The sequence below is a fragment of the Talpa occidentalis genome, unplaced genomic scaffold, assembly GCF_014898055.3.
Source record: "Talpa occidentalis isolate TD23 unplaced genomic scaffold, MPIMG_talOcc4v2.1 talOcc4.6, whole genome shotgun sequence".
Taxonomy (NCBI): domain Eukaryota; kingdom Metazoa; phylum Chordata; class Mammalia; order Eulipotyphla; family Talpidae; genus Talpa; species Talpa occidentalis.
Window position 1 is genome coordinate 67,078,898 of NW_023604972.1, and position 72,089 is coordinate 67,150,986.

At 38.3% G+C, this 72,089-nt stretch overlaps 1 pseudogene; it reads left to right on the plus strand.

Moving 5' to 3' along the window:
* Window positions 1-3,623: 3,623 nt before the first annotated feature.
* On the plus strand, window positions 3,624-50,047 carry LOC119260375 (voltage-dependent anion-selective channel protein 3-like; annotated as a pseudogene).
* The last annotated feature ends 22,042 nt before the right edge of the window (window positions 50,048-72,089 follow it).

Here is a 72,089-nt window from a genome sequence, read left to right on the forward strand (position 1 = left end):
AAAAAAGACCTGAAACCATAAAATATATAGAAGGAAATACAGGTGAAACACTACATGACATACACTTCAGTAACATCTCTAAAGACACATCACCCAAAACAGTGATAGTGAAGGCAAAGATAAATAGCTGGGACTACATCAAATTAAAGAGCTTCTGTACAGCAAAAGAGACAATAACAAAAACAAAGAGACACCCCACCGATTGGGAGAAAATTTTTGCACACAACACTAATGATAAAAGACTGATCACAAAAATCCACAAAGAGCTGATGAGACTCAACAAAAACAAAGTAAATAATCCAGCCCCAAAATGGGCAGAAGAGCTAAAAAGAAACTTCTCTGAAGAGGAAATGCAAATGGCCAACAGGCATATGAAAAAATGTTCAACATCACTTGTAATCAGGGAAATGCAAATCAAAACTACCATGAGATACCATCTTACACCAGTGAGAATAGCACATATTAAGAAAACTAGCAACAAAAATGTTGGCGAGGATGTGAAGAAAAAGGAACTCTCCTGCACTGCTGGTGGGAGTGCAAACTGGTCCAACCACTATGGAAGGCTATGTGGAGATTCCTCATCCTTCTAGGTATTTACCCAAAGGACACAGAAATATAATTCAAAAGGGCACCTGCACCCCTATATTTATAGCAGCACTCTTTACAATAGCTAAACTATGGAAAGAACCCAAATGCCCAAAAATAGATGACTGGATCAAGATGTGGTACATATACACAATGGAATGTTACTCGGCAATCAAAAAAAAATAAACTCATGCCATTTGCAGTGACATGGATGGAGCTAGAAGGGATCATGCTCAGTGAAATAAGCCAGAAAGAAAAAGAAAAATAATGTATGGGCCTCCCCGGTGGCGCAGCGGTTGAGCGCTGGGTTGCGAAGCTGCCCGCAGCCTCTGCAGCACCAGTTCATCACCAGCCGCTGGGAGAGGGTCCCACATGGAGTGCAGACCTCTCCTGCCACCCACTGCTCCCCTCAGGAGTGTACTTCGGTCCTTCTGCCTGTTCTGCTTCCCGCTCTGGCTCTGGTGAATCTTCTCACCCTCCCATGCTTCTGACTGTACCCAGTGCTTGTATAAATAAATAAATAAATCTTAAAAAAAAAAAAAAAAGAAATCATAAAAAAAATGAAAAATACTGGATGGTCTCACTCATAGCAGGAATTTAGAAAACCTAAATAAATGACAGGAAAAAGACTAATTATTATAAAGCAAAAATCAAAATCAACGAGCAACTATAAACCAGAAACACACTACCAGGGAGGGGGTAGGAAGGAGCAGGATCAAAAAAGGGGGGGTGGGGATTGTATGGGGACTAAAACCAAGATGAAAATGCATACATTGTGCAAAAATGAAAAATAGTGTAAACATATATATAAAATTAAAAAATATATATATAATTTGCATTGCTTCAAACATTGAGACAATTACTCAAGGTCACATGGTTAGTAAGCAGCAGAGTCAGGATTTCAGCCTTAATCTTCTAACTGAAAATCTCACTCTCTTTCAATTTCTCTGTAGTCTCACTGATTGAACCACACAGTCCAGATATCACAACTTAATTAGTTTCTAAAGTCTTGTTCTTAGATCATTTTTGAATGACTTATAAGTTATTATAAAGAGTTCTTTATTATAATAAAGGCATTAACTTTCTATGGGGCATTCTTGAGTCACATGTATAAGCATTTTTACTTATATTCATATTCAGAAATAAATGAAGTTCCTATTTTCATCCTGTATCACAGCTAGGATTTGAGAGATGACATATTTTTTTGGAAAAATAGATAAAATAACATATTATCTAGGAAATTTTTAAATGATGCTTAGAGGTAGTGAGGAAATAATGAGTTAAGGCAGATGGGAAGCTGGAATATGGAAAATCTGTAAATGGGAAATTATCAGCAAACAGAAAAAAGAGACACAGTAGATCTCAATTCTGTAGGAGTCTGTGGAGTAGTAGTAGTTGTGGTTATAATTTCAGTTGAGGAATCATTGCCTGTGGGTCTGCTAGGCTTAAAGGGCTGCTTAAGCTGCCTTTCTGGCTATGCAGTTTGGCCTTTTCAGTACAAAGTTTATTTGGCCCAGTCAATTAATTACCTAAGCTTAAATAATGCAAACTACTGACCCTGCAAAAATTCCTCTCAAGTTAAACGAGAGCAGGATGCTTAATTCCCTGGGACAATGACTAAACATCATGAGGCATGACCAGGAATGCCTGGGGAGCCATAGACTGATGTGTAACTTTGCATCCCAGAGAATGATCAGCGGAATGCCTTGTTAATAAGATGGGAACTATGAGTGGGGGTTGGAAGCTTGATTGTGATCTTCAAACACAGGCCATAAAACTAATCTGGATCTGCAGGATCATCTCCCCCCAAAGCATAGATAACCTAAGCATGCATTCACTTCTTTCTAATTTTTTTCTCTTTTTCTCCTGCCCCAAGTAATTGACTCTGTAAAATCATTCAATAAATAAAAAGGCCAGGTTTGCCTTCTCAGCAGCATCCTGCCATAACAGCTTGCTCTACAACTCCCATTTCTGTGACAATGTGGTGCTGCCTGATGCAACAATAGCCTACTGTGAAAGACTGCATGTATATTCCGGGACCAAGTCTCTTCAAGGAGCTGTAAAAGAGCCTGGGGAATAGAGACAATATACAAGAACCTGGTATTGCATTGCAAGACTCAGATACCCTGATACCAAAATAATTTAGCTCAAGCCCTCCTTGCATGCATATTTTAAAAGTAGAAGTGTTATAATTATCTCTCTAGAATAGTCTTCAGGGTGTTGGTGGGAAGGAGTGTTGGTGACATAGCCAACTTTTGTCACCTACCACTACAACAGGGTCTGCTTTCTGGGGATTACAAGGCAATTAATAAAATAACCACATTCAGTAAAACAGACAAGAAACTTGCTTGAAAAGCAATGTGCAATTGGTGTTCCAAAACACCTTCCTGCCTGGATTTGGGAGAGAGGTTACTTTTTTTTTTTTTTTTTGTAAATTCTGTTCTTTTTTTTATTATTATTTTTATTTTTATTATTTTATTTATGTATACAAGCACTGGGTACAGTCAGAAGCGCGGGAGGGTGAGAGAATTCACCAGACCCAGAGCGGGGAGCAGAGCAGACAGAAGGACCAAAGCACACTGCTGAGGGGAGAAGCGGGCGGCAGGAGAGGTCTGCGCGCCATGTGGGACCCTCCTCCGGTGGCCGGGGAGCAGCCGGGGATCGAACCGGCGCCGCAGAGGCTGCGGGCAGCTTCGCAACCCAGCGCTCAACCGCTGCGCCACCGGGGAGGCCCGAGAGAGGTTACTTTTGAAGGAAACAAGAGAGCTGACTTTTCTTTGGATTTGAACCATGCATGTACCTTTCATTACATGTTTGTATCTCTCACCTAAGCTATAAGATTCAAGCTGGTTTTGACTGGTTATGTTGTTTGACCTTTAAACAACAGAAATCCCTGCAAAAATTTCCACCTAGAAAAGAAAAGTAACTGTAAGAAGATGCATCCAGTGAAATGAAATGTTAAGTGTTTCAGTTTTGCACTGGATAACAACTTTATCGCATGAAATTCAATTATTAACATATGTGGAGAGCTGTGAGGAATGGAAGATCAGGTGGCTACAGAAAGAAACAGATGGGGGGAAACAAAAGGAGACAACTGCCAGAACATTCTTCCTGTAGTAGAAGGGATTCTTTCAGAAGGTAACGCCAGGTAAGTAAAACTGAACACTTGAGAACATCTGAGAAATCGTTTGCTTTCAGGGGGTTACCTGGAACTCACGTTTGGTACATAAGCATGAGAAAAGACAGTGTGCAAATGATTCAGATGAAACAGGGGGGAGTGAAGGAGGACAAGCAAGAAGACAACTATGGATTGGTAAGGAAACCAGATGTTTTTAAAGCTGGTTACTGGCGGAAAAGGTGATATATATATATATGTGATTGAAGGATTGTGCAGTCATGTTAGGAAGCACACAAAATCTTGGATTTGGAAAATCAATTTTCCCTGTTTTTATTACACAAATAATATATGTTTTTAAAATTTATCTATTTATATCTATTTTACATCATTGTTCATTTTTGTACAATGTTTGCTTTCCCTCAGATGTAGTCCCTGTAAAATCCCAACCACCAATGTACCCACAAACCATTACCACAGTTTCTTGTGCTCTTCCCTTCCCTGTTTTAATGCCTCTCCCTCCTCCTCCCCTGATTTATAGTTGCCTGTTCATTTTCTTTTATTTATTATTATATATTTTTTTCCTGATCCAAGCAGGCACTAATGTTTTTTGATTTGTGAATTCAGTCCATTAAAACTTAGGGTGATTATGATAAATGAAGATTTTTCACTAATATTTTGTCTTTAGCTTTCCAGTACTATTTCCTTGTTCAGTGTGTGTGTCTTCTTGCATTTTATTTAGAGATGAGAACACCTTTCAACATTTCTTGTAGGGTAGGTATAGAATTTGCAAACTCACTCATTTTCTTTTTTAAAAGTTTTTTCCTTTTAGATTTATTTATTTATTTATTTATTTATTTATGCATACAAGAACTTGGGTACAGGCCAGAGGTGTTGGGGGGGTGAGAGGATTCACCAGAGACAGAGTGGGGAACAGAGCAGGCAGAATGACCAAAGTACACTGCTGAAGGGAGCAGTGGGTGAGTCAGGAGAGGTCTGCGGCCATGTGTGTTGCTCCCTGGCCGGAGATTGAACTTAAGCTGCAGTGGCTGCAGATAGCCTCACACGTTGTGTCTTAACCCCTTGCACAACCAAGGAGGCCCTCAGTCATTTTCTTGGTAAGCCTTTATTTTTAACTTATACTTGAAGGACAGTCTTACAGGATGTAACATTTTCTTGGCTGTTAATTTTTATCTTTCAGTATTTTGAATATTTCATTCCATTCTCTCCTTGCCTTTTGGGGTTTCCTCAGAGAAGTGTAATGCAAGGCTAATGAGAGTATCTTTATTGGCTATATGCTTTTTCCCTGTAGCCACCTTCAATATTGTTTCGTTTTCTTGGATTTTCTTCAGTTTCACAACTGTGTCTTGATGTAAGTTTAATTACATTTAAATAAACAGGCATTCTTTTGGCTTCATGGCCTTGCATATTTAGTTCTTTCCTCATGTTAGTGGAGTTTTTCCTCTATTATTTCTCTGAATAAGTTTTCTGTCCACCCCTAATCCCCACCTTCTGGAATACACATTTTCTTAGCTTGACTGTCTTAATGGAATTGGGTAGTTTCCAAAGTTCTTCTTCAATTTTTTTTCCCTTCTTATTTTTATCTCTTCTACCTGGGTCTTTTGTGAATTGTTAGTCTTTGAGATGATTGATAATAGGCTTCCAGAACTTTCTCTAGTCATTTTTATCTCTTCTATTGATCTCTTTATATTATGTAACTGTTATTTTCTTATTTAAAACTTCAGTTTCTCTGGTCATTATTTTTCTGAGTTCTGTTTCATCTCTTTGATTAGCGTTTCAGATTTCTTATATATCACTTTGACTTCCTTTTCTGTGTTTTCTTCCATTTCTTTGAATTGCTTTACATAGGCCATTTTAAACTCTATCTGATAGGTAGTAAAATTTATGTCTTTGTGTTTGGACTCCATACCATTATTTTATACTTGTGATTTCAAATTCCATGCATAGCAATTTTTTGTCTGTCCATTTTGCTGCTTTAGACTTCTCTATTTTTTTTTAAGTTTCTGTATCAATAACTTATAGATTTGTTTGATTGGTACTTTTTCAAACAGGTGATGCTTAGGTTTTATTTGATTAGATTCATAGAGCTTACCTTGTAGCTCCTGAGTCATCAGGTGGGGAGAGGTCTGAACATGTACAGTCAATGGTTGAAATGTGGTGGTGGGTGTAGAGGCAGGAAGGCACGGAGCAGGTTTCTATGATTGCCACAGATGGGGTAAAGAAGGAGTCCTGGAGCCCTCAGTGGCTTTCATAGGCTTTTATTGAGCTTTACATGTATTGCAGCAACCAGGTACATGGCAGGTAGCGGTGCCGGGGGGACCAGGAGGTCAGCAGGCTTCCTAGCTCCTGGCAAGTCTTCACTCTGTGCTTCTCTGGCCTCTTTCTCTCCTTTTCTCTCCTGATTCTGCTTCTCTCAGTGACTATCCCAATACTCCTCCCATGACCCACAGAAGTAAACAAGACAGCTTACAACAATGTAACAACTGCAGGTGCCCCATCAGGCAGGGCAATCCCCATGGTGGGAGGACAGAAAAGCCTGAAAATCATTTACCCTACAGTGGGCTTTGGCTCATGTTTGTGGTACTGCCAAACTGGATCTCTCTAGGGTTTCAGATCCAAATCTTGGTTGGCTATGTGCTGTTAGTGAACTTCATGAGGTCAGTACCAGTACCGAGAGATGGGGGAGGGGGAACATCACAGCCCACTGTCCCTGCTCTTTTCACTGCTGACCTGGCCCCTGGGACTACCCTAAATCCTCTGCAGGGATTTCCTGTCAGTCATGTGTAGGAGCAGGGTGGGCACTGAGCAGATTTCCTAATCCAGCAGACAGGTAAAGGAGAGTCCTAGAGCCCTTGGTGGGTTTCTCAGGCTTTTATTGAGCTTTACATGTAATGTGGCAAACAGGTACACGGCAGGCAGGGGTGTCAGGGGGCCAGGAGGCCTGCAGGCCTCCAGGCCCCCAGCAAGTCTTCACTCTGGACTTCTCAAGCTTCTCTCTCTCCTTCTGGCTTTCTTTCTCCCCTTCTCTCTCCTGCCTTTCTCCTGCTTCTGCTTCTGCTTCTCTGGGTGACTATCTCTCAATAATCCTCCCATGGCCCACAGAAGTAAATAAGACTGCTTGCAACAATGTAACAACTTCAGGTGCCCCCATCAGGCAGGGCAATCCTAATGGTGGGAGGACAGAAAAACCTGAAACCATTTACCAAACCATTTAGCCTAGCATGTCTGAATCCACACTCAGGGCTCACCCATCCTCAGGGCTATAGGTTGGTGAAGCAGCAGTGCTGCAATTCATAGTTTAGCCCCTCTGTTCCAAAGAATAGGCTCCCAGAGTTTCTCTCTACACATTTCTTGCTAAATGACACATAAATCTCATCTGTGTCACTTCTGGTATAATTGATATTGATCCCCAATGTCCAAGATGTGCTTTAGTTTTTTCCCCAAGTCACAAGATGCTCTGGGTGCAGCACCAGCACTGTGGACTCCCCTACACTTATCCAACAACCATATGTAGACTGTTTACAATTGACCAGTCACTGTACCCATGGCCACCTTGATATGGCAGTTTGTTCCCCTGTTTTAAAAGCGTCTGTTATCTTTATTCCTTCCCCATTATTGACTTGAGAATGGGCCTGAGGAGAGCACCAAACAAGAATTTGCAAAACTTAATTTTTGTTCCAATTCTGCCAGTAATTGACTTATATCCTTGAACAAATAAAAACCAGTAGCAGGGCCTCCCCGGTGGCGCAGTGGTTGAGCGCTGGGTTGTGAAGCTGCCCGCGCCCTCTGTGGCGCTGGTTCGATCCCTGGCTGCTCCCTGGCCACCGGAGGAGGGTCCCGCATGGCATGCAGACCTCTCCTGCCGCCCACTGCTCCCCTCAGCAGTGTACTTGGGTCCTTCTGCCTGCTCTGCTCTCCCCTCTGGCTCTGGTGAATTCTCTCACCCTCCCGCGCTTCTGACTGTATCTAGTGCTTGTATAAATAATAAATAAATAAATCTTTAAAAAAAAATAATGAAGTGTTAAAAAAAAACAACAATAGCAACCCTATATTGAATACCCACTACACTCTAACCATGGCTTAAATTCCTTCACTTACACCTTCGTCTTTATCGTAATACATCTATGTGGGAGATACCCTTATGACTATACTAATATGGAGAGGGAAAAATTGAGGTCAGAGAAATTAGGGAAATTTCTCAAGGCACGTACTTGAAGTAAGAGAGAAGATTTAACTCTGGTATCTGATTTCAGAACATAATATCGTCTTAATCATTACTGAATAATTCTTAAGAGACTCGGAGCACTTCAGTTCTCTAGGCCTTAGTTTTTTCACTGAAAAAATGTAGAAGTTTACTTAAAAGACATTATCTCCAATGTCTATTACATATAGGCAAGTACAATAGGATTTTATCATTTATCTAATTAAGTTACACAACTTCAAAATTTCCCTATATGAAAAGTGGAAACAAGAGAGAAAGATTTATGTAGGCTGGTCAAAACTTATGGAAATAATGTATGAGTGATTTTATTTCAAATTCATTTATCATTAACAACAGAGAGAAACATATTTTTCAGGTGGACCAGATACATTAGTGGTGATAGAGTTATCTACATTCTTACAGAAGAAATTGAATAATTCACTGACTTCAGGTGAGAAATTTACAAGTGATAAATTAGGAAAATTTATAAAATCATCTTGCAGAGCTGTAAAAGAATGTATGTACACACTGTTTATAGTAATTTTTCATTTTTTAAAAATTGTGGTAACATTGGTATGTAACACTGTATATGATTCAGGGGTATAAAATTACACCTTTTTAGATATATGTTACCAAACCACATCTGCCACCAAGATGTTTTAAGGGTAGTTTTTTTTTTTCATTTACTGACTTAAAATCAAATTATCAATTAAGAGGTGATTCAATTTAATATATATCCACGCAAGTGAAAATTAATTAAATTAAAATTTTAACTGATCCCAAGAGAAGATTAATTGCATTAGAATACAAGATAGAAATTTTAAACTGTTTTTCTTTACTTTTCTGCTTCTATTGGGACTGGCTTTTTATTTGTTCTCTTTTCACACTAGCTTTTTTTGCTATGTCAGGAACATTGCTGCCTGACATAATCTTTCAGATCAAGCTCCTAATAGACAATGATCAGTGTTTCAGAGGCTTAATTCCAAATATTCAGGAGGCTATTCAGTCTCATATAGGTTTGCAGGACCCAGGAGGGACTAATGCCTGGCTTTTCAGAAGAAACCAGGGAGGTAGATTATGATCCAGATGGGAATGAATGCATGGAATGTTTCATTAGATCAGCCATGAAAGACTTTAGAGAGGGATCACTCAAAAAGGATTCAGAAGCAGTGGATAAAATCATTGAATTCTCCAGCAGGGAAGTGAGGGAGATCTTAATAGTGATGTTAAAGGCTCAGAAAGCAAACAGAATGCCTTGGTAGCTGACTAATAGCAGGGCACTGTGGAATCTCTGTGGGCTTGTATGCAACCGAGAAAGGGAGAGTGTGAAAGAAAATGCCAAACCAACAGATTAAATTTTGCCACTTTAGTGAAATCCTATTTAAAATAAAAGCTAGGCTGAATTATAGAAAACTAATATGTAGCAGGTGTGCTATATTTTGAGGCCTGAGGTTTGCATTTGGTACACAGAGAGGCCTGTCAGCAATTCCTCATGCAGCATGTTTCTGAACTAAGACTCCTGACATATAATAAATCTAGGGCCAAGCCATTTTTTAATTTTCATCCTGTGGAGAGATGACATAGATGATCAAAAGATAGCAGTGATTTCAGGAAATGCAGTGGTTGGCAGTTAAGGTTAAATTGGAAAACGTTCTGCAAAAATGCTTTAAAGTTTTTGGACAGCCCTGGGGTTATGGGAGAAAGGAAGAGAGGGCAAACACATTCTTAACACAGTCTGTATATGGATTTGAGTTCTATGAACCAGGAAGGTGGTTAAAGTGATTGGCATTTGGAATATTCTTCCCCAGGCATCTTTTTCAGACTGAATTTAGAGAGTAATTCTGGAGAGTAAGGAGTGATTTTTTTTTTAAAAGATTATTTATTTATGCATACAAGAACTGGGGTATGGGCCAGAGGTGTAGGGGGTGAGATGATTCACCAGAGACAGAATGGGAAACAGAACAGGCAGATCAACCGAAGTACACTGCTGAGGGGAGCAGCGGGCGAGTCAGGAGAGATCTGCTGTGCCATGTGGGTTGCTCCCTGGCCGGGGATCCAACTCGTGGGGCAGTGGCTTTGGACAGCTTCAAGGTTGTGTCCTAACCCCTTGTGCCAGCAGGGAGGCCCAATTTGGACCCTGCTGTCACATTTATCAGCAGCCCTCTTGGGATGCCCTGATCTAGGCAGTTTGTAAGGTGGTTCCCAAGTCAGAAAGATGCTGGTGTGCTGCCACCTTATGGGTGTCCCTTGACAGCTATAGAACAATGCATTGGCCAGAGTCACAGACAAGTAGTTTCCTGGGTAAGAAGACAGGGCTTTTTAGCAAACCCCAAGAAGTCTCTGCTTTGTATCAGAAGGCAGATGTTTTGAAGGTTATGGCGAGGCACAAGCATGCCCCTATTTTATTTTGATTTTAGGTTAAAAAAAAAGAGAAAACTAAACAAAAATAATCAGACAACTATAAATCAGAGACATAAAACGAGGGTGGGAGGAGTACAAGGGACTAAGGTGCACAGGTAAATTGGTGATGGAAATTTTGTGGGGACTACACCTGAGGTAAAATATATACAAACAGGGCCTCCCCGATGGTGCAGCGGTTGAGCGCTGGGTTGCAAAGCTGCCCGCAGCCACTGCAGCACCGGTTCGGTCCCCGGCTGCTCCCCGGCCACCGGAGGAGGGTCCCGCATGGCATGCAGACCTCCCCTGCCGCCCGCTGCTCCTCTCAGCAGTGTGCTTTGGTCCTTCTGCCTGCTCTGTTCCCCGCTCTGGGTCTGGTGAATTCTCTCACCCTCCTGCGCTTCTGACTGTACCCAGTGCTTGTATAAATAAAAATAAATAAATCTTAAAATATATATATATATATATATATATACAAATAAAGAAATTAATCATTAAGCAAAAGGAACGTTTTAATGGCAACTTCGTCTTAAAAGAACCTGCCACTAACATTACAACAAAGGCCCACTTGGTCCACATAGAAGGAAAGTAAAATCTCAGAAAACTGAGAAAAACAGAGAATGGAGACACTTTGTGCCTTCAAGAGTCTGGATTCAGTAAACCTCTTATTTCTTCAGACCTCTAAGGCCTAGAGATTTTGGGAATTAAGAAGCTACAATGGTTCTTGTTGTGGAGTCTGCTCAGATACCTGTTAACTTATTTTGGTCAAAAATAGTTTTTCACCTTTGAGGTAAAGGTGTTCCCTCAAGGGTTCTTCTCAGTTTAGTGAAAGTGATATATGAGTTTGGGGGCAGGAGGTAAATGGATTATTGGTGGGAGATGGGAGAATTTTGTGGGTGATCTCACATAAGGAGCATTATAAGGGGAAAGAACTCACCCAGGGTCTAGTATTATATTTTTCACCTTTGGGAACCTGGAGAAATTATCATTCCTGCAGTCAGGGGCTGCTTTGTGCACAGAAATTCCCATCCTTATGCCATTTGGAAGGTCTGAGCTTGTAGTGTGTGTATATCTGGAAGGAAATACTGGGTGAGGGTAAAGAGTTTTGTGTGTGAAATACTTTTCATTGCAGAGATGTAAATATCTAATTCAGAAGGAGAATATGGTGGGATAACATCATTGGGATTTATTATTTTATTTCTTTTGGCACTTCTTTCCTCTCTCCACTGGAACAGATGGCCGTCTCTGAGCTCATCACCTTGGGGAAGGGAAGTGACAGAGTAGACAGAGTTTTCCAGAGTTGTGTTCCAAAACCTTAATTCCTGAGGGAGCTAAGACTATTTTGCGAGTGAAAAAAAAAATTTAGAACTAGCAGGAAGAGAATATGACATCCTCAAGATAAGAGAACGATCCCTGAGTTAAAGAATAAACAGGGGAACCAGCTAAATCACTTTTAGGTCTCAGAGAGGGCTTATAAGCCTCAGTGCCTGAAGCAATCCTAGAGGAATGGCTGTATGAAATATCTGGCAATTGGAACCGATGCAACCTCTAAGATATTCCTTGAAGCAACAGTCTCCCACATTTAGATCTCCAGGCAGTATCTTTACCAACATGTCCTATCATCATCAGTCCATTTGCATCTCCACTTTTTCCTCCATTCTTTAAATTGATCAGTTTCCATGGCCCCTTTTGGTCAGGTAGCTCTCTCTGATTCCACTATTTCAGGTTAGAGGTAGGAGAGTTTACACTTAAACTTATATGTGTGTACCATGCTAGCACACAGATGTATGTGTGAGACTCTCAAGATCAACCTTTGTCTGAAGTCCTGATGTTTATCTGAAGCCAGAATTTGGACCTTAAGTTCTTGTGCTCTGACCATGAATTCTCCTCATAGGCTCAGAGAATCATAAGGGTTTGCTTAAAAAGAAGGAAAAAATTATAAGGACACAAAAGTTTCCCATTATCTTAATTATTCTGGGAATTTTCTGTGGGTTGGCCACTCCCCAGCCCATGGACTCACAATTATCAAAAATAATCAGAGTCCCTCAGGTCACTCTTGCTGAGGTAAACTTGAACTGTTTTCATAATAACAGCACTTTTGGCATGTCAACTGAGTTTCTGGAGACAGGGAATTCAGGCTTGGAGAAGTAAGCACATTTCTCTATAATATGAGATCAAGAAATATTTATCACATTCCTCAGGGTTTATCAGACCCTCAAATAACATCAATCTCTCCTTCTTCTGAACTTATGATCATGGTCTACCACCTGACACAGGAAAGTAATGGATTATTCTCTGGTTTAGTCATGATACCAAAATAACAGTGTATCACAAAATAACAGTGAAAGTTGCCCTGAAAGTTTCTTAAATTTTCAAATGTGCTCCTTAAAAAGTAGGTACATTGTGTGTTTTTAAAATGTTTATATAAATTTTTAAATACTCATAATATGAGAGATGCACTATGAGAGGTATTTTGAGGAAAGAGCACTTTATATCTCTCCCATTAGTCTAAATTTGGAGTTTAAATGAAATGTGGGTAATGATGTACATATTATTTGCTACATTTATTATAATTGTCTTTATTTTTGTTGATACTGTTGAAGGTATCAAGAAACATCTAGGAGCTTGATCTTAAGGGGTATGTTATCCTACTCCTAATTAAGTAGTAATAAAAGAAGTAAATGACAGTATAGAGGTCTTGCAATGGTGAGACTGTCTTACTTTTGGCCCTGTGACTTCATTCTTAGGTTTCACATATATTAGAATGATATCTATTGAAATCAATGTCTATACCAACCCAATGCAACAGAGTTTGTCTTTATCAAAAATATTTAGAACATCTCCTTACATTTGTTTTATCTGGTTGTCTCACTTTCCTATGCTAAACTCATCATCAGCACAAAGAGGGGTGAGTGGTAAGGTGGGGAAGAATCAGTTAATCTTATTTGTTATGCTAATTCTTGTATACCCCATGGAAAAGGGGTAGAGTTAACTCTCCTGTAAGCATTTGGACAGAATGAGTGAGAAGTTGATTTTCCATAGAAAAAGTATAATCTTGAAAAGATTATTGGTAGAAAAATAACATTCTCATGAAAGTTTAAAAAGTTGGAAATATCTGGGAATGAGAATGATAGCCTTTAGAAAACTAGTAAAAAGAAAGTGGAATGTGGGGGGCAAAGGATTAAATTGGATGCTTTTAAAATAAAGGGTTTCACCTGGGAATGACATAGATAAAACATAGAACTTAGAAGTAGGCAAATATATACTAAAGATAGTAGATTAATCAAATTTTAGTACAAAAAAGTAGTAAAAATGTTAAAATAATTAGTTAAGCTATACACAAGATAAAAAGCTAAAATGTGGCATCAAAATAAATGTTGGGGGTGGGCCTCCCTGGTGGCTCAAGGAGTTAAGATGCAACCTATGAATCTATGAACAGCCACTGCAGCATGAGTTCAATCTCCCGCCAGAGAGATGCAACCCACATGTTGCAGCAGACCTCTACTGTCTTGCCCCAGTGCTCCCCTCAGCAGCATATTTCAGTCAATGTGCCTGTTCTTTTCCTTACTCTGTCTCTGGTGAATCCTCTCCCCCCCCCCACACACACCTCTGGCCTGCACCCCAGTTCTTGTATGCATAAATAAATCTTTAAAAAATAAATGTGGGGGTAGAGTAAGTATTTTGATTTTTTAAAAATAAAATTACTGAGATAACATTGATTTACAATATTGCATATGTTTTAAGGTTATAGGTTCACAGATCTGCAATGTATGTTATCAAATGAAGTTTGCTATTAAAGCAAAATAATCTTCCATCTGAGTACATTTAGTCCCTTAACCATTATTCACTACACCATCCCCCTTTTGTGTTTTTCTGATCTTTTGTTTTGTGTCTCTGCATTCCACGTATGAGTGAAACTATTTGGTATTTGCTTTTTTCCTTCTCATTTATTTTGCTTAGCATTATACCCTCCAGTACTATTGTGCATACATACCACCACATCTTCTTAATCTATTCTTCTGGCATTGGCCACTTAGATTGTCTCAATTAACATGGCTACTTTTAATATTTTGAGAAACCTACATAATGTTTTCCATAGGGGCTTAACCAGTCTACATTCCTACTGACAGTATATGAGAATTCTTTTGTCTTGAATTCTTAGAAGATTCACTAATATATGTCTTGGTGTAGTTCTTATTTTTTAAGCACCCCAAGTACTTTTAACTTCCTGGATTTGTATACTTAGTCACTTCTCCATGTTTGGGAAGTTTCCCTCTATTAATTATTTATATAAATTTTTGGTTCCTTTATGTCTCTATTCCCTCTCTAATATGTTCATTAATTTTATATTTCCTATCCTCAGAGTCAGATAATTATTGTTCGGTTTCTTCATTTTAAGAAACTTTCCTTATTTCCTTTTCTACCCAGATTCTCCATTTATTCACATTTTCAAGTACACAGATTATCTTCCATTTTTTCTATTCTACTTTTATAAGTTTCAACTGAATTCTTCAACTTCTCCACTGCTTTTTTATGTCCTGAAATCTCCATTGTTTTCTTATTTAAAGCTTCAGTTTTTGCCTTCTTATCAATGATTTTATTTCTGAGTACATTCATTTGTTTTTCTGAATTTTCTTCCATTTCTCTGAATTTCTTATTACAGAAATTTTGAATTCTGTTTCAGATAGAAATAACAGATATTCCATGTTATTGTGATTGTGTTCTGGAGATTTGTTCTTTCTGTGGTGTGGTTTTCTTCTGAGGATTCATTTGCCACTTGTGTGTTTTTCCTTCTCCCCATTTCTTTGCATTGGGACTACAGTGCTCTTTGGGGGGCACTTCTGGGCTGGGCCTGGCTCTGCTGTTGCCTTATGGCATCCAGTTTTCTGGGCCAGGTGAGTTTTTACTCCCCAGGCAGGACTAGGGTTCATGACCTTACCACATGCTACTGCCACTGCCTTGTGTCATGATCATATGAATTTTATCTTTCTTTTTGTTGGTGACTTCTATTGCATTGATCAATTTGCATATGTTGAACCATCCTTCCATCCTGTAATAAACCTGACTTTGTCATGATGTATGATCCTTTTAATTTATTGTTAAATTCATTTTGCTAAGATTTTGTCAATGATTTAAACAACCATGTTCATCAGGGGTATTTGGTCTATAGTTTCCTTTTCTTTTTTCTTTTTTACCTTTTTGTGATGTCCCTGTCTGCTTTTGGTAGCAAATTCTAACCTCATAAAATATGTTTAGAAGCATTCTCTCCTACTCATTATTTAAAGTGTAAGAATAGGTATCAGTTCCTCTTTGAAGATTTGCTAGAACTCCCTAATGAAACCATCTGGCTCTGGGAAATTTATGATTACTGATTAAATTTCTTTGCTTGTAATTAATCTGTTCAGGTTTTCTATTTCATCTTGATTCAATCTCAGAAGGTTGTATTCCTCTAAGAATTTGTTCATTATTTCTAGGCTATATCCATTTTGTGGGTGTGTAGCTATCCATAGCATTTTTTATGATGCTTTTTATTTTTGAAATGTCAGTGGTCCATTGTAATATTTCTTTTATTTCTGATTCTTTTTATTTGAATTTTCTCATTTAATTTCCTTGTTAGCCTTGCTTAAGTTTTCTTATTTCTTCAAAGAACTAGATTTTGATTTCGTTGATCTTTTGGACATTTATATTTCTTTCATTTATTTCTGCTCTAATGTTATTATTTCCTTCACTATAGTGGTTTTGTTTTGCTTCCTCTTCTTTTTCTCATTGCTTAATATACAAGGTTAGATATTTTATTTGCATTATTTCTGGCTTCTTATTGTGGAATTGTATAGTTAAATACTGCCCATTTAATAGGGATTTTGTTGCATCCCAGAGGTTCTTAAAGTTTGTACCTTAATTTTTATGTGATTACACATATTTTTTGATTTCTGCTTTGATGTCCTCATTAATCCATTATACAGAGTAGTGTATTGTTAATTCTTCACCTGTTAGATTGCTTTCTTATCTTTTCTTTGTGGTTGATTTCAGTTCATTACTAATGTGATCACAGAATATAGATTCAATCACCACATATTTATGGTCATTTGTTTTGTTTACCAAAATGTAGCTAATCCTTGAGAATGTTCTATGTGCACTTGAGAAGAATGTATACTTGACTTTTTTGGGTTTTATTGCCTAGAAATTTTGGTAAGCCCAGATAGCCTAATTCCATTTTAAAGTAACTGTTTCCTTGTTGATTTTCTCTCTATTTGATCTTTGCATTGATGAAAGTGGGGTGTTGAAATGCCCTTTTACAACAAATTGCTACCAATATCTATTTTTATACTTGTTAATAATTAATAGTTGCCTTACATATTTTGATGCACCCTCTGCTGGTACACTTTTATTAATGTGTTTTATGTCTTCCTGATAGTCACTGTATAAAAATACATCCCTGCCTCTCCTTTATTTGGAAGTCTATTTTTATCTGATATCATTGTGGCTATCTGTGCCATTTTGGAGAACAGATCAAATGGAGGATTGTATCAGTGATTTCAAAGATAGTAATGCACTAAGAACCCAGGTGGAAGAGGAGAGAGAAGGTTAAAAAAAGTGAACAATTTTCCAAGGGATTAAAGGGAATAATAAAGGAAAATATTCCACAGTGGAGGATGGATTTAATTACATAATTCTGAGAGGAAAAGTACATTTAGTTTTCTTAATGTGATGAGACTGAAGTCAAGAACCATATTATTGTAGTACAACTTGTGAGAATTTGAGACAAAGAAATAACAACGAAGGTGGCAAGGGAAGAAAAAGCAGGTAACTTAAAAAGGTATTCCCATTAGGTTTATGTCAGACTTTTCAGCAAAAATTCTACAGACAAGAAAAGAATGTAATGGTGTAATCAAAATACACAAAGATTATAACTACCACCAAGAATACCTGCAAGAGATTTGGAGATGAGAAAGAAATAAAGTCCTTTATAGACAAACAAAGCTGATGGACTTTTCAAACACCAGGGAAATGTTAAAGGATACTCCTTTGTAAATCAAAGTGAAAAAAATTAACTAGGACAATAAATAGGTAGAGCAAGAAAATTACAGGCAAATTGGGAGCAACAAATATTAATTAGCAACAATACCTTTAAATGTAAGTAGAATGTATGCATCAGTAAAGTGATACAGAGTTGCTGGTTAGTTCATAAAATAAAACCTGTCTTTCTCATATCTCCAGGAGACCCATTCTGAGCTCCAAAGATAGGTTCAAAATAATGGTTGGAATTCTTCAAGCAAATGACTCTCAAGAAAAATGCAGAGAAGGTCATAGCTAAATCAGCAACTTCCAGCGAACTTTTCCAAGCAAAAGGGACCAAGAAAATTTCAGATAGCCATACTTATTAATAACAGCTTCCACCAGACTTCCAGCAAAAAAATCAACTATAACAGGAATGGCCATTATATAATGTTTAAGAGACTAATACATCAAGAAAACAAATATTTATTGATAATATTAAAGACTTGATAGTATAGAAAAATCCAATTTATAACTAATCAGAAGAGCTGAACAGGTATTTTCCCAAAGATGACATCAGATAGCAAAAAGATACATGAAAAGCTGCTTATCATCAATGATCATCTGGGAAAATGCAAATAAATGTCACAATGAGACATCACCTAATACCTGTTATCAAAAATACAAGAAATAATGAGTATTGGTGAGGATGTGGAGAAAAGGGAACACTTATATCCCCTTGATGAGAATGTAAATTGGTAGTCACTCAGGAAAATATTATGGAGGTTCCTTTAAAAATGATAACTAGCATATAATTCAGCAATTCCACTTCATCTGAAGGAAACAAAACCACTGACTTAGAAACATTTATGTACATCTATGTTTATTGCAGAATTATTTGTAATAGTAAAGATATGATAACAACCCAAATGTTTATTAATGGATGGATGTATAAAGAAATTATGGTATATACTTGACACAACATATTATTTCATAAAAAGGCATCAGTCTCATCATTTTCAAAAACATAGATGGACTTTAACGGTATTATGCCTGGTTAAATAACTCAAAAAGAGAAAGACAGGGCCTCCCCTGGTGGCACAGTGGTTGAGCCCTGGGTTGTGAAGCTGTCTGCAGCCTCTGCAGCACCGGATTGATCCCAGCAGGTCGGGGAGTGTCCCACATGGTGCAACAGACCTCTCCTGTCACGCCCGCTACTCCCCTCAGCAGTGTATTTCATCAGTCTGCCTGTTCTGTTCCCCGCTCTGTCTCTGGTGAATCCTCTCACCCTCCCACACATCTGGACTGTACCCCGGTTCTTGTATAAATAAATCAATCTTTTTTTTTAAAAAAAGAGAAAGACAAATGCCATGTGATCTCTCTTACCTAAAAAGCAAACAAACAACAAACAAGGTCATAGATAGAGAGAAAAGCAGATGGGAAAAAATAGATAAAAGGGGTCAAGATGAATTTTAGAAATAGTAAAGGAATTCAGAGGGAGGCACTGAAGAATGACATAACTTCTGCATTCCTGTTTGAATTTTGATACAGAGATGCTTTGTATTCATCTGTCACAATTAGGGTTGAAATGCACACAGAGTGCCTGAGATGTTAAGAATAGTTCACCAGAATTGCTGGCATGTAGATGATGGGTTTTACTGAAATATAAGAAAATTTTCAAATGATTATTAATATAGTGGTAGTAGTTGTACTTTGCTTTTTTACCCTTTCTCTCTCTTTTTTTTTCTGATTGGGATAGCTATTTAAAAACCATGCAGAATAAGGGAAGATTAGGTCCTCAAAATGTCACTGGAGATTTCTGTTATGGTTTTTGCAACACAAAAATTAGATAAATTGGAAAATGATAAAATTAAACAAGTGTTTTACTTGCTTTTAATCAAAAGTCAGCTTTAATACAGAAGATTTGTATTCTTCATTCTAAAAATAGTTATGAGATGATTTATATATTACAGAATTCAATTGTTTCTTAAAATCATAAGTTACACAATTGATTTCCTACTGAGCTCCTTTAAATTTTTGTAAAAGAAAAACAAGGATATTTAGTATTTTATCAGGTGAAACTTAATTTCTTGAGAAAGTCTATATTATTGTTGAATTTAGAAATATTATTATTATTATCATTGTGATGTTGGTTTTGGCAGCAAGTTTTATAAAAATGATTAGATATGGAAACTCTTTTCTATGAGTGTAAGTTAGCCTTGCATTTATTTTGGAGATTTAATAGTTGCCATATGTTAAATCAGTTAAATGAATGATGTAATTTAGGCTGCCTGTTGTCTTGCCAAATGCTCCATGCTGCCTCCTAACTTTCAGCATATTACTTCTGTATGCCCATATATCACACAACAGTAGCTTCTTATACAATTGTGAGTCCTTGGGTCCTTAACCCCATCCATCAACTTATAGGCTCTATATCCTTCATTCCAGAACTGAAAATAATGAAAAATAATGATAAATTTTGGCGAAGAGTATGCTTATAAAAGAATTATCAGCCCCATATTCTTTCTCAAGTATAGAAAGTCAAGGGATGAAACTTAAGGCAAAAATCACAACAAATTCAACCTCTGCAATGTGAAAGACACAAAAATGCCTTGTCTTTTGTGAAACATTAGATGGTACATTTTTGAACCCTGGTGACAAGGATGATACAATGAAAATGATCAGAGCAAAATTAAAACTCACATGTTACATGACTTTTGCCAGTGTTATCTCTGATGGTACATATTCAGGAAGACAAAAATATCTAGACATCTCAGATATTTATGTACTTATCTAATTATTTTCCATTTTATAAATGGAGAAACAGAGGGGCCAACATTAATGACTATTTCAAGTTGCCATTTATGGACTAGTGTTTATTAGAAGAAAATTTGTAGATATTTATACTGGGCAACATTCATTATCACTGATTCAATAAACTAAATTAAAATTTATTTCCCACCAGTCTAGGTTGCTCTGTGTGACATTTTTATTAGGATTTTTTCCCTACAGTTTTCTGGTAATTTAAGAGACTTTTTCAATCATTTAAAGGAAACCTAATATTTGCACTGTGAACCTTCAAAGGCTATTTTATGTCCTATGTATTCAAATGTTAGGACTACTTATTTTAATTCAATACCCTAACATATTTTATATCTTTATATATGCCAATATTTTTTCATATTTTATTTTTTCAAACATAGGTTTTTAGAGATAATTTTCTTTAATTTACACCTTTGGCATAGTCCCACAGCACCTAAAATTAATCCTTTCCTTTTTTGGGGAGTGCATAACAGTTGCACCCTTATGTAACCTGTTGGCTCCCACTTGTCATCTTAATGAACTTCCCCATTTCCTACTGTTTTACAATCTGTCTTTTTTGGTATCTTAAAACTTTCTGCACTTTTTCCTTTGGTAAATGTATTAGTTTGCTAGGGCTGCTATAATAAAGTACCACAGACATAATGGCTTAGGGAACATAAATTTGTTTTTGAAAAATTGTGAACATTGGAAATCTGAGTTCAGGTGTCAGCAGAATTCGTGCCTTCTGAGGGTCATGAGGAAAGGATCTGTTTGAGGTTTCTCTCCTAGGCTCACGAGTTATCTTTTCACTCCACGTCTGCACACTGTTTTCCTGTATGTGTCAAGTGTCTAAGTTTCCTGTTCTAATGACACAGTCATATTGGATTAGGGCACACACTAATGCCCTCATTTTAACTTAATTACCTCTGTAAAAATCTTATCTCCAAATTTGGTCACAATTTGGGGCCAGTGAGGTTTGGACTTCAACGTATGAATTTGGGTGGGGAGGGATGCAATTCAGCCCATGACAGTGGGAAAGAAGAGCATAGAAATATTTAACCATATGTCATTATGTGGTATATCTGGGCTATTGAGATTCCATGGATCTAAAAAATATTGAACTTGGTTAACAGTGAAGAAACATGTGGATTGTATAGTGATCTTGGTTTTCTAACATTTAAGATGCTAATCTGCTAAGAATTATCCTCCCAGAAATGTCAAGAAAACAAAGCAAGCTGAATTAGTAAGTGTGCAGAGAATAGAGATCCTGAAAGAAAATTAGGGAAAACCTCCAGCCCTTGTATAGAGAATGGTAACAGAAGTTGTATATTCTTCTTAATAATGAGGGGTACTTTCTTTCAGGTTATAACACATAGATGTAAATCAATACTCACTTAGAGGATTTCAGCAGGGTGTTTAATTGAATACATGTTTCTTTGTGAGAATCCACACTGTAATTTCTCTATTGTGTTCAAGGATATAAATATAAGAAGAGGTCCCTATGTAATTACAAGAGTTTGTATCATAACTTCAAAATGGTCAAACAGATTGGAACCTATTTCATTGGAGTTATTTAAGAACTATGTAAAGAATTACATATTCCTATGGCAAATAAGAACAGAAACTGTAAATAACTACAGATTTCTACTGGCTTTATTTCCTCCTCTGAATCAGAAGTTGTGATTGTATTAGAGATCTGAATTCTTTTTTCATCATGACCTAGTAAAAATGACTTAGGTTAAATTCTAGAGATGGAAGTTACCCTTGGAATCAATCCAAGGTTTTTTTTTTTTTTAATGGGTTAAATTTATGTTTATTTGCTCTAATCACTGGGATTCTAAGTTAATTCTGGGAATAGCCCAGAGAGTGTGGCCCTGTATGACTGGAGAAGAGGGTGGAGAGCCTTTTCTTCCATGAAATTTACCTGACTCTGCCTTTCTGGATTAAGGATGCCAGATCATGCTCTGTTATAAATTAGACCAACTTCTCCCAAAGTACTCACATTTAGAGGAGGATAGAAGGAGAGAAATGGGTACACCAAATAGCTCTGTTCAGCTGCTTACTTTACTGCATGCTGCCTGTTTTGCTTCAATAAACTCTGAATTAGGGTTACATTACACTGGAGTATTTTTAGCAGGGTCTTAGAATTCCCTGTGTAGAATCTTCTTGCTGTTCTTTAGAAGTCATATTTTTGGAATTATAATGTGAGTTTAGAGTTACAAAAGTGTATTCATTTTAGAAACAATGGGGATTGCTGTCAAGTGTTTTCTTCCTAACCAGAAATTTCTTGGGTTATTATAAAGGACAGTGCTCACTAATATGCTTAAGTCTGGAAATTGCTGTTTCACTAATGGGTAAAAACTGGAAAGCTTATCCTTTTTCTCAGAAAGTATTAGTAATTTCCTTTGGGAAGGAAAGAAGGAGAAGAAAACCCTTCCCACACTCTTCCTCAGTTTCCTAAGCTATTTTCTGTGGCCTAAAAGGAGATGCACCATGTTCTACTTTCCCAATTTATCACTTCCTCTCTTGCATTCAATCCTCACATACCCACAGAGACCAATTCTCACTTCTACTGTTTTTGTGGTACATGTCATTTATTTCTATAATCTTTCTAAATGATTCAAAGAAGTGAATGTATATATATTCTTAGAGGTGTCATCTCACTTGTTTTTAAATTATAACACCAAATGGAATTTTAATCAAACTTCTTATGTCAGTTCAATAATAAGTTCAGGTGTAAACCAAAAGTTATATGAGTTTATATATTGAGTTTTAAATAATGGAGGAATATTATTCTTTAAATTATAATTCTTCATCTTGGGAGTAAGGAGCAAAACAATCTAAAAGTTCTTTCCCAAAAGAGTTATCCAGGATAAATGACAGAGCAATTTAACATCTTGGCTCAAGGGAGGGACTTGGCTCAAGAGAGGGCCTGGGCTCACTGTGAGTGTATGCTCTTGGTCCTTGGTAAAGTGGTGGGTATTCGAGGCTCTTGTGTTGATATTTTAGGGTCTTTTTTCCTCCTTTTTAATTTTTAAAACAAGTTAGGCATGTGATAGAGACAGTGGCTTCTGTTAAGCCAGTTCTACAGTTTGAAAAGAGAATTGATAGACTTTGGAAAGGACTTTTTATGAAAGCATTAGGGGAAGTATTTGTTTGTTTGTTTTTAATTTGGACCAGAGACTAAATGAATTAGCCAGAAAGTGTTTGGAAATGGCATTATTTTCTCTGGGTGCTGATTTGGGGGACAGAGGACAAGAAGAAAAATATTAATAGGCATGTTGATTGATCTGGGAACCCATTGGAGAACATTGCTAAAGATAGACTGTTTTGAGAAATGGTAGCATCCTCAAGATAAAAGTATGAGAAAGACAGGAGATCATACATTTTTCCATTTTATAAGACCAGTCAGTATTGCTCTATATTTCCACCAATTAAGGCATTCAAAGAGAGGATTCCAAAGAGATATGTAAATGCATTTTCAAAAAGAGGCAGCCAGTTTAAAAGAAAAAAAAAAAAAAACTTTTATTTCCTTCCTGCTCAGGATGTCAAGGATATGTCTTAACACAACTAAATTATAAGTAAGTGTTTCTAGCTGTGTAAAATGGCTTAACTTAATAAAGAACCACTTCCCAGAGAGATAAGGAAAAGGGTATAACTAATGACTCAGAGATGTTTTTGAAAAGTAGGTGAAACTGGTGTTAACATTCAGAAGTGTATTAATATCTGAAGAAAATTCAATTAATTTTCTTCAAATGAGCGTCTCTTCAAAAGACTCACAACATCGCTTGGATTGTGAGGAGAATATATTGGAAGTCTAACAGGTCAAAATAATGTCAGCATTCAAATAGAAAGATGTTTTATAAAAATTTAAAGTGCAGAGAAAAATGGGGAGAGCACTGAATCACGCAGTCAGATCTGTGGGACTACCAGGGGGAGCAAAGGAATGGAGGAGCAGAGAAGAAATTTCCCCATTGGCTTCTTAGCTGGTCCAGCAATCAAATTAGAATCAGATAATTTAGTAGGAGAAAAGGACAAATTTAATTGCAAATTTGTGTGGAGAATCTACATGGATATAGATTCTAAAGCCACTAGGACAATATGAAGACATTATACCCTAAGCTAAGAAATGGGATGGGGACCTGGGAAGGAAGAGAAGAAGAGGGGGCACTCAAGATGAAAAGCAGGTGATTCATATGGTAAAGACTAAAATCTACTTTGTAGTTAGATATTTGCCCTGGCATACAGACAGGTTTCTCTAACAGAAGAGTTATTTCTATAAAAATCCTAATTCTGAGTAGTAGCCCCAATTTTCATTCTTTTGGATACTCAACTGACCTCAGTTAGAAATAATCCACGAACAAAAGTGACAAATCTTGGGAAGGCCTGTTCTAGGTATCTTGGAGAGTAGGTGAAGGATAGTACAGGCAATATGAGAACAAAGGTGGGAGATTCGGAGTCAAATGGGAGATGCAGTTCCTCACTCAAGGGCCTAGGAAAGGGATTAAGTCCCAGATTTGGAACAATAAATCTCTAAATATTATACAAGGTGAGATTGATGATGATGGACTGAAACATGGGCAATTTAAATATTTAAAGACTAGATGTACAGATTAAGAACAAACTGCAGAAAAACTACATTAATTTTTTGGCCAAAAAAAGGGTGATCCTGTGGTCAATACCTGATGAAGCTGACCCATCATATATAATAGCCACACAAATCTCTATGTGTGACCAACAGGATTGTGAATTAGGAGATAGGTCTCCCCATCACCTGGATGCAGCCCTATCCCGTGCCTCGGATGAGAAAACTGTAGCCCTCATGCCTTTTCATGTTTCCTTAGAATATGGGGTTTGGCTAATTTATCATTAGCAATCTTTCTCATTGCAATTTTGTCAGGATTATATATGTTAAGAATGGTTGATTTTTACCTGTAATGAAAAATTGTTGGAAAGATGAAAATATCATTTCCTTATTTCAGAGAAGTGAGGTTGGAAAGGGTCTGTGTTGCACATTTTTCTAAGGCACACACAGATCATTCTCCAGGATCAATCACATACTGGGATACAAGGCAAACATCAGCAGATACACCAAGATTGAAATCATACCAACCGTCTTCACTGACCATGAATGCATAAAATTAGAAATAAACCATAAAAAGAAGGCATGGAACTCTCCTACCTCGTGGAGATTGAAACCCACACTACTGGATGACCACTGGACTAATGAGGAGATCAAAGAAGAAATTAAAAAATACTTTGAGTTGAATGACAAGGAGGACACCAACTTCCTAAATGTATGGGATGCAGCAAAAAAGTAGTAAGAGGAAAATATATAGCAATAAAGGCTCACATCAAGAAACAAGAAAGAACTCAAAGAACTCACAGAAACAACCTAATCTTAAAGAACTAGAAAACAAACAAACAAACAAACAAAAAAACCCAAAACCAGCAGAAGAAAAGAATTAATAAAAATCAAAGCAGAAATAAATGAAATTGAAACTAAAAAAACAATCCAAAAGATCAATGAAACCAAAAGCTGGTTCTTCAAAAAATATATATAAAATAGACAAACCCCAAGCCAGGCTCACAAAGGAAAAATGGGAGAAATCACAAATAAATAGGATCACAAACAAAAGAGGAGAAATCACAATGGACACAGCAGAAAACAAAAGAATAATCAGAAACTACTATGAACAGTTATATGCAAACAAGTTCAACAATCTAGAAGAGATGGACAAATTCCTACAACTCTACAATCACCCAAAGCTAGATAAAGAAGAAATAGAACACCTAAACAGATCAATTACAAGCAGTGAAATTGAAATGGTAATCAAAAACCTCCAATAGAACCGAGTAGAAAATCCAGAAATAAACCCACAGATTAATGGTCAACTAGTCTTTGACAAAGGAGCAAAGAATATGCACTGGAGCAAAGAAAGTTTGTTCAATGAACGGTGCTGGGAAAACTGGGTTGCTACATGCAAAAGAATGAAGCTTGACTACTACCTCACACCATGTACAAAAACCAACTCAAAATGGATTAAAGAACTAGACATAAGACCTGAAACCATAAAACCATAAAATATATTGGCGGAAATATAGGTGAAACACTACATGACATGCACCTCAAAGACATCTTTACAGACACATCACCCAAAGCAGTGATAGTGAAGGCAAAAATCAACAGCTGGGACTACATCAAATTAAAGAGCTTCTGCACAGCAAAAGAGACAATAACCAAAACAAAGAGAAACCCCACCGGCTGGGAGAAAATTTTTGCACCCAACACTAATGATAAAGGACTGATCACAAAAATCTACAAAGAGCTGATGAGACTCAACAAAAACAAAGATAATAACCCAGTCAAAAAATGGGCAGAAGAGCTAAAAAGAAACTTCTCTGAAGAGGAAATGCAGATGGCCAACAGGCATATGAATAAAATGTTCAACATCACTTGTAATCAGGAAATGCAAATCAAAACTACCATGAGATACCGTCTTACACCAGTGAGAATGGCACATATTAAAAAAACTAGCAACAACAAATGTTGGCAACGATGTGGAGAAAAAGGAACTCTCCTGAACTGTTGGTGGGAGTGCAAACTGGTCCAACCACTATGGAGAGCTGTGTGGAGATTTCTGGACCTACTAAACATAGAGCTTCCATATGATCCATCAATTCCACTCCTAGGTATTTACACAAAGGACACAGAAACATCCATTCCAAAGGGCCCCTGCATGCCTATGTTTATAGCAGCACTATTTACAATAGCTAAGCTATGGAAACAACCCAATTGCCCAAAAATAGATGACTGGATCAAGAAGATGTGGTACATATACACCATGGAATATTACTCAGCAATCAAAAAAGATAAATACATGCAGTTTGCAGCAACATGGATGGAGCTGGAAGGGATCATGCTCAGCGAAATAAGTCAGAAGGAAAAAGAAAAATACCGGATGGTCTCACTCATGGCAGGAATTTGAAAACCTAAATAAGAGACCAGGAAAAAGACTAATCAATATAAAGTGAAAATCAAAATCAACAAGCAACTATAAACCAGAGACACACTAGGGCGGGGCGTGGAGAGGTGGGGAAAGGAAGGACTAGAGTCAAAATAAGTGGGGGGTGCAATTGTATGGGGAATATAACCATAATGAAAATGCATACATTGTGCAAAGATGAAAAATGATGTAAGAATTATATAAAATAAAATATTAAAAAATTTAAAAAAATAAAAGAGAAGTCATTTTTAAATATTAAAAAACTTAAAAGACGAAATGCATTGCTGAGGGGAGCAGCAGGCACTGCAGGAGAGGTCTGCGTGCCATGTGGACCCTCGCAGGCAGCTGGGGATCGAAGTGGCACTGCAGTGGCTGCGGGCAGCTTCGCAGCCCAGCGCTCAACCGCTGCGCCACCAGGGGAGCCCCTAATTTCATTCTTTTATCAGAAGTTTTTATTTCCTCTTTTGACCTTTTAACTTCCTCCAGTTCCTTTACTTACTTATTTAAAGATTCATCTCATTCTTCTGTTCATTGATTGTATTTCTCATAGCATTCTGTTCGTTCCTTTTCTGCTTCTATGAGTTTCTAATTAAGATGATTCTGAAATCTTTTCCTGTCAGGTTGAGAAATTCTTCCATGTCAATGTTGTTGGGTTCTGGAGGCTGATTTTCTTTCTGTGGTCTATTGTTCCCAGGAGGGCTTGCATGACCACTTGTATATTTCTTTTTCCCCATTATTTGCTTTCATCTTTGTTCTTGGTGTAGGGTTATCTAGCCACTGGTGCCCATGGGCATGACTTCTGTGTGCTTTTACCAAGGCATGTATGGATTTTCCTGGAGCTCGGATTTCTATGGGTGGTGGGTATAGGCAGGAGCAAGTGCTCTTATTTTCCTCTTCTCAGCTCCCACCTAGCAGACCTCTTCTGATGGCCAGAGAATGGATCTGCATGCTGCCTGGGCCACTGTTGCAGCTGGATGGGTTTTCCAGGACACTCATCAACCCCACCATTGCTGCTGGCAGGCAGGAGGTCCTAACACTCTTACATTAGCATGGATAGAACCACACGCTGCCTGGCTGCTTTTCCAACTGGGAGGGTTTCCCATGCACGCATCGACCTAACCACTGCTGCTAACAGTCAGCATGTCCTAACACTCTTACCTTGATGTGGAAAGAGCTGTACACTGCCTGGGCCATTATTGCAACTAAACATATTCAGGGGCTGGGTTTCCCATGGCATCCATCAAACAAGCTGCTGCTGCTGGTAGGCAGGACAGCCCTATGAGCTCACCTTGATGTGGGTAAATCTGCACACTATCTGGGCCCCTGTGGTAGCTGAACAGGTGTGAGGGCTCTTGTGGTTCTTTCCACAAGAGGGGTTGGGGTAGGGCTTGGCACTGCAAAGCTCCAGCTGTGACCCTGTCTGCTGGCAGGTGCAGCAGGTGGAGTGGAATGCACTTCCTGATGTAGCTGTGGGTAGCTGTACGTCCCTGATGCCGGGCACAGCAACTGTGAGGTTCCAGTCAGAGGTGTGGGTTTTTTGTTTGTTGTGGCTGGGCTCAGTGGCTCAACAGGCGCTGGTGGCTGGTGTTTTTATCCTGTTCCCTAGGTGGCATCAGAGGGCTGAGTGAGATGTACCTCACAGCAGGGGTTTATTTCTGAATGTTGTCCTGGGGAAAAGGTTGAAAAAATGGATTGCTCCTGTGGAGCTAGAGGCTAGTTCTGTGACCTGGGTTGCCCACCTGTGGGTATCTGGGGATTCTAGATGTGGTAGGTTGGGGGCCTGAGCATTCCAGTCCAGATTATACGACATTGGCTGGCTTGGTGTATTGGGCATTCCCCATCAACCTGGTATGTGCAGATCATGGATACATTTTTTTGTGTCCCCTTTTCATCCTGGTGAATTGCTGGTGACCTATCGCTGGTTTAAGTGTCTGGGTTTTGCTAAGAGCTCATTATTGGTCCTTTTCTTTAGTTGCTTTTCAGAAAGGTTGATCCTAGCATCTCTATACCACCAAGTTGATGTTGCCATCCTCTCCTATTTTATCTTGTTGATTTATTGGTGAGAATAGGATATTGAATTCTCCCATAACAAGTGTATGTTTTCCTTCTTTTTTTCCCCCCGATTTGATAGTATTTGCCTAATGTATTTCGAAGATTTTTTGTTTGGGGAATATGTGTTGATGATTCTGTCTTTTTTTTTTTTTTTTTTAAGATTTTATTTATTTATTTATACAAGAACCAGGATACAGACCAGATTCGTGGGAGGGTGAGAGGATTCACCAGAGACAGAGCAGGAAACAGAACAGGCAGAATGACGAAATACACTGCTGAGGGGAGCAGTGTGTGTGGCAGGAGAGGTCTGCTGTTCCATGTGGGACCTCGCCGGCCGGCTGGCAAACCAGCACTATGGAGACCGTAGACAGCTTCATAGAGCTGTGCTCAACTGCCTGCGCCATCAGGGGAGACTCTGATTGCTATGTCTTTCTGACATATTTTTCCCATAAACAATATCTTTTGTCTATCCCTTTTTCACTGAAATATATTCTTTTTTTAAAAAAGATTTTTTTATTTGTACAAGAATTGGGGTACAAGCCAGAGGTGTGGAGGGTGAGAGGATTCACCAGAGACAGAATGGGGAGCAGAACAGGTGGATTGACCGAAATACACTGCTGAGGGGAGCAGTGGGAGGGGGAGACAGGAGAGGTCTGCAGTGCCACGTGGGTATCTCCCTGGCCTGCCGGGAATCGAGCCCATGCTGCAGAGGCTGTGGACAGCTTCACAGAGCTGTGCTCAACCTGCTGTGCCACCAGGGAGGCCCTTTTTTAAAAGATTTATTTATTTATGCATACAAGAACTGGGGTACAGGCCAGAGGTGTGGGTGGTGAGAAGATTTACCAGAGACAAAATGGGGAACAGAACAGGTGGATTGACTCAGATACACTGCTGAGAGGAGCAGTGCGTGACTCAGGAGAGGTCTGCTGTGCCATGTGGGTAGCTCCCTGCCCAGGGATCCAGCTCGTGCTGCAGTAGCTTTGGATAGCTTCATAGGTTGTGCCTTAACCCCTTGCGCCACCAGGGAGGAACTTTACTGAAATATATTCTGTTCTATACAGGTATATCTGTCAGAATACAACTATAAAATATAGTTACATATTCCACATATGCCTATATAATACAGGAAATATATATATACACACACACATACATGTGTATATATATTCATATTCTATATATAGGTGTGTCTTTCCTTTGGATCCCATTTGCTTATAGGATTGTTTGCCAGCCCTTTACCTTGAACCTTTTTTTTTTTTAAGATTTATTTATTTGTGCATACAAGAGCTGGGGTACAGGCCAGAGATGCAGGGGGTGGGAGGATTCACCAGAGACAGAGTGGGGAACAGAACAGGTAGACTGACTGAAATACACTATTGAGAGAAGCAGCAGGGAGACAGGAGAGTCTGCTTTGCCATGTGGGTTGCTCCCTGACTGGCCAGGGATCGAACTTGTGCTGCAGAGGCTGCAGATTGCTTCACAGTGAGGTGCTTAATCCCTTGTGCCATCAGGGAGTCCCATTACCTTGAACCTTTTTATCTTTGGAGTTCAAATGTGTCCTCTGGAGACAGGAGAAGGTTGGATTCTGTTTCCTAATCCAAACAGATACTTTGCATAGTTTTTTTTTTTTTATTGGTGAGTTTAGCCTGTTAACATTTAGATGATTTCCAATATATGAAAGTCTGTTGCTATCATTTAGTCTTCAGTTTTTCAGTTGTTTCAATTTCCTTTTTTCTTTTTTTTTTTTTGTGTGTGTTTCTATATTTGACTTAGATACTAGTTTTCTTTTAAATATTTATTGAATAGGGGAGTTTAGTTTTTCAATATCCTTCAGTCCTTCCCCCATTGAATGCCTTTATTTCTCTCATATCAAAAGAGAGCTTTGCATAATGTGATAATTTTGATTGGAAGTTTTTGTCTTTCAGTTTTTCAATCACATCCCATTCTCACCTTGTCAACAGTGTTTATTCTGAGAAGCCAGATGTGGGTTTCTTTACAGGGATTCTGCTTGTTCCCAGTTGCCAAGTTGAATATTATTTCTTTGTCTTCAACTCTTTTTTTTTTTTAAAGATTTATTTATTTATTTATTTATTCATACAAGCACTGGGTACAGTCAGAAGCGTGGGAGGGTGAGAGAATTCACCAGAGCCAGAGCGGGGAGCAAAACAGGCAGAAGGACTGAAGTACACTGCTGAGGGGAGCAGTGGGTGGCAGGAGAGGTCTGTTGCGCCATGTGGGACCCTCACCTGGTGGCCGGGGATCAAACCGGCGCTGCAGAGGCTGCAGGCAGTTTCACAACCCAGTGCTCAACCGCTGCGCCACCGGGGAGGCCCTGTCTTCAACTCTTGGAAGTTTCATTATTATATGTCTTGGTATTATCTCATTTTGTTTAGGTACTCCAGTGTTCGTTTATATTCCTGGATTTGTATATTTATTTCCTTTTCTAGGTTTGGGAAGTTTTCTTCTATTTCTTTAAATATTTCTGTGTTCCTTTTTGTCTCTCTTCCTCTTCTGGAATACCCATTTTTCTTATATTTTCTTTTCCATATAGTATTGGATAGTTCAGGACTTTTTTTTTTTTTCATTCTTTTACTTCTTTTTTTATAATACCCATCTTGTTCCTTTGTAAATTTTTTTTTGTAAAGATTTATTTATTTATACATACAAGAACTGGGGTGTAGGCCAGAGGTGTGGAGGGGTGAGAGGATTCACCAGAGACAGAGTGGGGAACAGAACAGGCAGATTGACTGAAATACACTGCTGAGGGGAGCAGCAGGTGACTCAGGAGAGTTCTGCTCTGCCATGTGAGTAGCTCCATGGCTGGAGATCGAACTTGTGCTGCAGTGGCTGCGGATAGCTTCATAGGTTGCATCGTCACTCCTTGTGCCACAAGGGAGGCCCCTTCTTTGTAAATTTGTATCTTTAAGTTCACTGAATTTCCCTTCTGTTTGGTTTAATCTACTTCTATATATTCCATTTAATTTCTTTATTAGGGTATCATTTTCATTTTCTGGTCAATGATTTTATTTCTCAGGACAATTATTTGTTCTTCTGAATTTTGTTGTATATTTTTGATCTGTTTTTTCTGAGTCTTCTCTAAATTGCTTGAATTTGTTTATGATGGCAAGTTGAATTCTGTGTGGATAGGAGGAAGAAATCTTCCATGAATTTGATACTGGGTTCTGGAGATTTTTTTTTTTTCTGTCTGTGGTATAATAGTCTGCTTAATACTCCTTTGGCCCTTTATTATATTATACCTTCTCCCCTTTGCTTTCAGGACCTCTATGCATATGTGTCTGAGGGTAGCTGCTGTTGTTAGGAATGGCCCAATATGACCTGACTTGGGCACATGCCAGTTCCTGAGGTGCAGATCGGTGGACTTGGGGGATGGAATGCTTTCTAGAGGGTGACTGAGGTTTACTATTGTCAGGTGAGACCTTGTGCAGCCAAGATTGACACACTGGAGTTGGTCCTAAGTTTGAGGGTACTTTCTAGCGAGAAGTTAAGAGTTTCTCTTGTTCTTAGTGCAGGCATACTTTTGAGAGGCCTGCACTGTGGATTTTGCCTATTCCTGAAGCTCTGGTGTGTGGACCTAGGGATAGGAACAGTTCCTGGAGCTATACTTCAATTTTCGATTGCTTGCCACACCCCACAAAAATGAAAATATCAATAAGCAATATTTCTTTGCTGATAGTGATTGCAGAAATATTAATGAAACAGGGCCTCCCCAGTGGTGCAGCGGTTGAGCGCTGGGTTGTGAAGCTGCCCGCAGCCTCTGCAGTGCCGGTTCGATCCCCGGCTGCTTCCTGGCCACTGGAGGAGGGTCCCACATGGTGCGCAGACCTCTCCTGCCACCCTCTGCTCCCCTCAGCAGTGTACTTTGGTCCTTCTGCCTGCTCTGCTCCCCGCTCTGGCTCTGGTGAATTCTCTCACCCTCCCACGCTTCTGACTGAACCCAGTGCATGTATAAACAAACAAACAAGTAAATAAATAAACAAACAAACAAACAAATAAATAAAAAAATAAAGCATGCCTCTATTTAAAAAAAAAAGAAATATTAATGCAACAGTAGAAATGCAGAAATTGTTAAAAGGACCAAAGTCATGTTCTTATTGATTCTAATAATTAGTCGGCCAAGCACAATTGTTTGTGTTTTGAAAGTAACCCAGTCAGGTCTGTCTTTTTGGATAACAAAATCTTGTTTTCTTTGAAAGAGGATTACAGTTTCCCAAATTTGACTAGCAAATTTTCTCCTGAGTTACTGAGAATACAATGACTGTAGATATGAGGAAAATGTCAAAGATTTCAAGGGATCCATAGAAATTCATCTGTAGAGAAACAACCAGTTTATCCCCATGAGTGCACAAAACTGCTGTCATCTTAAGTTCCAGTTCAGTCCCACGTGTAGCAGGAGCGCAGTGGCATCCCTTGGCAAGCAGAATGGGTACTGCGGAACAGATTTGACTCCAGAGTTGCAGAGAACCATTTTCAAATTTGGGAACATAGCACTAAATCCACATAAAGGCTGCCTTCAGTGGCCTATTGTGATAGTCCTCCCTAGGTAATAGTTGCCTGTCCTCTATCCCACAATGTTAACATGTGACTCTATAAAGTGACTGTTGTTGTTTCTGCACTTTTCAGGGTTATATTCTCTTATGTTTTCCTTGCTATTATAGACAAATGCATAAAGGCATTCTGAAACCTGGCCATGGAGGAATTTGGCTTTACTTTCTTATATGCATTTTATGGTTTCTTATTTTATGACTGAGTCATTTATCTGTTTTTAGTTAACTTTTTCTTATGGTGTGAGATAGTGGTCTTCTTTCATTCTTTTGTATGTGGCTATACAGTTTTCCCTACACCATTTATTGAAGAGACTTTCCATTTTCCAACATTTATTCTTGGCTCCTTTGTTATGGATTAACTCTTCATATAAATTACATTTTAGTTCTGGCCCCTCAATGCTATTCCATTGTTCTGTGTGTCTGTATTTGTTCCAGTACTATACTCATTGGATTATATAGCTATGCTGTAGAATTTGCAGTCTGGGAGTATGATACCTCTAATTTTCCTCTTCTTTGTCAGCAGAGAACAGAACAGGCAGAATGACCAAAATACACTGCTGAGGGGAGCAGCGGGTGAGACATGAGAGGTCTGCCGTGCCATATGGGTTGTTCTGGGGCTGGCAGGGATCGAACTGGCTGTGGACAGCTTCACAGCATTGCGCTCAATTGCCTGTGCCATCAGGGAGGTCCTGCATTTTCTTTCTTTTTTTTTTTAAGATTTATTTATTTATTTACTTGTTTATTTATTTATACAAGCACTGGGTACAGTCAGAAGTGTGGGAGGGTGAGAGAATTCACCAGAGCCAGAGTGGGGAACAGAACAGGTAGATAGATCGAGGGCACTGCTGAGGGGAGCAGCGGGAACAGCAGGAGAGGTCTGCACGCCATGTGGGATCGAACCGGCGCTGCAGAGGCTGTGGGCAGCTTCTCAGCCCAGTTCTCAACCTCTGTGCCACCGGGGAGGCCCAGGCCCTGCGTTTTCATTTTAAAAGAACTATTTATTGCAATTGAATTCATAGAATGAATTAATTTCTCTTTATTTCAGCAACAGGTAGTCTGAGCCAAGATATTAGATTAGTTACAAACACTTGTGATTTGTTTTTCCATTCCTTAATAATACCTACTTTTTAGTTAGGTCATTCTCATGTTATACTCCTTGTCATATTAGTAACCAAAAAAGGGATTTGTGCTGAAGACATTTATTAATTGACAGGAAAGAATTCATGTGTTCCAAGGTCCGTATGGAATTAGGACTATTCCCTTGTTTTCTTTGTAGCAATAGTTCATGGCTACTCACTTGCTTCATCATAACTATGCATTACTTTTTATCTATAAATAGTCCTTGATATCAAATCACAGGAAATGCTCTGACATTGGAATTTGTAAAGAGGTCAGAGATGGCATATATGAGTAGTGATTGATCACAGACACATAGGTTTCTTTTTTGAGTGAACTTAAATTTACATGTTTTATTTTTTCAAAGAAGGACAAATTCAGGCTAAAGATGTGGAAAAGCTTTTCATTCCATGTGGGGCAAGTATAGGTAGCAAACTGGGGTGAAGATAACTTACTGTATAACCAAAATGTTTTTCAAAGCTTTATATTTAAATTTTAAGACTTACTCAGTTGAAATTTTTTTTTTAATAATTATTTATTTTTTGTACATACAAGACTGGGGTACAGGCCAGAGTTGTGGGGAGGGATTCACCAGAGACAGAGTGTGGAACAGAATAGGCAGACTGACTGAAATACACTTTTGAGGGGAACAGTGGGCAAGATGGGAGAGGTCTGTTGTGCCATGTGGGTAGCTCTGTGGTTGGCCAGGGATCAAAGTTGCGGCTAGTTTTATAGCACTGTGCTTAAATCCTTGTGCCACCAGGGAGGTCCCTCAGTTGAAACATTTTAAGTAAAAACAGGAAGTTAGCAAGAGGGTGTGAGAGCACTCGGGAAAGGTAAAAGTATATATTTTCTTTTTTATCTTTTTCTTTTTAAGGATTTATTTATTTATCCATACAAGAACTGGGATACAGGCCAGAGGTATGGGGATTGAGAGGATTCACCAGAGACAAAATGGGGAATAGAACAGGCAGATTGACTGAAATACACTGCTGAGGGGAGCAGCGGGCTAATCAGAAGAGGTCTGCTGCACCGTGTGGGTAGCTCTCTGGCTGGGGATTGAACTTGTGCTGCAGTGGCTGCAGACAGCTTCATAGATTGCATCTTAACCCCTTGCACCACCAGGGAGGGCCAAAAGTAGATATTTTCTAGCTTTCTTTATAAGTCTGTAAAACACTAACCACTAACCATAAAGCACACTTTAAATTAATTTACTCCCAACATTTTATTTCAATGAGATTAACCCAGAAATCTTAAATTCTACATTAATAAAGAATGTAAACTTAAATTATAATTGAATAGTGGGTTAACTAAATTTGTTTAGGATGACTCTTGTTTAATAAGTGTACATTATATCTTTATCACCTACTCTTCAAAAGATGCTTTTAGAAATGGAGGACTTTCATGTTTATATTTTGATTTTGCTCCACTATGAGAAGTAATTGGATTTTATGTGCAACTCAGAACAATTTATTATACTTTATTATCTTCATTGTATACACAAGGCATGTTTCTGTTGTGGCCACTGCATCAAATATCTTGATGATCCTCTAGATGATCTTTCTAAATTTGAAAACATTGATTAGTAGTTTTCTGGAAGAATTTTATCTAGTCAACTAAAGTTGGGCTGAAAATACAAAGAATTTTTCTACCAAATATAATTATTTTAGGAAATTTAGCATTTATTTTGTAACATAAGATAGTAAAAAATTGCTTATATCCTTTATTTTTCCAAGTCACATGGTTTATAAATACCCATCCTTCTGGAAGCTACTCAAACATTAAACCTCAATCATTACTAAAGCTATTTCCCTGTCCCTGTGATCATCCAAAAGTTTTAGATCACCCAAAAGTTCCTCCACTGTTCCAAACAATATTTTCCTTAGTTCTTAGTCTTATGTGCTCATTTTCTTAAACACATAGCAGCATTGCTACTTCTCTGCAAGGACTGGGCCCATAGATATAATTCTTAATATCGTTTGCTCATTACCCCTTACCAGCTCACCTTTAATACACAACGTAGGATAAATCACTTTCTGGGGAAAGGGTGTACAAGTCCATGTGTTTGGAGAAAAGTTATGGTCGCCCAACTCTTTCAAACAAACTCTCCTACTTCCTCCTCCGTTGACCTCAAAGCTCTTATCTTTCACTTTAATTTTTTTTGGGATTAGTAATCCTGTCTGAGTTTAAGTTTTTGAATATAAAAGCCAACTGCAGGTGTTATCTTCTGAGTATGCAATAGTTTCTGTTTGATATTTGAACACAAAAATATTTGAGGCAAAGCAAAGAAACACATAAGCTTAGAAAGCTCTTTGGGATGGTTTTTTGAGAAGAATATATCTATGATAGAAGAGTAAAAGACACATTGATATTTTGAAAAATTATCCACCTTCTTATTAATGTTATTTTAGCTTTTATTAAATACTTGATTTTTTTGCGGGGAGGGGGGATTAAAAAAATCCAAAATTTATTCAACAGACAGACCACATCAGCAGTAAAAACTACAGGGGTTCTCCATAGATCATACATTCACAAGGCATTACTGTGAATGTTAGGCTATTACTGTAGCTTAACAGTGAGGAAGCCCCTGGTGTATTCTCTGTAACAATATCCACTTCACAGTGTAAACGGGTACTAGTATTGTCTTCACTTGCAATTCCAGAAGGAAAGGCACAACTTGGTAAAACAAAAAACTGGCTTGGATCCTCAGGTCAGGTGCAATAACTGAGATGAACAGTCTTTGATCCACTTTGCCACACAGAAGAGAGAAAAGACTTCTCTATCAAGAAGCCAAGTCACACCAAGGACATTTAAAAAAATTATGATGTGAATTATTATGTGAAACTCTAAGAAACACGCCCTTCTGTGAGTTTCCTTAAGAATGAAAACCCAGTTCTTCAATCGAGTAGGCACTGGCAAACGTGGAACCCTGCTTGGTGCCATCTCCCTTGGGGCTCTGGAGAGAGGAGGGCGTTTGGAGAGTGGGGGTAGTGCAGAGAACTGGCACTCTCAACTAGTTGTTAATACTTGATTTTTAAAAGTTGTTTTAGGTTTACAATTAAATTATAGGAAAGGAAGATACAGATAATTCATGTGTACCGCTAACTGCACACATGCATAGAGCTCAGGTGATCAGAATCACTCACCAGAATGGTACTTTGTTAAGTATGAATGTACATTGACACATCATAATCACTCTAAGTCCCACTACCAACTCTTAGTGTTGTACATTGTATGATTTTGGATAAATATATAATACCACATATCTATAATAAACAGAGTCTTTTCAATATCCCCAAAATCCTCTGATTTTTCTCTTCATTCCTTTGATCCTTTTATTATCTCTATAGTTACGCTTTTTCTAGAATATCATAAACTTGGAATCATAACAGTATAATGCTTTCTAGATTGGCTTCTTTCACTTAGTTTAATGCACTTTTCTTTCCATGGATTCAAAGTTCATTTATTTTCAGCACTGCTTAATATTCCATTGTCTGGATGTACTGCAGATTATTTATCCATTCACCTAATAAAGGACATCTTGGTAGCTTCCAAGTTTATCAATTATGTAAAAAACTGCTATAAATCTCCATGAGCAGGATTTTTTGTGAACATAAATTTTCAATTCCTTTGGATAAATACTGAGGTGCACAATTGCTGGATTATATGCTAAGAATATGTCCAGAAACAATCAAACCAGGCCTCCCCTGGAGGCGCAGCAGTGGTTGAGTGCTGGGCTGCGAAGCTGCCCGCAACCTCTGCAGTGCCGGTTGGATCCCTGGCCACCAGCGAGGGTCCCACATGGTGCACAGAGCTCTCCTGCAGGGCCCGCTGCTCCCCTCAGTAGTGTATTTCGTCAGTCTGGTTCTGCTCTCTTCTCTGACTCTGGTGAATTCTCTCACCCTCCCGCGCTTCTGACTGTACCCAGTGCTTGTATAAATAAATAAATAAATAAATAAATAAATAAATAAATAAATAAATAAATAAATCCTAAAAAAAAAAAAAAGAAACAATCAAACCAACTTCTAAAGTGGCTGTGTGCTCCCCCTAACAATAAATGAGAGAGTTTCGGCTGTGGTACATTCTTTCCAGCATTTGATGTCAGTAATCTGGATTTAGGTCATTCTTACAGGTGTTATCTCAATGTTTTAATTTGCATGTCCTTGGTGACAGATGATATGCGGCATTTTTTCATGGAATTATTTGCCATTTGTATATCTCTTTTTGGTGAGATGTCTGTTAAGGATTTTGGCTCATTTTTAATTGAATTGTCAGCTTTCTTAGTCTTATATTGACTTTATACTGTTTGAAAGAAAAATAAATAAATTGATGTTTATTGTTTAATTGTTCATATTTGTTATCTTATTATTAGACAATTATAATTATTTTATTAAGAGTCAAAGATAGGGGCCTCCCTGGTGGCACAAGGGGTTAAGGCTTAACCTATGAAGCTATCTGCAGCCTCTGCAGCACAAATTTGATCCCTGGCCGGCCAGGGAGCAACCCGCATGGCGTAGCAGACCTCTCCTGACTTGCCTGCTGCTCCCCTCAGCAGTGTGTCTCAGTCAATCTGCCTGTTCTGTTCCCCACTCCTGTGAATCTTCTCACCCCCCACACCTCTGGCCTGTACCACAGCTCTTGTATGCATAAATAAATCAATCTTAAAAAAAATCAAAGATAACCTTGTTCTAGTCAATATTTCCTAGTAAAGACAAAGTTTTTATTTATGTAACTTCTTTTCCAAGAATGTTAACAGAATTTGAACCAATAAGTCAGATCCAAGGAAGAAATAGGGGATGGGAAGAAATCTTCTCTCTGTGATGTGCAGGCTTATAGAAACCTGCACATGACCTATCAGAAACATATTTGTCATGGTGAAGAGGAACTTGTTGTAACTAGAGCTAGGATTAACTAGACACCAAAGAGAGTCAACTCTGTCACAAAATCTGTGCTAGTATGGTTTTCCTCTTGATCCTATGTGAGCGATTTTGGTTTTCCATCAACATATGTCTTTAGAAAGTGACATAATTACAAAACTGAAGAGACTCCATACTTGAAATGAATTAAAGGACATAATGAGACAACAATTAAAATATCAGAAACTTGAAAATTTCTGTGAGATCTATAGAAGATTATTATTACCTAAGTAACCACAAATAGATAAACTATTCAGAGGTAAGTTTGTATCTTAGTTCTAGATGTTTTTGATAAGCAATGCAACTGCTTTGTTGCCAAATTAGAGAAATTGATCTGAATCTTAAAATCCTTTCCTTTTGATTCATAATGCCCATTTTCACAGAAAAGCATGAAAATCTTTGGGTAAAAATTGAGAGACAGTCACAAAATAGATTGTTTGCACTTATCTAAAAGAAAAAAAAATAGTAAGACACTGAGAATGAGAATTCCTTATCACATAATTTTTCATTTTCCTTGTGACTAAATACTTGAAGAATGTAGATTATATAACGAATGACTCCTGGTTATTGGGTAATTTTAGTGACTTGTGATTTCAGTTTTACTAACTGTATAAAATATCATGAAACAGAGTATGTTTATATTTAAAAGATCCATGATTTGATGGCTTGACCAATCTAGCACCATAATGATATTGTTAACTAGTTGTGCATAGTTAACATATTATACAATATAAAACTGGAACAGAGACTTTTTTGATTAATTAATCACTTTTTGTTGTTTTTGGATAGCATTTGATTTTTCCTCTCCATGGAAGCCCATAAAGTTCTACCACCATAGGACCAGTGACTCCTCAACAGTTGTTTGTGCTCTTCCTGCACCTATTTTGACATCTCCCTCCCCCATTCCTGCTGTATGCTTCAGATCTATGGTCAACTTGCAAGTTTTGTCTTCTTTTTTTGAAACCCTGTTTGGCTTCTCATTATTCAGCATGTCAGCTAAGCCATTTATATTTATATTTATCTTTTTTCTTCTGACTTATTTCACTCAGCATAATTGTTTCCAGCTTCATCCATGTTGCCACAAATGACATGAGTTCATCTTTTTTGATTGCTGAGTAGTATTCCATTGTGAAGTATATCACATCTTCTCAAACCACCCATCTGTTTTGGGGCAATTTAGGTTGTTTCCATGTCTAGGCTATTGTAAATAGTGCTGCAAGAAAAATAGAAGGGCAGGTTTCCTTTCAAATTAGTGTTTTTGTATCCTTTGGGTAGATTGCTAAGAGTGAAATCACTGGGTCATATGGTTGATGCATTTTTAGTGTTTTGAGGAATCCCCACACAGCTTTCAATATTGGCTGGACCAGTTTGCATTTCCACCAGCAGTGTAAGTAGGTTCTTTTTCACCACAACTTTGCCAGCATTTGTTGTTTCTGTATATATATTTTTAATATGGGCCATCTTCACAGGTATGAGGTGGTATCTCATTGTGGTTTTGATTTACATTTTCTTGATGATTAGTGATGTTGAACATTTTTTTCATATTCCTGTTGGCCATTTGGATTTATTCATTGCAGAAATGTCATTTAAAATCTTTCTGCCAATTTTTTGATGGGATTGTTTGCTTTTTTTAGGTTGAATTGTGTAAGTTCTTTGTAGAACTTTGATATCATTCCCTTATCCATTGTATGATCTGCAAATAACTTCTCCTATTCAGTGGGATGTCTCTTCATTTTGGTTGCTGTCTTTTGTTTTACAGAAGCTTTTTAGTTTAATGTACCTGTGTATATTCTCCTTTCCTTGCTTCTGGACATGAGTCCTAAAAGATTATTCTGAAGTTTATGTAATGGCATGTATTGTCTATGTTTTCTTCAATATATTTTATGATATCAAGTTTTATGTTCAAGTTTCTTATCCATTTTGAGTTGAATTTTGGTCTGGGGTGGGGAGATGGTAGTCTACTTTCATTGTTTTGCATGAGGCAATCCAGTTTTTGTAGCACAATTTATTGAAGATACTCTCCTTCTTCCAGTGTATATTCTTTGCTCCTTTGTCATAGATTAGTTGACTATATATGTACAACTTTATTTCTGGAGTTTCAAAATGATTCCATTGGTCTATGTATCTGTTTTTGTTCCAGTACTATGCTATTTTTATTATTGTAATTTTATAGTATAGTTTGAAGTCTGGGAGTATATCTCCATTCTTCCCCATTGTGGTCAAAACCTTGGCTGTTTTTTGATGATCCATATGAATTTCAGCAATGATTTCTCCAATTTGTTTGAAGAATGTCATTTAGATTTTTATTGGAATTGCATTGACTCTGTAGATAGTTTTGGGTAAGATGGTCATTTTGATAATGTTGATTTTTCTGATCCATGAACAGAGAATATCTTTCCATTTCTTTGTATCTTCTATTTCTTATAACATTGTTTACTAATTTTCCTTGTATCAATCTTTTACCTCCTTTGTTAGGTTTATTCTCAGGTATTTTTTTTTTTTGCATGATTGTAAATGGGATGGTTTTCTTAATTTCCTCCTCTTCCAACTGCTTGTTTGCATATAGGAAAGTTACTTATTTTTGTGTATTAATTTTGTTATCTAATATTTTACTGTCCTGGTTTATTCTTTTGATTAGTTTTTCTTGCTGATTTTTTTAATTAACTCATCTTCTTTCCCAATTTGGCTTCTTTTTATCTTTCTCTTGTCTAATTGGTCTAGCTAGGGCTTCCATTATTCCAGTGGTGAGAGTGGACAACCTTGTCTTGTTTCAGATCTTAATGGAAAGCCTTTCAGTTTTTCAACATTCAGAATAATGTTACCTATGATTTTGCCATATATGACTCTTATTACATTAAGATATGTTCCTTTTATCCCAAGTTTTTCACGGACCATTATCATAAGTAGATGTTGAACTCTATTAAATGTTTTATTAGCATCTATTGATATGATCATGTTTTTTATTTTTATTTTTGTTGATGTGGTGAATGTGTTAATTATTTTTTGGGTGTTGAAGCATCCTTGTGTCCCTAGAATAAATCCTACTTGGTATTGCTTATGATCTTTTTGATGCATTGTTGGATTCAGTTTGCTTAGATTTATTTATTTATTTAAAATTTTAATTTAAATATTTTATTTTATATAATTCTTACATCTTTTTTCATCTTTGCACAATGAATGCATTTTTCATTTTGGTTATATTCCCCATACAATTGCACCTCCTCCCTTATTTTGACTCTAGTCCTTCCTTTCCCTACCCCACTACCCCCCTCCTCCTGTAGTGTGTCTCTGGTTTATAGTTGCTTATGATTTTGATTTTTACTTTGTATTGATTAGTCTTTTTCCTGGTCTCTTATTAAGGTTTTCTAAATTCCTGCTATGAGTGAGACCATGCGGTATTTTTCTTTTTTCTTTCTGACTTATTTCGCTGAGTATGATCCCTTCTAGCTCCATCCATGTTGCTGCAAACTGCATGTGTTTATCTTTTTTGATTGCTGAGACAAATGTTGGTGAGGTTGTGGAGAAAAAGGAACTCTCCTGCACTGCTGGTGGGAGTGCAAACTGGTCCAACCACTATGGAGAGCTGTGTGGAGATTTCTTGAACTACTAAACATAGAACTTCCATATGATCCAGCAATTCCACTCCTAGGTATTTACCCAAATGACACAGAAACAGTAATTCCAAAGGGCACCTGCATGCCTATGTTTATAGCAGCACTATTTACAATAGCTAAGCTATGGAAACAACCCAAATGCCCCAAAATAGATGACTGGATCAAGAAGATGTGGTACATATACACAATGGAATATTACTCAGTTTGCTTAGATTTTATAAAGGATTTTAGATTCAGTATCATTAGGGAGATTGAGCTATAGTTTTATTTTTTTGTGTTGTCTTTGTTTGGTTTTGCTATCAGTGCTATGGCCTCATAACAGCTATTAGATAGTATTCCTTCTTTCTCAATTTTTTGAAAAAGTTTTAGCAGAATAGGTATTAGTTCATATTGTAATGTTTGGTAGAACTCATTTGTGAAACCATCTAGTCTTGGGCTTCTGTTTTGGGGAGGATTTTGATTGTTTTTTCAATTTAATTGCTTGTAGTTGGTTTATTCAATTTTTCTTCTTCTTTGCTCAGCCTTGGTTACTGTATGATTCTAAAAAATCGCCCATCTTACTAGATTGCTGAACTTGTTTGCATATAAATGTTCATAGTAATCTATAATGATTCTCTGGATTTCAGCAGTGTATTTTGTAATATATGCTCATTCATAAATATTTATTTGAGTTTTGTTCCTCACTTTCTTTGTGAGGCTGGTTAGAGGTTTGTGTATTTCGTTCAACATTTCAAAGAACCAACTTTTGATTTCAATGATATTTTAGGTTTTTATCTATTTTGTTAATTTAGTCTATAATTTTTATGTTTTCCTTTCCCCCCCTGACTTTTGGGTTTTATTGTTTTTCTTTTTCAAATGGGAGACTAGGTTGTTTCTTTGGGTTCTTTTTTTTTTTTAAGATTTATGTATTTATGCATACAAGAGCTGGGGTACAGGCTAGAGGCATGGGGGTGAGAGGATTCACCAGAGACAGAGTGGGGAACAGAACAAGCAGCGGGCAAGTCAGGAGCGGTCTGCTGCGCATGTGGGTTTCTCCCTGGTCAACCAGGGATTGAACTCATGAGGCTGTGGACAGTTTCATAGGTTTCTTCTTAATCCCTTGAGCCACCAGGGAGGCCCCCACTTTCTGGTTTTGATGTGGGCCTGTAATGCTATATAATTTCCTCTTAATATTGACTTTGCTGTGGCCTATATATTATGGAAGTTTTGTTCTCATTATCATTTGTCTCAAGCTGTTTTTATTTGTTCTTTGAATTCCTCATTAACCAGTGGTCTTTCCATAGAATGTTAAGTTTCCACATAATGGGGATTCTTTCTTTCTTTTGTGGTTGATTTCTAGTTTGATACCTTTATGGTCAGAGAACCTAGCTGGTATAATTTCAATCTTCATGTTCTTGTTGATGTTGTCTTGTTGATCATGTGGTTGATCCTGGAAAATGATCATGTGCATGTGAGAAAAATATTTATTCTTTTTTTTTTTTTTCTGGAGTTGTACTCTTATACAAATGCTTGTGAAGCCCATGTGGTCTAGATATTTGATTAGGGCTGTTATGTCCTCGTTTATTTTATGTTTAATTCAACTGTCCATTGGTGAGAATGGGGTGTTGCAGTCTCCTACCACATATGTATTTTCTCCAATGTCTGTTTTCAGAGACTATAGTAATTGCCTAGTGTATTTTGGTACTCTCTCATTGTCTTAGAATTATTTATTGCATTATTTATTTTTCCCATTGAATTGTCATGATACCTTTGGTAGGATAGTTCAGTTCTGTACTGTTTTGATTATTGTAGTTTTCTGGTAAGTTTTGAAATCATGATGTATATCCTCTATTTTACATGAAATATAACATTATTAATTTTCACATTTTGTTTATTAATTTGCAAATCAATAGCATTAAATTAGTAAATATAATGAAGAAAAAAATAATATCACACAAATACTACCCACTAGAATTGGTATTTAAGCACATCATTTTGATCTCTTTTTAGGTAGCATTATGACTAATTTTCAACTGATCCACATGCAATGTGATAAGCAGCAATTATTTTTTTTTCTGAGAAAAAATCTACATGAAGTTCTTGTATAATATTTAAACATTTTGATAATTCAGATAAAATTGAAACACATAAATGACAAATAAGACAGAGACAGAGTGGGAAACAGAACAGGCAGATTAAGTGAAATACACTGCTGAGGGGAGCGGCGGGCAAGACAGGAGAGGTCTGCTGCACCATGTAGGTAGCTCCCTGCCGGGGATTGCACTCATGCTGCAGTGGCTGTGGACAGCTTCATAGATTGTGTCTTAACCCCTTGTGCCACCAGGGAGGCCCCCAATTTTATTCTCTTGTGTGTTATTGGGCAATTTCTCCAACATAATTTTTTGAAGATATGAAGAAGAGATACCTATGGTGAACATGAAGGAACCCCATTCATGTTGTCTGGCAACCAGATTTTAGGGTCATTTGTATTGCAGCATAATTTAGCTAAGTTGTCTGATACAATGGCTTTTAATTAAAGTGATCATACAATTTATTGTCAAACCTGTATAACTCTGAGAGTCAATGGAGTTTATACAACAAACTTAGGTAAGCTTCTACTGTCTCAGCAAAAAAGTTGTCGGTCATTTTACTTGTAACAGTAATGAGGGTGATGCATGGCATCTTTCTGTACCTTTCTTTGACATTTCTTTGCGGGAACCACATTGTTTGACCCTAGAATAAATGAATTTCCCTATATCCTTCAAAAGGATGGGTGTATTCATTAAAAAACCCATTTGTATTTAAACTGCCTCTATTTTATCTTCTTACTTGATTGAAATTTTGGTTTGGTACAGAGTTTTAAAATGGTACAGTATTTTGGTACAGCATTGCTTCACTGCTTTCTAGCACTTAGTATTGCCATTGTGAATCTTGATGCCATTCTCATTCTTCCTTTGTATTGACAGATTTACTCTCTCTGGAAGGCATTAGGATCTTATTGTATCTGGAATTTTGAAATTTTTATGTGATTCATATTCTTTCAGTCTCTAACCACTTGGTTGACCCCTTCAAATTTGATTTTTATCTTTCATTCTGGGAAAAGTCTTGTATTTTATCTTTGGATTATTTATCTTTATCAGCCTCCCTGTTTTCTCCTTTTAGTGTTTCTATATTACTTATTAGCCATCCTTGACCAATTCCAGAGGAATCTTTGATTTTGTTTTTTGATCTTCATGTTTTTTTAATTCCTTAGTTTTTTGTATGCCTTTTTGGTGATTTTCTTTGTAACTTTATTTATTTATTTATTTATTTTTTATTTTTTGGTAAAGATTTATTTATTTATGCATACAAGAGCTGGGGTACAGGCCAGAGGTACGGGGGAGGGTGAGAGGGTTCACCAGAGACAGAGTGGGGAACAGAACAGGCAGATCTACTGAAATACACTGCTGAGGGGAGCAGCAGGGAGACAGGAGAGGTCTGCTGCGCCATGTGGGTACAGCCTGTGGGTTGGATCCCTGGCTAGGATCTACCTCAGGTCGCAGAGGCTGCGGATAGCTTCACAGCGCTGAGACTCCACCCCTTGCGCCACCGGGGAGGTCCTTGTGTAGTATTTTATAAACCTCTGTACCAGCTCAGGAACAGCAGTGACAGAGGTGAAGAAGCTGGGGTTGGGCTGCGGAACAGCTGGCGGGAGGGAGGGGCAGGCCCTGGCCTGTGATGACTGAGGTTGACGCAGCCTGGGCACCGCGGGGCCGGGGTGCCGGGGCCGGCGGGCCGCGGGCTCTCGCGTCGGGGAAGGCGGCCCCGGCCGGGCTCCGGGCTCCCGCGCGCCGCACCTGCGCCCTCTCTTTGTAACTTTAAATCATTTGGTTGATTTCTTTATTTTAGATGTTTTAGAATTTGATTAACTTTTAAGGGTTCTTTCTTATCTTTTAATTGTTGTGTAACCTCATCATGCTGTTTATGAATACAAAATCTTTTTAAAATTTCACCAGGTATTTTTATTTATAATTATTCAAAGTATTCTCTGCTTTTGATTTATTTTTGTCTTTTTAATATTCCTTTCAGCTCTTTGTTTTTATCATTTTCTTTCATATTGGAAGCAGATTGAGTAGGTAAAGGTAATTGGTTGGGCCGCTTTCCTTAAACCCTGAATATTTCAAAGACCTAGTTTCAGTGAACCCTTGATTGACTCCTGGAAGATAAATTCTGAGGCTGCATTTTCTTCATATATTTCAATTAAAGCAACATGTTGCAACAACTTACATGCAGAAACAGATAGGAAAGTCCAGATGTATTATGTTTAGCAGACATTAAAGAGGTTGCCAAAAATAACCACTCTTCCACAAACACATTTTTTTCTTATCCTGGATAATATAGTTATTTGCCATGATCAATATGTTATCTATGTTATAGATTTTTTTATTAATATTTTGAAATGAGTAAGTTATTTTTAAAAATTATCCACTGATAAAATGTGGTAGCTATAACCTGAATAAACATGAGCTCTTTAAACTGCCTTAAGGTTTAAAGAAATAAACTGTTCTTTTCATTGGGATGTCTCCTCTAGTTCACAATGTAGACTTTGAGTTAGTCACCAAGTTTCAATCCTGTGCCACAGTCCTCTCTTTCATCCATTTTGTGGCCATTCTGACCTTATTTCTTCGGAGAATAATCTCTGTGCTCCTGTTTGGTTAGGGCAAGGATGCAGCAGGTCACTTTTGTTGGCATTCTCCCCTTTCTCTGTTCTATTCTGTCTCCTCTGCTTCATCTTCCTTAATCTTCTAAAAAGATGTATTTTCTCCTATGCTGTAGATTCATCTTTTGATATCTTTTTAGGCATGTGGCAGGCGAATAATGGCCGCCTCAAAAATAATGGACCTTATAATCTTTGGAAACTGTGAATGTTCCATTGGTGGCAAAAATGTAGCAGCTATAATTAAGTTAATGCTCTTGAAATAATAGATTGTCCTAGAGAATAGGATTCTTAAAACCAGCTGCAAAAACTGCAAGGGGTGTGTGTGTGTGTGTGTGTATGTGTTTGTGCGCAGACTTTCCCACACTAGCAAGCAATTATCAGTCATCTGCAGGATGTTCAAGAATTCAGCTTCATTTGCTCAGTTCTCACAATATTTGCCTGGAGATAGTGATTTCACACGCTAATGGTTCAATCCGCCAAGACCACCCTCCCCTTGAGATGCCAGTCACAAGCTCAGGCTTGTGACTGTGCTCTGACCAACTGTGCTCTGTCACCTGTGCTCTGACCAACTGCTGTCGATTGTTACTGTCAGTGGATCTGCTAGAAAGGCACACATAATTCAGGAAACCTGTTTACTTACTAAATCATCAACTTACTACAAAGGATAACTCAGGAATTATCTGAGCCTGATTGAAGTGATACAAGGTATGGGTAAAGTGTGTAGAGTATCCATGCCTTCTCCAGGAATGTCCCAGCACCTTCATTTGTTCACCAACTTGGAAGCTCTCTGAATTTTTTGTTTTTTATGGAGGCTTCATAAAGCATGATTAATTAAATCATTGGTTATTAGTAACTGAGCTAAATATCCATCCCTTTCTTCTGTGAAAGTCTAGGGTTGGACTGGACATTCTGATCTTCTAATCACATGGCTGATTTTCCAGACAACTAGCCCCTGGACTTAGGTATGGTCCCTCAAAATAGTCTCATTATTACATGACAAGAGGCACCTTTATCACTCAACACTTAAGAAATTCCAGGTTTTGTGGGAATTGTAAGCCAGGAATTATGAATGAAGACCAGGTATACATGAAAGACATAGCCATTGATGGCAGTGCTTTAAGACCTTCAGATTTGCCCTCATGGAGTAGAAATGGGGCCTCTGTTTGAAGATATCATATCTGTTTATGGTGACATAGGAAAGATTGCCAAGGATGTCTTAAAAAATTAATACAGGTTTGGCAATATCAAAATAATCTGAGAACCAAGTCTTGTAGTGAGGAGGAATTTCCTCCTGGGGTCATGCTTATACTGATATAGGAAAAGCATCAGACAACCTAGATAAATATAATGTCTGTGTAATCGTCTTCACCTCCAAATGGACACAGTCAGCAAATAATACTCTTGGAAATCTCTTTGGGGAATAAGTTGACTGAAGGACTGAAACTAAACTTTGATGTGCTGAACACAGGAAAGAAGAATGGGAAATTGGAGGCCTCATATAAACCACATTGTTTCCATCTTGACAGTTCACATACATTTTTCTGGCCCAGTTATCTATGGGTGGACTATGTTTCATTTTTGAAGGTAGGCTTGATCATTATGAGATGAGTTTAGACACAGTTAAATCAAAACTACCAAGAAAGTATAGTTTTGCCATGGGTTAAAGGTTTTAGACTTCTAGCTGCATACACATGTGAATGTGGCAATGAATTTGGAGGGTCTTACTGGAGGGTTAATGAAGAGATTGAAATGTCAATAAACCTTGCTTGGATAGCTGGCATTTACAACCACCATTTTGACACCATTTCTAAATACAGACTGGGTTGTAGAATTTCTTTATCTGTTAAAGTAAATATTGCCAGCTAATTGGATTGGGTTATATTCAGACCCTTTGACCAGTGCTTCTATCAGCTATAATCTATGGAAAGGACTTCAATGTAGGCCATCACAAGTTTGGGTTGGAATTTGAACTAGAAGCTTAATATGGTCTTGAGTAAAGTATCAGATATGTCCCTGGAGGGGAAGACAAAGGAATCCACTATATTTTGGACTTGAAATTCTTCTGTGATATTTCAAAAGTGTGAACTTTTAATTTTTCCAAAGAATTGTCTTCATCCCTGCACTAAAATCTAAAGACTGTAAATTCATCCTAAGGGATATGCTTGAAGCATGCTTGGAAATTGTTATCTTTGTGCCACGTTTCAGTTCAGTTCCATGGTAGTATTTTATTATATTTTTTAAAAGATTTATTTATTTATACTCACAAGATCTGGGGTACAGGCCAGAGGTGTGGGAGGTGAGAGGATTCACCAGAGACAGAGTGGGGAACAGAACAAGCAGACTGACTAAAATACACTGCTAAGGGGAGCAGCGGGTGAGTCAGGAGAGGTCTGCTACACCATGTGGGTAGCTCCCTGGCCGGGGATCAAACTCATGTTGCAGTAGCTGTGGATAGCTTCATAGGTTGTGTCTTAACCCCTTGCGCCACCAGGGAGGTTCCCTGATGTTATTTTAAATGTGTTTTTCAGTGACAATGTAGAGACATGTAATAAAGGAAATGCCCTAATCTTCCAATTTTTTTCATCATTTCCTACATGTCCACATCACTTTTTCATGAATTGAATATTTTGGTCTTTGTGCTATAGTGCAACCTTTGGTTTTCATTAGAGTAAAATAAAATGGACGCATCACATTTAGAACATAAAGCAAACAAATTAATACGAATGATTAAATATATCTTTCTAATAAATCACAATATCAAACCTGGATATCCTGGTGGGGCCTGGATCATATCTTTTTTTTTTTTTTTAAAGATTTATTTATACAAGGACTGGGGTACAGGCCAGATGTGCGGGAGGTAAGAGGATTCACCAGAGACAGGTGGGGAACAGAACAGGCAGACTGACTGAAATACACTGCTGAGGGGATCAGCGGGCAAGAAAAGAGAGGTCAGCCACGGCATGTGGGAATCTCCGCAGCTGGTGGGATTCGAACTGGCACTGCAGAGGCTGTAGACAGTTCACAGCACTGTGCTCAACCGCCTGTGCCACCAGGGAGGCCCTGGGTCATATCCTTTTGAGAAGATATGAAATGTGAACACAGAGCAAGAGGGGAGAGTGATGCTGTCATAAGCCAAGGAATTCCTGTAACCATCAAAAGCTGGAGGCAAGAAAGCTTGTTTTCTAGAACTACAGAGGTCTTATTCACACCTTGATTTCTGCCAGTGATGTTGATTTCAGATTTCTAGTTTCAAGTATTGTAAGGGAATTTATTTTTATTGTTGTACCACCACGTTGTGGCAATGTATAAGATAAATTTTAGGAAATCAATAGAAGATGCATTTTAAGTCATCCTTCTATGTTAATTTAGTGGGATTTTGAGAAGTAAGCTAGATCAGCCCATGTGGTCTATATATGCTACATGTAACCAGTTCTTTAATGAGTTTCTTACCACTATAAAGATGAGGCAAGGAGGGGTGAATGGGAATTTTGCCAGAATAGAAATTCTTCTGTTGCTTTGGAGTAACTTAGATGTGTGGAGTATGTGTGGGGTGTCCTAGATTTAGTTTTATCCTTTTTAGATTCTCAAGAAAGGAAGCATGTCCAAATGGCTGTAACTTATCTGGGATTTTCAGAAATAACCAAACATGTCCTCCAGAAAAAAAAAAAAAAGCATGCATTTTTGATCTACCCCTAAAACTTGGAAGAATTTGGATTATCACCAGGCTGGGTGTGGGAGTGTGGATGAGTTATATTTCACACTTAACACTATTGCTCTGGTATGTACGCCTTCTAAAGCTATCCATTTGAGCAGTAGTTTCTTTCTATATGACTGTCTTGTGAGCTTCATATAGTGTAAAAAAAGGAGAAAGGATTTCTACTTTTTCACCTTTTCCCAGGTTTGAGGATGGCCCAGAGAAAGTTAGAGCTGGATTATCACAGTGCTAACATCACAAGATGAGTGGAAAGACTGAATGGTGGAAGTGGGCCCTAGAATTTATGTCTTCCTTTTACAGTGAAAAAATGCTTAGATAAAGCTTTGGAAACAACCCAAATGCCCAAAAATAGATGACTGGATCAAGAAGATGTGGTACATATATACCATGGAATATTACTCAGCATTCAAAAAAGATAAACACATGCAATTTGCCGCAACATGGATGGCGCTGGAAGGGATCATGCTCAGCGAAATAAGCCAAAAAGAAAAAGAAAAATACCAGATGGTCTCACTCATAGCAGGAATCTAGAAAACTTAAATAAGGGACCAGGAAAATGAATATAAAAAAGTGAAAATCAAAATCAACAAAAAACTATGAACCAGAGACACTTTTTGGGGGGTGGGGGGCGGGAGGGGAAGGATTGGGGTCAGAATGGGGCGTTTGCAATTGTATGGGGGAATATAAAAATAAAATTTATTATAAAAAAAAAAAAGAAAAAATGCTTAGATAGTATTCACAAAATGTAAACAATCACAAAGTGAATGGTAGCCTTCATCCTGTCCTTGCTCTTATGCAATTATCACAAATACATAAGAAAGTATAATGCATTGGTAAAGTATTTTTTTCAAGGGAATAATTTCTAAACTCCTGGAATTCCTTTCAGTAACAAGAATTAAAGCAAAGAGTTTAACATCTACAATTTACAATGTCAAAAACACATAAAAGTCTGTTATTCAAATTGTCTTGATACATCATCAAAAAAAAAAATTCAGAATTTATAACATGGGCCTCCTCGGTGGTGCAGTGGGTTGAGCGCAGTGCTGTGAAGCTGTCCACACAGCAGCCTCTACAGTGTGGGTTAGATTCTGGGCTGGCCAGGGAGATTCCCACATGGCGCAGCAAACCTCTCCTGTCGCGCCAGGAGCTACCCCCAAGCAGTGCTTTCGGTCTGTCTGCCTGTTTTGCTCCCTACTCTGTCTCTGGTGAATCCTCTCACCTCCCGTGCCTCTGGCCTGTATCCCAGCTATTGTATAAAAAAAAATCTTAAAAAAAAGAATTTATAACTAAGTTGAGACTCAGATGTTTTCTACAAATTAAATTTTTCTTTTCTTCACGTGACTGGAGTTGCTTAGGGATTTTTAGTGATAGATACAGGTCATTAAATATAATGTTGAATAAAAGATGGCAGATAAAACTTAAATTGACAGGGTAAACCAAATAAATAGAATTATATTAGGCAGAAGCAAGAAAATGACCATTTTAGGCAGCATGCCCAATGGACTCTAATGAGGACTGATACTGTTGTTTCTGGTACTTCATATGCTACTGGTGGTCAGTAACAGTTTAAAGCAGAATCAGAAACATTATGCACTAATCGGTTTTGCTCTTGCTGTGTAGAGCATGGAATATACAAATCACTGTCTGCCGGGTCAAAAAACCAGTACCCCTCTTATGAATCTCCTTAATTACCATCTCTCAGTTTCTTTACAAAATTGAAAGAATTACCTAACAGCAAGAACTCCATTTATTGAAAATTTATTGAATATTGGATAAACTAATTAGTGCTAATTATGAAAATAAGAGGAAAAGATTGGGAAATACAAGGCAGGGGGATCATGGGTGAATCGTGGATTCTTACAGGCATAAGTAACAAATGACTACAATGTAAATCCTGAACTTTGAGAATTTCTTCTTTCTATTATTTTTTTCTTCTACTGTCTGTTTTATTCTAGAAAGTTCTTAAATTTACATGTGATGTCTGTGCGTGTGTGTGTGTGTGTGTATGAGAGAGAGAGAGAGAGAGAGAGAGAGAGAGAGAAAGAGAGAGTTTGAGGCTGGGACAGGAGAGAGAGGACAAGAACAAGAGAATACAAAATAATATGGTTTTAAAGGAAAAGAGAAAAAATCAACACAAAGTTCTAGATGCTGAATTTGAGCAAGAAATGACATTAATTAAAACATTGCTAACCTCGGGCCTCCTTGGTAGAGCAAGGATTAAAATCTCAGTTCTATCAAGCTATCCCCAGCCACTGCAGCCTGAGTTCAATCCTGGCCATTGAGCTAACCCACATATGGTACAGCATACCTCTCCTTCTTACCTTCTGCTCCCCACTCTGTCTCTAGTGAATCCTCTCACCCCCGCACCTCTGGCATAGACCCCAGTTCTTGAATACATAAATAAATAAAATAAATCTTTAAAAAAATTGCTAGCCTCAAAGTCCCACAAAGGTTTAAAATTTTTGCCCATTTCTAGTAGGATAGAGTGCACATTGATTTTGAGGAGGCATGATTGCCAATATACACTGAATCCTTTCCAGTCAAATGAAGAGATAGCATTTTCACAAGAAAATGTAGTAGAGATACAAAAGCAGCCTGAGGCAGGCCGAGTGACCACAGGCTTTATTGGGGTGCTACTTGTTTTATCCTCCTATAAATATAATTTTCAAAAGTTAAAAGTCTAACTCAGACACATATAAATACTTGTCAACAATTTCACTGAACTCATCAATTAATGAGGGAATCAGTAAGATGGAAGGCTGATTCCATGAGCAGTTGATAAACTGGGCATTTATTGGAAATTCAATAAGGGAATGTTAGAATGAGGTTGCTAAATTAGATTGAAGACCGGTAAATGGCCTAAACGGAAATAAACTGCAATGTATGGGGTTATTTTTCCTACCAGATAGAAATCTTCTGCATAATATTTTTTAATATGCCTTTTACAGAATCAACTGAGTATAGTCCTGACTCTCACAGGGAAATGCTAGTCCTTCTTATAATAACAGAAATAACTTAGGGTTGGGATGCTATTAAGATTTTAATGATTATTTTGATAAATTTCATGTTAAATGTGTACTCCATGTTTTCTTGATCAAAGAGAGATTCCTCAAGTGCATCAGTCCCCCTTTGTCCCAGAACTCCCCTCTAAGAAGATGTGATAAAAGTCAGGTCAAATGTTGTGTTTTAGTGACTGGACACCTCCATAGGGAAGACGGAAGCAGAATTTTTTTTTTTCTCTGTTTAGTAGTAGGGGGGCAGTTGTCTCTCTACCTTGCTGAAAGCATCTCCTTGGAAACATAATGGGCCTAAATACTACAACTCTTTGGTTTATAAATAAAATATCTGCAGGAGCCAGAATTCCCTGTGTGGCTTGGCTTTTACCACCAAGGGATGTTTCCAAATTCTGGGGCTCATTCCCTTTTGAAATGTAAATACCCAAGGAGAAAATGTTCCAGTCTGGGGTGTAACCATTTGGGGTCTCCAATTCAGGGCAATTAGTTCCATCATTAAGGAAATGAATGGTTACAGATCTAATCCTTATGGTATGTGAAAAATGTTTCCAGGAGAAATGGAAGCAATCTTTTTACTATTTTTTTTTTTTTTGTCTTTATGTTGTATAAAACCTGTGTCTCTGGAAGCCAGGGCTTTTTGCAGGCCAGTGGTTCTTAAAATGTGGTCCCTGGTCCCTGCATCAGCATCATTGGGAAGTTTTTAGAAATGCAAACGTGCAGGCATTATATAACCCCACACTTACTGAATTAGAAACTCTGAGGGTGGGTTCAGCAATCTGCTTAATGAGCAACCCCCCAATGCCCCATGATTCTGATGCAGGTCACAGTTTTTGAGAACCTTTGCCATGAAAAAGCCCATGCTTGCTACAGTGATTTTTGTAGTAACCCAGAGAGTAAACTTAATAACAGTTTATAGATTGTTGTTGCTAAAGGGCTTTAAAAATTGCAGGGGTGCCTCCCTGGTGGCGCAGGTGGTTGAGTACAATGCTGTGAAGGTGTCCGCAGCCTCTGCAGTGCCGGTTCGATCCCTGCTGGCCTCAGAGCAACCCACATGGTGAGCAGACCTCTCCTGTCTCACCCACTGCTCCCCTCAGCAGCATATTTTTTCAGTCTGCCTGCTCTGTTCCCCTCTCTGTCTCTGGTGAATCCTCTCACCCTCCCGCACATCTGGCCTGTACCCCGGTTCTTGTGTAAATAAAATAAATCTTTAAAAAAAATCGTAGGAATCTTACCTAATTTGGGTGGTTTAAATTGGGCACCTGAGCGGCAGGGGCTGACCCAAATGACTGTAACTTTTTCGGTTTCCTCAAGAAAACAATACTTGGAGAAGAAGGTAATAAAAAAAATAATTCCTTACTGAAGAGTAACTGAACAGGATCATCTTAAAGGTCCATCATGCAAAAAGCAGACATTTAGCACATTTTATTTTGTATTGCAAAATGCATTAAAAACCATTAAAGAACAAAACATTAAAGAACATTAAAGAAACAAAAATGGCTATTTTTGCAAGCTTCGCAGATGATTTTATGCCTTTAATTGGTTTGAATTCTGATGTTACCAATGTCTCTCTCTTATTTTTATTAGGTTTTATATTTTATTTTTATTTTTTAAGATTTATTTATTTATACAAGTACTGGGGTACAGGTCAGAGGTGCAGGAGGGTGAGAGAATTCACCAGAGAGAGCGGGGGGCAGAACAGGCAAACGGACCAAAGAAACTGCTGAGGGGAGCAGCGGGTGAGACAGGAGAGGTCTGCCACACTATGTGGGTTTCTCCCTGGCCAGGAATTGAACTTGCGCTGCAGAGGCTGTGAACAGCTTCGCAATGTGGTGCTCTACCAGCTGCGCCACCAGGGAGGCCCTCTTTTTTTTTTTTTTTTTTCAATGTCTTTTGATACCACAATTGTTTATGCTGTCCTGATGTCTGCCACTCACCTTCTGATCCTTTTACAAGGGCGACATCAGAATTTCCTTTATCAGTCAACAAAATATTCTCCTACACAAAAACTCTCAACTTTATCAGTGAGCACTCTGGGGGCCATGGAGCAACTACCCATTTGCTCAGGCAATCTGCTTTTATTTTGCTTTTTATTTTTGTTTTTTTTTTTAAATATTATTTATTTATACAAGAACTAGGGTACAGGCCAGATGTGCAGGGGGTTTGGTGGGGGGTTACAGGATTCACCAGAGACAGAGCAGGGAACAGAACAGGCAGACTGATGAAATGTGCTGCTGAGGGGAGCAGCGGGTGCAATAGGAGAGGTCTGCTGCGCCATGAGGTACCATCAGCGGCCGCCGGGATTGAACTGGCTCTGCAGAGGCTGCGGACAGCTTCAGAGTGCGGCGCTCAACCACCTGCGCCACCAGGGGAGGCCCTTATTTTGCTTTTTTAAAGATTTATTTATTTATGCATACAAGAGCTGGGGTATAGCCCTGAGATGCAGGGGGCAGGAGGAGTAACAGGATTTACCAGAGAGAGTGGGGAACAGAACAGGCTGATCGACTAAATTACACTGCTTACACTGCTGAGGAGGGCAGCTGGTGAGTCAGGAGCAGTCCGCTGCACTATGTGGGTAGCTCCCTGGCCAGGGATTGAATTTGTGCTGCAGGGACTGGGATAGCTTCACAGTGCTTTATCTTCACCCCATCTTAACCAGGGATGCCCCTCAGGCAATCTGTTCTGGAAAATTAATAAATGATATCAGATCATGTAAAATTCCGTTGCCCAAACTCCCAGTCATCTCTTGAAATTCCCTTCCCGCTTTATGAATCTAACAACTGAGACATTTGGGATAGATAACAAACATTTCCAAAATTCTTGTTATATTTCCATGCACATAAATCTGATCTGCATGACTTTTCATGACAACAATCACAATAATTAACCTACAGGAGATAAGCAGCACATAGTAAGGAAAATGTAGAGATGAGCATGTGTGTTTCTGTAAAGCAGAATTAATGTTGACCCAAGAGCAAATGTGACATAAGAAAACTGTGACAAAGAAAAAAAGACCTAAACTTAAATAACACTACATTACTTTAAATTAGAGGTAATAATATAGTGCTCAGACAATACTTAAAACAATGCCAAATAGTGCCAAGGGACAGGTCACTCTCTATGGGTTCTCACCCATGTGCTCAGTTGCAAGATACTACTCAGTTTCAGTGTCCAGCAACAATGGTGTTTATTTAACAAACAGGAGACTGAGCAAACAAGAGTTTCTAAGGCCACAAATGGCCAGCTGTCCCATCCCAGGTAGGTCTACAATGTCTAGTCATTCCAAATAAAGGCCACTTGTACCAGATGGCGCTGACCCCTCAATCAGGACCTGAAGCTGGTTGCACCCCAGTCCTCAGTGTACCAGGGTCCAACTCTGGTTGCAGCTGGAGGCGCTCACAGGTGTGGTCACTGAGGTGAGAGCACAGCAGCCCATAGCAATAGCATGAAGGCTAGACTGGATAGCACTAGGTACAAGACCAGACCATGACAGACTCAACAGCACCAGAAGGCAGTGCTGGAAAATCAGAGGCACTGGGCAGCTCTTGAAAGTGGTCAGCACCAGTCACATAAGATAGTGTCAGAGAAACCAGTGCTACAGCAACTTGCGAGCTATTGGTATTAACCAATAGTGATTTTCACAGTTCTCTGCTGAAGGAAGCAGCGGGTGAGTCAGGAGAGGTCCGCTGCACCATGTGGATAGCTCCCTAGCCGGGGATAGAGCTCTGGAGTTCTGGAAATATGGAAGTCTATGGAATCCCATGGACTCTGTATGCTGAATGCTGCTTCTTTCTTCAGAGGCTGGCTGCTGACTGACTCAAGCTTGTTTCTGCCTTGCCCTATATCATCTTCAGTTGTCTCCACCTTAAAAGCTTGACTGGATCATTTTCAATCCGAAGTAGCTGACTGGTCCAGTTAGCACCAATCTGCTCACTTTCATTTTCAGTCCACATAATTAGCTCAAGTCCTTGACTGGCAGCTGGAGAGCTCAAACCTGATTAGTCCATTTATGACCCTGGATCCAGATACAAAAGAGAAAAGTCCAACCCTTGTCAGACTGACCTACACTGAAGTCAAGGCTGCCTGGTGTCTGGAGGGCTCTGGTTTCAGGAATAATCCAGGTTAGTATAAATGCTAACACATGATTAATAAATGTGTCAGAAGTTGAGAATATCTCCTCGATTCTTGTAATGAAAGTGTGTCACTCACTTTCATAAAAAAGAAATTTTGTTATGGGCTACTGATACTACTTGCAGTCCTATACTATTGGCTGCCTCTCAAATTGGTTTGAACAGAGCAATATTGCTTTTAAAATTACTTTAGTTCTTGTTTTTTTAATTTTTATTTTTATTTAAAGATTTATTTTTTATTTATACAAGAGCTGGGGTACAGGCCAGAGTCACAGGAGGGTGAGAGGATTCACCTGAGACAGAGCGGGGAGCAGAACAGGCAGATGGACCGAAAGCACTGCTGAGGGGAGCAGCGGGCTAGATAGGAGAGGTCTGCCTCACCATGTGGGATTGTCTCTCTGGCAGTCCAGGAATCGACGGATGGCTGCGGACAGCTTCCGAGCACTGCACTCAACCTGCTGCACCACTGGGGAGGCCCTTAATTTTTATTTTTGGTTTGACTTGATAGGCACACAGTGCCAGAGCAGTAAATGTTGGAACAATCCATGCCAAATTCTCTAGTAAAGACAGGAGTCTGGTCACCTCTCCTTCTAGACAAAGATAATCAATTAGAAACAACATTGTTGTGCAATAGGACACTGTTGAATTGGATGCCTTTCTGTAGCATGGTGCTTTACTTAAATGCAAACTCATACACACTGCTTCCAAAAGGGAAGGGAGAACACGCGCTGGCAGTCATGCATGTTTAACTGCTGTGATGGAAGCTGTGACCACTCTCTCCATCCTGGCACACATCTGATCCTAGGGCTCTGGGGTTCTTTCTTGAAGGGCTTCGTTTTTCACTAAGCCTGGAATTCCTTTTTGTTTAACGAAGTTACTATACACTGTGTGTGTGTGTGTGTGTGTGTGTGTGCATGTGCACAAGAGCGTATGTGTTCTTTTCAGGATTCTGGTTGAGGATTCACATGCAGTCCATCTAGCACTCCTTTGCTTCTGTAGCCAAACAAAAAGCATACAATCTTTATATATTGTATTATTTTAACATCTAATCATCACAAAGGGAAAAGGAACAAGATAATAATATAAGCAGGGCCTCCCTGGTGGTGCAAGGGGTTAAGCATAGCACTGTGAAGCTATCCGCAGCCTTTGCAGCACGAGTTTGATCCCCGGCCAGGGAGCTACCCACATGGCACAGCAGACCTTTCCTGTCTCACCCGCTGCTCTCCTCAGCAGTGTATTTCAGTAGATCCACCTGTTCTGTTTCCTACTGTAGTGGCAGAATGACCCAGAGCAGGTTTCCTATGATTTGAGCAGATGGGGTAAAGAAGGAGTCCTGGAGCTCTCAATGGGTTTCTCAGGCTTTTATTGAGCTTTTACATGTAGTGTAGCAACCAGGTACACGACAGGCAGGGGTGGCAGGGGGCCAGGAGGCCAAAGGCCCCAGTAAGTCTTCACCCTGGGCTTCTCTGGCTTCTTTCTTCCCTTCTCCCGTTCTTTCTTGTCCCTCTTTCTCTCTTGGGGAATATCTCAATACTGCAGTTATGGCCCATAGAAGTAAACAACACAACTATAACAATGTAACAAATGCGGGTGCCCCATCAGGCAGGGCAATCCCAATGGCCAGAGGGCAGAAAAGCCTGAAAACCATTTACCCTACACCCACTCTGTTTCTGGCGAATCCTCTCACTCCCCCACCTCTGGCATAAATAAATCTTAAAAAAAAGATAATAACATAAGCAAACTTCAAGAAGTGAGACAAGTCTAAGAAATCTGACAAAGGCTTATTGTTCCATTAGATCCTTTCATAATCCTCCATTTTTCTCATTGCTTGCCTTGAAAACTAATTCTTTAATGTGTTTAAGGCTCAGAAAATAAATTTTAATATAACAAAGGAGTGAAAAATTTTGATCACAGAATACATTTCACTGAAAATAAGCTCAATTTAAGGATGGAAGGGATGCAGGTTTTATTATAAAATAAATTTCTAAGAATTAGCTTAAATTTCCATATAGTAGAACTTTTTAATTAAAACAGCCTATAAAACAGAAAAAAAATCATCTCTTTACTGAAGGAGAATGGATGGTAACCTTGCTTTGTAGGTAAAAATAAATTACCGAGGTGATGAGTGAAGTTGTCTTAAGTACCACAGTAACTATTATTTACACTAATGCATTCTGTATGGCTCCGAAAACCAGGATGATCATCTTCCTGTCTTTATCAATATATTTCTGACTTATGTAATTTGTGTACTTGTGAGCTGTAATTATCTGTCCTTCCTCTTTAGTTTGTACAGTTTCAGTGGCTTCTGCAAATAAGTTTCTTTGTGACAGCCTGACACTAGGATATGTTCTGATCCCAATATTGTGTTCCACCTTAGGAAGGAAGCTAATAATGCTAATTATAAAGTTAACTATACTATAGTAAACCTCCACATTTATGGTTCTGTCTTTATTCTTGGCAGTAAAAATATGCTTGTAGTTAATTTTACATCAAGCTGCAACCCAACAGTTTGTGTTTGACAGCTTTAAATAGAGAAAACAGTTATTTTTATTTTATTTGTTAATTAATTGTTTCCTTACATTGTTGTAGTCCCCATAGTTCTCTGGCCACCATATCACCTGTGAAGCATCACCATAGTCCCTTGTGTTCATCCCTTTTGCTTTGCCCTCCCCCTCCTTTGCTGAACGCCTCAGTTCTGCAGTCAGTTTGTTTACACTGCTGGTGGGAATGTAAACTGGTCCAGCCATTATGGAAAGTTGTGTGGGGTTTCCTCAGAACACTAAAAAAGGGGGCCTCCTCTGGTGGCGCAGGTGGTTGAGCGCCGCACTCTGAAGCTGTCTGCAGCCTCTGCAGTGTTGGTTTGATCCCGGCTGGCCAGCGAGGGTCCCACATGGCAAGCAGACCTCTCCTGTCGTGCCTGCTGCTTCCCTCAGCAGTGTATTTCATCAGTCTGCCTGTTCTGTTCCCCACTCTGTCTCTGGTGAATCCTCTCACCACCCTGTGCATCTGGCCTGTACCCTGGTTCTTGTATAAAATAAATAAATAAATGCTGCACCTCCCCCTGCAGTGACCTTTAGGGCTAATGGCTTTCGCCACGGTCCCTAGGTCCGGCTGGGCAAGGAACCAGCGCGCAGGGGGAGAACAGCAAAACTCCCTGAAGCAAGGGGAGAACAGCAAAACCCCCTGAAGACATACCTGCTGCACCTCCCCCTGCAGTGACCTTTAAGGCTAATGGCTTGCACCACGGTCCCTAGGTCCGGCTGGGCAAGGCACCAGCACGCAGGGGGAGAACAGCAAACTCCCTGAAGACATAGATAAGACGGAAGCCTGTTGAAAGATAACGACCACCAGGAGCCACTACAGGAATGCTGTCCGCACGGAAACTTATCTCACCTTCTCAAGACCCACAAACTTTATTCCACTACAACTGTCTTTCTAAAATCTTTTCTCTTTCTAAAATCTTTTCTCTTTCTCTGTCTAAAAAGGTCATTGGTTTGCTGATTAAAAAAGAACATACGAAATCTAATAACAAGGCTAATTCAAATGAAATGTTACTAAACTCTGTGTATTAATAGAACTGTTAGCTTAATAATTTCTCTGTTGTATGCTTAGCCTTGTTAGTATTAATCTTAATGATAAAAATATTACATTGTGAAAAGTAAAATTCACCCGTGCTAATTAATAGTAATTTAGTGGTAGTGAGTAGTTTAAACAAAAAGTATTCACATAAAATAAAAAGAAAAATTAATAGCCTAACTACTTAGGAATGTGCCTGGGTCCAGATGTAAATCACTGCCCTGTTAATGATAAGCTAAACCTATAAGCAAGCTGATTTCTTCACTGATGTTCGCCATTCCTATGCCTTTAGAAAAACATATATATATACTGGTCACCAACTCAAAGAAAATTACACTCAGATTTTCACTCTCTTGAAGTGTGTCTGTTTGTCATTTCTTTCACCGACGCCCTGACCACCCTGCACGCTTCTCTCAACCCTGAGGCGGCCTCATCGTCTACTGCTGTGCTGGTCCGCGGCAAATAAATCTTTAAAAAAAAAAAGAACATTAAAAATGGATCTACCATATGATCCAGCGATTCTACTATTAGGAATCAAGGACTCAAAAGCACTAATTCAAAAGAAAATAAGTACTTTTAAAACAACCTAGCAACTATTGGTATGAATTAAGTAATTTTGAGCTACAAATGGATAGTGAGTAACATCTACTCTATACTATAATTTTGTGCAACTACTTGCTTCTGACATGAAAAGTGAGCATTAAATCTAGAATATGTTTTCTTTCGCTCTGAGGTTGCCCAGGAGAACTTTTCCTCTCTAAAGGATACACAAAGCAGATGAGAGGAGGATTCTTGCAATAAGCTCCTCTTGGTATTCTAGAGGACCAGACTGTGAAGGATAGTGAAATGGGGAGGTAAGAATATCTTCCTGTCCTGGGCATAACAATTGGAACTACCTCCCAAGGTATTGTCAGAATCAAGTGATCAATGCATGTAAAACTCAGCCAAGAGGTGACTTATGTTATTCAGCAAACTTTAAAATCAACTCAAAAACTTTCTGAGTTTGGAGCAGCACCCACCGATGGGGCAGACCGGGCATGCAGGGGAGTGCGTCCCCGGCGCCGGCATTTTGCAGCAAGGACCTTTATTTGGTGGAGACTGTGTGAAACAAGCAGAAGGCTCACCGAGGAGCCAGAGGTAAGCTGGGAGGCTTGCCCATGCCGGGCGCCTTCTAGCCTGCAGTCCCAGCCCAGAGGGGAGCGGCACCCACTGCTGGGCAGACCAGGCATGAAGGGGAGCGTGCCCGGCACCGGCATTTGCAGCAGGGACCTTTCTTTGGTGGAGACTGTGTGAAACCAGCAGAAGTTCCCCAGAGGAGCCAGAGGTGAGCTGGGAAGGTCGCCCAAGATGCCGGCCAGTACCAGCAACACAGTGTCACAAGGAATATGGCAAATTAGAAAACAGGCAGTAGGGAGTAGAAAAACCACATGCAACCCAGCAACTCCTCAGCAAAAAAGCACACCGCAAAAAGAAAACCATCTACCAGATTGCAACGACAGTAACTTGGAATAACTTCTGAGCCTTCCAGATAGAGAATTTAAAATTGCTGTGATTAAAAAACTGACAGAAGTCATAAAGGAAAACAATGATAAGGGGAAAATAATTAATGACCAGAAGAATGAAATTGAGTCCCTAAAGAGGGAAGTAAAAGAAATGCAGGAGATCAAAGAATTAATGGAGACGCTAAAGAACTCTGGGAAAAGTAATGAAAGCAGAATAGATGAAATGGAAGAACGAATAAGTACTCTTGAAGACACAGAAATAAAAAGAACTAAAACAGAAAAGGAAGGAGAAGTACGAAGGAAAAAGACCGAAGAAAGACTTCGGGAACTATCTGACTCCATGAGGAAAGGAAATATAAGAGTTATAGGAATCCCAGAAGGAGAGGAGAGAGATGTAGGAACAGAGAAAATATTCAAGGATATAATTGAAGAGAACTTCCCAAATGCGAAGAAGGAGCTGAAAATTGATATACAAGAAGCAAGAAGAACACCAAACTTCCATGATGAAAGGAAAAATACAGCAAGATACATAATAGTAAAGCTCCCAAGAATCCAAGACAAGGAAAAAATAATGAAACTGACAAGAGGGAAGAAACAGATAACATTCAAAGGGAAACCAATCAGACTGACATCAGACTTCTCTGAAGAAACACTACGGGCAAGGAGAGAGTTGAGGGACATAGTCAACAGACTGCAAGAAAACAGATGCCAACCAAGAATACTTTATCCCGCAAAGCTCTCCTTCCTCTATGAAGAAAGAATAAGGACCTTCCCAGACAAACAGAAACTCTGGAATTTTATTACGACTAAACCCCCACTCCAAAAAATACTACAAGGAGTCCTAAAGCCAGAACCTCAGAGGGATGAATAACAGCAAAAGAAGGACAAAGAAAGTTATTAAAAGAATAAATAAATAAAATCAAAGGAAAGACAAACACAATGGCAAATACAAATGCTAACATATCAATACTAACTCTAAATGTAAATGGACTAAACTCTTCAATAAAAAGACACAGAGTTGCAGGCTGGATTAAGAAACAAAACCCAACCTTTTGCTGTCTCCAGGAAACACATTTAGCTGCAAAAGATAAAAATAGACTCAAAGTTAAAGGATGGAAAACAATTCTACAAGCAAATGGACCAAAAAAGAAGGCAGGAACAGCTATACTCATATCAGATAAAACAGATTTCAAACTTAAAAAGATAAAAAGAGACCCCAGTGGTCATTACATTATGATCAAGGGCACAATAATTTAAGAAGAAATAACACTCATTAATATATATTCACCTAACGAAGGAGCACCAAAATATATCAGACAACTATTGGCATTTCTGAAAACAGACATCAGAGAAAACACATACGTAGTGGGAGACTTCAATACACCACTATCAACAATGGATAGATCAACAAGACAAAAAATAAGTAAAGACACTAAAGCTCTAAATAAGGATCTAGCGCCCTTGGGCTTAACAGACATATATAGAACACTAAACCCAAAAAAATCTGAGTATACATTTTTCTCAAGCGCACAGGGATCATTCTCCAGGATCGATCATATACTGGGGCACAAGACAAACATCAACAGATACACCAAGATTGAAATCATACCAAGCATCTTTTCTGACCATGAAGGCATCAAACTAGAAATAAACCATAAAAAGAAGGCAAGGTACTCTCCTACCTCATGGAGATTGAAACCCACACTACTGGAAGTCCACTGGACTAATGAGGAGATAAAAGAAGAAATTAAAAAATTCTTTGAATTGAATGACAAGGAGGACACCAATTTCCTAAATGTATGGGATGCAGCAAAAGCAGTAATAAGAGGAAAATATATAGCAATAGATGCCCACATCAAGAAACAAGAAAGAACTCAAAGAAACAACCTAATCTCGAAGCTCAAAGATCTAGAAAAAGAACAACAAAAAAACCCCAAAACCAGCAGAAGAAAAGAAATAATAAAAACAAAAGCAGAAATAAATGAAATTGAAACTAAAAATACAATCCAAAAGATCAATGAAACCAAAAGCTGGTTCTTTGAAAAAATAAATATAATAGATAAACCCCTAGCCAGGCTCACAAGGGCAAAAAGGGAGAAAGCACAAATAAATAGGATAATAAATGAAAGAGGAGAAATCACAACAGACACAGCAGAAATCAAAAGAATAATTAATAACTACTATGAACAGTTATATGGAAACAAGTTCAACAATCTAGAGGAGATGGACAAATTCCTACAACTCTACAATCACCCAAAGCTAGATAAAGAAGAAATAGAACACCTAAACAGACCAATTACAAACAGCGAAATTGAAATGGTAATCAAAAACCTCCCCAAAAACAAAAGCCCAGGACCTGATGGATTTACAAATGAATTCTACCAAACATTCAGAGACGAACTGGTACCTATCCTTCACAAACTCTTACAAAAAATTGAGAAGGAAGGTATAATAACTAACATGTTCTATGAAGCCAACATTACACTAATACCAAAAACGAACAAGGACAACACACACAAAAAAAGAAAACTATAGGCCAATCTCCCTAATGAACACTGATGCAAAAATCCTCAATAAAATTTTAGCTATCAGAATCCAACAGTGTATCCATAAGATAATTCACCACGACCAAGTAGGATTCATTCCAGGGACACAAGGATGGTTCAACATCCGAAAATCAATCAACATTATCCAATACACAACAAAAACAAATATAAAAACCATATGATAATATCAATAGATGCTGAGAAAGCTTTTGACAAAGTGCAACACCCATTCATGATAAAAGCCCTTGAAATTCTTGGGATACAAGGAACATACCTCAACATCATAAAGGCCATCTATGACAAGCCAACAGCCAGTATCATTCTCAATGGTGAAAAGCTGAAAGCATTTCTGTTAAGATCTGGAAAAAGACAAGGATGTCCACTCTCACCACTGCTTTTCAATATAATACTGGAAGTCCTAGCCAGAGCAATAAGACAAGAGAAAGACATTCAAGGAATCCAAATAGGAAAAGAAGAAGTCAAACTATCACTATCTGCAGATGATATGATAATATACATAGAGAACCCCAAAAACTCCATAGAAAAACTAATTAAACTCATCAATCAGTTCAGCAAAGTGGCAGGATACAAAATCAACATGCAAAATTCAGAAGCCTTCCTAAAATCTAACAATAAATCTGAAGAAGAAGAAATGAAAAAAAAATCCCCTTATCGAAACAAAAAAAATCAAATACTTGGGAATAAATCTAATGAAAGAGGTAAAGGACCTTTACAAAGAAAACTATAAAACACTGTTAAAAGAAATAGAAGAAGATACAAAGAAATGGAAAGACATCCCCTGCTCATGGATTGGACGAATAAACATTATTAAAATGGCCATCCTACCAAAAGCAATATACCCATTCAATGCTATTCCAATAAAAATTTCAATGTTATTCTTCAAAGAAATAGAACAATTATTGATGAAATTCATATGGAATCACCAAAAACCCCGAACAGCCAAAGCTCTCCTGAAAAAAAAAAAAGAAGGGAATGGAGGCATCACACTCCCAGATTTCAGGCTATACTACAAAGCCATAATCATCAAAACTGCATGGTATTGGAACAAGAACAGACTCACAGACCAATAGAATGGAATAGAAAATCCAGAAATAAACCCACAGATTTATGGTCAACTAATATTTGACATTGGAGCAAAGAAAGTCTGTTCAATAAATGGTGCTGGGAAAACTGGGTCGCTACATGCAATAGAATGAAGCTTGACTACTACCTTACACCATACACAAAAACCAACTCAAAATGGATTAAAGAACTAGACATAAAACCTGAAACCATAAAATACATAGAAGGAAATATAGGTGAAACACTACGGGATATGCACCTCAAAGACATCTTTACAGACACATCACCTAAAGAGTGATAGTGAAGGCAAAGATAAACAGCTGGGACTACATCAAATTAAAGAGCTTCTGCACAGCAAAAGAGACAATAACAAAAACAAAGAGAAACCCCACCAACTGGGAGAACATTTTTGCACACAACACTAATTATAAAGGATTGATCACAAAAATCTGCAAAGAGCTGTTGAGACTCAACAACAACAAAGAAAATAATCCAGTCAAAAAATGGGCAGAAGAGCTAAAAAGAAACTTCTCTGAAGAGGAAATGCAAATGGCCAACAGGCATATGAAAAAATGTTCAACATCACTTGTAATCAGGGAAATGCAAATCAAAACTACCATGAGATACCATCTTACACCAGTGAGAATGGCACATATTAAAAAAACTAGCAACAACAAATGTTGGTGAGGGTGTGGAGAAAAAGGAACTCTTCTGCACTGTTGGTGGGAGTGCAAACTGGTCCAACCACTATGGAGAGCTGTGTGGAGATTTCTGGACCTACTAAACATAGAGCTTCCATATGATCCAGCAATTCCACTCCTAGGTATTTACCCAAAGGACACAGAAACATCAATTCCAAAGAACACCTGCACCCCTATGTTTATAGCAGCACTATTTACAATAGCTAAGCTTTGGAAACAGCCCAAATGCCCAAAAATAGATGACTGGATCAAGAAGATGTGGTACATATATACCATGGAATATTACTCAGCATTCAAAAAAGATAAACACATGCAATTTGCAGCAACATGGATGGCGCTGGAAGGGCTCATGCTCAGCAAAATAAGCCAGAAAGAAAAAGGAAAAATACCGGATGGTCTCACTCATAGCAGGAATCTAGAAAACTTCAATAAGGGACCAGGAAAATGAATAATTATAAGAAAGTGAAAATCAAAATCAACTAAAATCTATGAACCAGAGACACTTTTGGGGGGGTGGGTGGCGGGAGGGGAGGGATTGGGGTCAAAATGGGGGGGTTGAAATTGTATGGAGAATATAAAAATAAAATTTATTATTAAAAAAAAAACTTTCTGAGTTTTAGTTTTCTCATCTGTAAGACTTAAGGCATAGGAATTCTTTACCATTGTTTTGTTATAAGCACAAAGAGCACACAAGAGCATGGGTACAGTGTCAGTCCTCACTAGCTGTTAAGTCTTTCCTCAAGAGAGCCAAAAAATGTTGTCCTCCTGTGCTGGATCTAGAAATACTACCAAACTATTTCACTGATAAGATGCCTAGCATGAACAAACTTTATTTCATAGTTTTAAACTTGTCCTTGAGCCTTTTCTATCTATTCTCCCTTCTTTACACCAAAAAGCTATCTTGGGCATATCCCTTATTTTCCAGACATATTTAGGAAATAGAGAAGGTCTTACTTTTAGAAGTAAGAAAGTTCATTTTTTCCTCAATTCAAACATTTATCTCTTACCCCAGTAAAAACTTGCACTTTCTCCAGCTTGCTCCTGACCCACATTTGGAAACAACTGGGAAGGGAGCAGAGTTCATACTTTGGTTACTCTTCCTGGATTTTCACCTTTCATATCTCTTTACCCATTTCTGGTCTTCCAGGGTGAAAATGGGGAAAGGTAGGAGAAGGAATGGAACACATGAGCCTAAATTGATTGAGTTGGTATTGTTTATCCTAACAGCAGATGCCTAATTGTTCTTCCTTTCACAAGCCACTCTTTTGGGTTCTTAGGAAGCTTCACTTCAGGGAACCACTCACCAGCTATTACTCAGTACAGCCAATGTTTTCCTTGATTGGTCTGGCCCCTGCTGGTTCACCACAAACTCATTTTAGGGGAGCTATTTCCAGAAGAATGTGATCTTGCTTGTCATTGTTGGATGTGTGAGGGATTTTCTCATCTCCATCTTAGTGTTAACTGAGAGTTGTAAACCAAGCATTGTGACCTTCAAGTTCTGGGAATGATTATAAAGTGTTCTCATTATCCCGTCCCCACCCCCCAATATGCTTCCTTATAGGCCTAGGTCAGTGCCTATGGAATCATTGTACTTTTTTCATTTCTCACTGTTACCTGGAATATGGTGGTGGATATATGATGGATGGGTGTAAAGCCTGTGTGGGTGGGTTTATGGTAATACTATGACCACTCAGTTTAAGTATATGAACTCTGACGTGTTTCAGATTATTTACAACAGGAAAGATGTACTTAAACTCTTATAACATTAAAAAATAAGTTCAGGGGCCTCCCTTGGTGGCATAGTCATAGTGCTGTGAAGCTGTCTGCAGCACAGGTTCGATCCTGGCCAGCCAGTGAGAATCCCATATAGTGCAGCAGACCTCTTCTGTCTCGCCTGCTGCTCCCCTCAGCAGTGTATTTTAGTCAATCTGCCTGTTCTGTTCCCTGCTCTGTCTCTGGTGAATCCTCTCACCCTCCTGCACATCTGGCCTGTACCCCGGTTCTTGTATGCATGAATAAATAAATCTTTAAAAAAAAAGTTCAGATTAGCAAGAGACCTATACAATGAAATATATAAGACATTGCTAAAAGAAATAGAAAAAAGACATAGAAAATTGGAAAATATTCCCAGCTCATTGTTTGGAAGGCCTAACATGAAAATGGCTATCATACTCAAACAATACACAGATTCAATACAACCCCTTCTCATCAAAGTTTCAATGGCATTTCCTCAAAGAAGTAGAACAAAAATTACTGAAATTTACATGTAACTACAAAAGACCCCAAATAGTCAAAGCAACATGGACCAAAATAAAAACCAAAAAAACAAAAAACAAAATAGAGGCAATATACCCCCAGGCATCAACTGCATTACAAAGCAAAGCAAAACAATATGGTAAAGGAATAAAAATAAACACGTAGGATCATGAAATAAAATTGAGAACCCAAAATGAAACCACACATATATAAACATTTAATCTATGATGAAAGAGTCAAGAGTACACAATGGAGAAAGAAAAATCTCAACAAATGGTTTTGGGATAACTGGACAGACATATGCAAAAGAATGAAGCTTAACCACTACCTAACACCATAAGACTAAGTTAATGCAAAATGGATAAAATACTTAGATGTAAGGCTTGAAATCATAACTACACAGAAAAAAAAAAAAACATAGGCAAAACACTCCACAATATTGCCTTCAGTCTTTTCTTTGGGTATTGAATGCCAACAGCAAAGGATTCAATGCCAAGAGACAAATAGGACTACCTGAAACGAAAACATTTCTGCACTATGAAAGTAAATATCATTAAAATGAAAAGATATCCCACTGAATGGGAGAAAATATTTGCATATTATACATATGGTACAGCTAATACCCAAGATCTACCAAAAAACATACAACTCACCAAAAAGAAAAGAAAAATAGTGTAATAAATGAGCAGAAAAGCCAAATAGACACTTCTCCAAATAAGCCTTACAGATCATCAACAAGCACCTAAAATGTGCTCATCCTTAGTTATCATCATTGTAATAATATCAAAACTACAATAAGATATCACCTCACACCTGTGAGAACTGATGTTATCAAAAAGACCAGAAACAAGTGTTGGCAAGGAGGAAAGGGAGCACATGCACACTGTGTTGGTGGGAATGTATACTGGTCCTGCCACTATGGCAAACAATATAGAGGTTTCTCAAAGCATTAAAAATAGACCTGACATATTCCCAGCAATTAAATTCCTAGGTATATACCTAAGAATTCAAAACCACTAATCCATGCATACCTATGTGCATTGCAGCATGATTTCTGATAGACATATTATGGAAACAAGTGCTCAAGGCCATATGAGTGGGTTAAGATGTAATACATAAACACAATGGAACACTACTGAGCTATGTAAGTAAAGGTTGAACTCCTATCATTTGTGACAACATAGATGGTACACAAAAGGATTATATTAAGTAAAGTAAGTCAGAAGGAGAAAGACAACTGCTTGATGATTTCACTCATAAATGGAATATGAATGAATGAAACAAGGTAACAGGCACAAATAAACAAACCCTAGAAATCTTACTCTACTGATTCTGTGATCCAGAAGTCCAAGAGCTCAAAAAAAAAAAAAAAAAAAAACCCAAACAAGATAGACACACTCTAGGTCACATTAAAATAAAATGTTGGAAAGACAAAGACAAAAACAGAGAAGTAAAAACATCAAGAGAAAAAAAGGTAATCTATAAGGGAACATAAATCAGATTA